Here is a 72089-nt window from a genome sequence, read left to right as displayed (position 1 = left end):
GCTAAACTAGTGCTAAATTGGGAAAAGTGTTAGTTTATTATACAAGAGTGTATTGTGATAGGACACAAAGTTTCTCACAAAGGCATTGAAGTAGGCCTTATTATGATGGAGATAATTGCAAAATTTCCACCATCAAATTTTTCTATGCCTTCAAAACTTTCTAGGTCATGTTGAGTTTTACAACTAAAAAAAGAACTTTTATTAGTCATATTTGCTTTTGATAAATTGAGGTATTACTTAGTCACATCTATAGTCATTGTTTACACTAACCATTTTGCTATTAAGTTTTTGCCCAATAAATAGGATGCCAAGTCTAAACTGGTCAAGTGGTGGTTCTCTTACAAGAGTTTGACATGGAAATCAAAGTCAAGAAAGGGTACAAGAATCTAGTGGCTAACAACCTATCTAGATTGGATCCCTTTGTGATACAACTTGCACAAGAAAGAGAAATAAAAGAAGTGTTTCTTGATTAACACTTGTTGGCATTTTCAATAATTTCCCAATGGCTTGGTACACTGACATTGTCAATTACTTGGTGGGAACAACAGTTTCACCTAATTATTACATGTATTGAGAGTGGTAGAAGTTTCTGTCCCATGTGAAGCATTGCTTTTGGGATAACTCTTATTTATTTAAAGCTTGTGGGAATGAAGTGTAAGACAATGTGTTCAATTCTCTAAGGTACAATCTACTCTTTTCCATTCTTATGCTAAAGAATTTGATTGCCACTTTGGTCCAACCATGACATCTTACAAGGTGCTTTAGTGCATCTCTATTGGCCCACATTGTTTAAGGATGAACTAACTTTGTGTTTCTCTATGATGAACTGTTAATGCACTAGCACCCTTTCAATGCATCAAGAGATGCATCTTAATAATGTGTTTCTTGTGGAATTGATGGAGGACCATCCTTGAAGCATCATATAGGGCCTATCACAAGGTTCATGGCTAGGAGAGTAGAGGAAGATGAAGAACACACCACACCAAAGGCCATGATCATCATGTGTGTGGAATTTGAGCCCTCTCCTTAATTTGTTACTTTCTTTTTCCATTTTGCCCTTGTATTTTGGGGTACATTAGATATAAGGATTTTATTTTGTATTTTTATTTAACCTTAACCTTTGTATTATGGGGCAAAATTAGTCTTAGGATTTATTTTAGGACTTAAGCCTTATTTTTAAGGTCAAAAGTCCATTTCTTTCTTTTTTTTAGACCTAAGGGTACTTTAGTCTTTTAGGAGGGATGAGAGCCATTTCATTTGGGATGCATTTAGGGTTCATTTAGGGTGCATTTGAACTCCAAAATTTCGGCCAAATGCTCCCAAGAAACCCTAGATGCCTTTCTCTCCCTATAAGTACTCTAGGTAACCCACCTTGTAGCCACTTTGGAAATTAATGATATTGAGTGAGCCTAGTACCTCTTTATTCTTTCCTTAGTCCCCTAGGAACTCTATGGCCCCCCTATCCTCTCCTCTCTTCCTTAAGTGAGCTTGGGTCTTGCTTGGTTGGCCTTCATCATCCTAAGTGAAGTGAGCTAGCCTAAAGGAGCTACACCACCAAACACCATCCATTTCTCTCCTTCATTTTGTGCGTCACCCTTCACCTTCCCAAACACCAAATCCTCCACTTCCATACCCTTGAAGAGATCATCCTTTACATCATATCAACCTTGGAAAAGAGAAGGAATCAATCACTAGCTCTCATGGAGAAGTTGGTTCCATCAGGAATTGTTTAATGAAAAGACTTCATGGATCTTTTCCTCATGTCTTTGAAAAATGAGTACATTTTGGTTGTTGTTGACTACATGTCTAAGTTGGTAGAGGCTATAACTTTGTTAACCAATAATGGTGTCATGTGGGTGGATGGGACAATAGAGTTAGAGATATTTTGAATTAATAGTTCAGATGTGTTGAGGCTTTTCATGTTCGAATCCAATGGTTGAGAAGTTAAAGCGGTTCAATTGATAATAGACGTGTTTCATTTGTATTATGTGGGAAAGTTGGGTTGTGAAAGAGTGTCACAAATTGTGAGTTTGAGGGTGATTCAAAAGAAATTGTCAATAAGTGCTTTGTTTGAGGTAGGTGAGGGTGGAAAATTGATAGTAGGTTCGAGTTGAGGAGGTAAGAGGATGTAATGTTGAGATGGGTTTTCATTATGCTAGGGTCAAATGAGGAATGCATGAAACACAATGTGTATATAGGATGAAATAGACAATTCAAGTTTGTAGGCCATAGGTCCAATGTGGTTTTTTACCTTGAAAGGCCCAAAAAATCAAGGAGAAGACTTATGAGATACTCTTGAGGTAAGGGTTTTCTATTTGTAAGGTTGGATTTTGAGGAGAATCCAAGACCTTTTTGCAAAGGTAACATCACTTCTTTGTTTATTGTCTTGAGTGTTCATGCTTTGGTGTGTGTGTTTCAAGTTTTCTTTGAGGTTGCAAAAGATTTCATCTGTCTTTCAAGATTTACTCCAATGACGATGTTGTAGTGGTGCGTTTAGAGACATACTAGGTGATATTGGGAGGATATCTTTCATATATGGCTATGAAAGCTGTCATTCATGTGGTAGGATGCCAGGTAGTGCTGAACTAATATTCAACTAAGTGTAAATACTTGAACCAATGTCACGATTTGTCACTTATGAAGCACCTAAGGTAAGCCTCAATGCACCTATTTACCATTTCAATTTGCCTATTTGTTTTGAAGGTATTAAGTAATGGAAAAGTTTAATTGAGTGCCTTGAAATTTGAATAGGTCCTTCCAAAAGTAATTGGTGAACAAGGGGTCGCAATTTGAAGTGATGGATCTGGGCATGTCGTGGAGTTTCCAAATTTGAAAGGAAATGATGTGAGAGTTGCTCAACAGTAAAATAGGATGGAAAAGTCACTAGATGAATATACTTCATTAAATGACCACAAATAACTCATTACAAAGCGACCAAAAAAGTTTGGCAAATGGGTCACAAAATCTATAACAAGTTCATTCCACACTTTCGCAAGACATGAAGTGGATAAATCTGGTTGTATTTTTTCTTTGGTTTGTATTTATTTTTTTGGCATGTTGAGTAGGTTTTGATGAAATTTTTAGTTTTAGTATACAACCCTAGCTAGTAAAATGACACAATAACCCTAACCATTATTGGTTTCAACCCAGAATGACCATAGTAGGTAATGTGTGGAATTCTTGCAATATGGATTGGCGAATATTTAGTTCATCAAGTAAAAACCTTGATACTAAAAATAAAGACCATTAGAAAAATGAAATTGATTTTTTACGATATTGTTGTTCAAAAATTGTGTCACTAATTGTTTCCCTTTGTTGTTTGAGGCAAAAAAAAATGTAGTTGGATGATGAGATCAATAAAGAAAAGGTCACTAGTAACATAGGAAGGTAGGTGACTTGGTTTAGATTTTGATGAAGCATCAACCACCAGATATTGCTTACCCAAATGGTAAAAGACTTCATTGTTGCTTGGGTATTTGAATTGATTATGTTCAAATATGTTTCAACCTCTGATAGTTGGTTATGGTGTAGAAGTGTTGGCCAATCAAATATTGACACCATTTCTTGACCACAGATGTCACAATGAATAGCCCACGCACATAAATTAAATCATTTTGCATTCTGGGGCATAAGCACTTGTTGTATAAAGGAATGGGATAACCTTGTTGGGATAACACAATGCTAATAGTTATTGTTGAAGCATCCATCTCAACTACAAACATATGAGAAAATTTTTGCAAAGTTAGAATATGCAATTAAGTGATAAGGGATTTGAAAGTTATAAAGTAGTTGAAGTTGTCATGGTCTAAATAAATTCAAATGGCGCACGTAATAAATTAGTGAATACAACGATGAGTGAAGTGTAATTACGTACAAAGCACATGTAAAAACCAGTGAGGCCTAGGAAGCCCCAAAGGGCTGAGAGTGAATGTGGTAGCTGGCTTATGGTGGGTGGTGGGTTGGAATGCTAAAATGGAAAAAGGTGATAACATCTACGTGTAAATAATGACAAAGTTGGGGGTAAGTAGCGTAAGATGGTGTTAAGTCAAAAGACGATCTTAGATCTCTTGAGTTTATAATTTTAATGTTAATAATCAAAATATTTTTATAAGAGAAAATGTCTTAAAAAAATGTCTTCGAAAATGACTTTGAAAATGATTGTCAAGTGAAGTGTAAGACACGGATCGTCTATAAGACAATGTAAATCAACAAAGCATAAAATTTGTCTCATATACATTAAATGTTTATTATTTATTGAGACCAATGATAAAAGCTTTTTCAATGCTTCATTCCTTAACAAATTAAACTATAAGATTATCTTGGAGCTCATAAAACTATTAAAGGGAACAAAATCATACTTTTCATCAGGACCAAAGACAAAGATTCCTAAAAAACGAAGAAAAGAAGATAAAGTTACTATTGTTGCTACACTACACTGATATTACTTCTGCAAACTACGTTTGGTATGAAAAAAATGATAAGTAGTCTCCTTGATCAAATAAGAAGTACCATTTGCTAAAATGTATTTAATGTTCACATTAAAAAAATGAGTTGAACAGTTACTTGCCACAAGTGGCTTGTTGAAAGGATACTTGTACTTTAGTTTAAAGATAAGGGAACTCAATTTGGTTGAATTAAGAACTAAACGTAGTCTCGGTGGTTGAGAAAAACTAGTGTAAAAATACACATTGTTCCATCTAACTACTCTTTGCGCTTCATCTAACTAGCGTTATTACTTCACTATGAAAAATGTGCGAGTTTTTGATACAAACTACTCAATCCTTCCTTCTAGTGTTTATCTTTTCTCCACATATGAAAAATTGTGACAATCACCCAAGATTTCTATGTTGTGATTGTTTTATGTAAAATCAATTTTAGGAATATAGAAATTAGCTTGAATTAGGCCTAAAGTGCTTAGCCAAGAAATTCCTAGGATGATATCAACACCCTCAATAATTATTATATAAAAAGAAAGATGGAAGGTATGAGTTTGAATTTGAAGGGGAACATCAAAACAAATGACTTGACATGAAATATGTTCTCGATTGTACTACCTATATCAACAAGATACATCTACTTTTCAGTAGCTTATTACTTTAAAATTTCATAATTAAGCATGTTTGACTTTGAATGATTTAGGATGAGTGACCTCTCGAGAAGTTTCCCATAAAGCATGAGAGTGAGGACAAAGTAAGCTAAAAAGTCCCGTGGTATTTTGTAGGGATAATTGACGATCCTAAAGGTAGTCAAACATCTCAAAAATGGCTATCCACAAAGGGTTCTAACCAGTGAAAGGTTTTGACCAATGCAAAGTTAATGAAGAGTCACCATGTGAAGTGTGTGGAGTCATTGAAATGTCAAATCCGAGAGATGTTACAAATTGTAATAAAACAAGTCCTCTATCCTAGAATGGTGTGGTTCGGGGATGAACCAAGTAGAACCTGGTTAGCTTTTAACAACTAGAACACGCCATAATGAGAAGGATCTAGAGATTTGTACAGGTGTGAGTTTGTGTAGTTGAGGGTGGCTTAAAGAAAATAATTTGAGCTATTTATATAAAAAAGATGCATTTACTTTTTAGTAGCTTATTACTTAAGAAATCAACATTTAAACGTGTTTGACATAGAGTGATTTAGGGATGCGTGATTTTTTTAGAAAGTTTCCCATAAAGTGTGTGAGTGAGGATAAAGTATGATAAAATGTCTTGTGTTAGTTTGTGGGGATAGTTGATGATCCTAATGGCGGTTGCATATCTCAAAAAGGGGTAGCTACAAAGAGCTCTAACTGGTGAAAGGATTTGACCAACGCATGTTTGACCATTAGTTATTAAACTATAATATAATAATTACTCAAATTTAACTTTGGTTACTAAATCTTGAATCTTGCACTATAAATTGGGATTTCTATAATAACCTAAGGTTATTTATAGGAATTTAAATCAACATCAAACATCATTAACAACATAATATAGAGTAACAAGAACAATAAATTCAACCAAACTATTGAAAGTAAATAAAATACAAGCAATCAAGGACCTCTCAAAGTCCCCTAAAGAGCAACAAAGATCATAAAAAAAATATATTGGGGGTTAATCCCATTACCAATAGTTACCCTACGCTTATGAGTGAGATAACTCACTTTCCCTTTACCTCGATACACTCTCGATGATCGCAAAGGATCTCTAAGGTATTTAATTCATGTAGCCTTTGAGTTCTCTAAGTGTTTTTGAGTTTTTAGAGAAAAAAGAAGATAAATGAAAATTGACCTGGTAACCCCCTTCGCATAACCACCTAACCTAACAATAGCCCTTGGGTTGACAAAACTAACCCATGATCAAAACACATCCTTTTTCTTTTATTAATTAAAATACACATAACTCAAAATGCATACTATATAATAAAATTTTCAATTAAAATCCTCTGAATTTTAATAAAACACATATAATTAATTTTCAAAAACACAGTTATTATTATCAATTAGTTTAGAAAACTTGGGGTGTTATATTTCTAGGCATGCTTGAGCCTAGCCCACCCAAGCCTGATCTCATTTCTAACATGCATAGTGTAACATCCCAAAATAAAACATTAGTAATAAATATAAGATATAATAAATTATTTGTCACCCTCAAAAAATATTAATTATCTTTTATTTATCTATTTATTAAATGCTCTGCACATTGTAATGTTTTACTCTACAATAAATATAGGCAGTGGGTCAAAGATACAAGATTTTGAAGAAAATTTATTAGACCAAATACGAGACAATGCTTTCCTGAGTTATAAAACCCTCCCTCACCTTAATCACCGCAAGCCAAACAAAAAAACAATTTGTAAAAGAAAGAAAGGAAGAGGAGAAGAAGAAGGAGAAAGAGAAAAAAGGGGAGGGGAAAGGAGCTAGATCGACCCACACCCACACACTTGGTGAGTGTTTGACTTCCATTCTTTCCCCCCTTTTCCATTGATTATGTAGTTTTGTGTTTGGTTTTGAGTTGTGGATTTTGAACAAAAAAAGGGGGATTTAGGGATTTTTCCATAGCATGATTAATGAGTTATTAGAGTTTGGTTTGATGTGTAAAGGCATTAAGGATCAAGTATAAATAATTTTAATGATTAGATCGGAGGTTAGGAGGTCATAGATGACCCTCGAGTGTCAGGTTTGTGAAGAATTATGATGTCGTCTTTTCCCTTTCAAAACTTTTCCCCCCTCTATTTTTGTATGTGGATTTTTGTTTGTGTTAAACATTATTATACAAAATGATTAAGTTCATACGTCATATATCTTAGAGAACATAGTTGGTTCACATATAAGAGTATTCTCTTGATGTCATAGAAAAAAAATCCTTTAAAAGTATAATGCCTTTAGATGTTTCATTTCAATCATACATAAGAAAAAGGAAAAGAAATTTTCCAATTTTGCATTATTAGTTTTATTTATGAAATAAGCATGATGATTTATTTATTTTAGCAAGAAATTTATTTACATAACTGTTTAATTAAGTTATAAGATTGAACTAATTTAGAAGAGTAATGAAAGACCATCAAAATCTAAATATCTTTTTTCCCTCGTAGAAATTAACATCATGGTTCACATTTGGTCATGAATGAAATTAATAATTTGTATACCATGAATCAAATGAATGTTGTTAAAAGAAAACATCTTTATTATCAAAAGTCATTCATAAAATGCAAACTTTTTATCTTTTGATACCAACATCACTTGCTATGACGAGTTAAAGGCGTGTTTGATTCAATGTATTTTAAAGAATGACTTAATTATATCTTAGTCCTCCAAATTTAGGATATATATTTTTTGATCCTTCAAATTTAAAAATTCTTTTTATTCCTTATAATTTTAAAATAAGTATATATATATATATATATATATATATATATATATATTATTTTACTTTCTTAGGATCACTAATAGCATAATTGAGTAAAGGGACTAAATAATTTTTTATATATATTTTGGAAACCTTTTTTATGTATTTATTTTGAAGACTAAAAAAAGTTTTAAATTTGATGAAATATATATATGAGGATAGGGTTATAATAATACCGGTGTAACTTTTACTAAGTATTATACAGCTCAATAATTTTATATTAAATGTGAATTTTTTAAATCCAATTGTTAGATTGAAACTTTTTTACTCTTAGATTATATATACAAAATTTTATAAAAAGACTAAAATAATTTATTTTTGAAATTATAAGATTGAAAGACAATAAATAAATAAATATATATATATATATATATATATATATATCATTTAAGGATTTAAAAATATATTTAAATCTTAAGAATCTAAAAATATATTTAAGTTTTAAAGAAATTATTATTATTATACAAATCATATATATTTATTTTTAACAAGGACAACTCTGTTTGATTTGAAAAATAAATAAATAATTTTATTATTATTATTATTTAAAACATTTTGATCTTATTCAAACATGATTTAATACTTTTCTCTTTTTTCCTTCAATCTTTCTCTTTGTATATTAATAATATATTATTTATTAACTTTTCACTACATCAATTTTTTGTTTAACTATTACATATATTTCGTAGTTCATAATATCAATATGGAGCAAACCGGGCCCAGGAGATCAGCAAGATTGGCCGGTTCACGTCCTCAAACCCATGCTTACCTAACAAACCATCGTAAACGCAACTCTAAAGCCCATCTCACAGGCCCACACAAACGCACTCAGCCCATGCCCAACCCCACCAATTTTGAAGCCCATTCAACCATCCCCACAGGCCCACCCCAGCAAAGCATGCCCGAGCCCAGCCTGCCAAGCCCGCCAAGCCCACCCAGGCCCAAGCCCATCTTCAACGTGCATAGCCAACTCTTGAACTTCAGGGCCCAACAGCTCCAAGAGGTTAAGAACATCACCGATTTCAAGACCCACGCACTGCCCCTAGAACATATAAAGAGGATCATGAAATATGATGAAGATGTTGACGTTATTTCCTCCGATGCATGTGTCGTGTTCTCCAAAGCATGTGAGATGTTCATCAAACAACTCACGTTGAGGTCTTGGTTCCATGTTGAGGAGAACAAGAAAGAAACCCTCCAAAGGTGTCACATTGCAACAGCAATTTCTCACCCTGTTGAATATGACTTTCTCACAGACACTGTTCCTAGAGATGACATTGATGTGCACATTGATACCCAAATGGGGCAAGGCCCATAGATTGAAGCCTGCATGGATCACAATTCAAAAATATGAGGCCCATTTAAATGTAAACCTTTTCAAGCTTCTTTGTTTAGCTCGTATGTTAATGTAGTTTGTTTTTGGGTTTGTGAACTAATGCACAAACTTCTAATAATTTGGGTCTCTACCTACCCATTTAAGTTACAAATTGAGCCTAAACAAGCATGCTAGCCCATATACCTAACTCTCAAGATGAACCAAATATCTTAGTAGTGATGGTAAAATTTTGGAGGATTTAAATAGGAAGTTTCATATTCATGGGAGTTTGTTGTAAATTATGGAAGTGTGCCCGTACTTTTACTCATTTTATAAATACATCTCATGGTAGATACATTACAAACTTAAATAAAAACAACATATTAAAAAGTGATATAAAATATGAGTGTTTCATTTATTATAATATATTTTTAACAAACAACACATTTCTATGATCAATTAAGATAATGACTTCTTATGAAAAGATATTGATGTATAAGAAATTATAATAGTGTATGAAGTGATGAGTCACTATGAGTATTGATAAATAAGTCCAATACTACAAACTGACACTCAAGGAGTTGAGTATTGCATATTGTGTTGATTGTACTGAGTATATCGAGTCTATGCATTCATACTTTGTTTCATGTGATAGTGTGAGTCTATACAAGTGATATATCATAGGTCATCTACCTAGTTACAATACTTTGATAACATCTCGATAGACATATGGTTGAGATGGTTTGGGGTCATTATTGATGGGAGGTCCCTACACTATTCAATGGAATGATTCTATTCCATTACTCATAGGGTATTATGTATACTAAATGATGAGGAGGATATCACATGCAAGTAGAGTTAGCTAGGAACATGCGTTACATGAGTCTTAGGGGGGTGTATTGGATTAGGATTTTAAATGACTTTTTTAGTGAAAAAAAATCCTGCGGATTTTAAAAGACTTTGCAGGATTTTCACGACTTTTAAGATTTTGCAGGATTCTACAAGATTTAAAATTAGGATTTTAATGGATTCTACAAGACTTTTAAATCAGGATTTTAATGGATTCTGTGGGATTTTGTGGAGTTTTGACATTTGATAAGATTTAAAAAAAAATTCATACATTCAAATTTAAAAAGAGTCAAAGATAAAAATAATTAAAAAAGCAATAATGTCTAGATAAATAATAATAATAATTCTCCATAATATTCTATCATCTTTTTATAGTATCCATTATCAATTGTAACAATTCATCGGAATCCTCCTTGGTCCAAGCTTCATAGTTTTCTTTCTCTTTTCCTTTTTCTTTATTATTTCCATGTAAAATAATATATGTTGAAAACCAGTTATATAAATAATTATAGATAAGAGACAAAATCAATAAAATTATATTATTATTTTTAGAAGCACACCAATTATACAAGATCGAATATATCTTGGCTATCCAAATGGATCAAATATCTCAATCATTATAACAAAAATGTAAAAAAGAAAATATAGAAACAAAAGATAATTTTTTATATAAAAAAAATTAGTATATTCGATACTGAGAAAATATTTAGATATAGAGAATATATATATATATATATATATATATATATTAGTTATATATTATATGATAATTTTTAATGATATTTATAAATGTAAATTATTCTAACAAATATTTTAAAAATATTTTATTTTTTTAAAAATAAGCTAATAAAGGCATAAATTCTAAACCCTAAAAAATTAGATACTACAATGTCTTATGTTAATTTTCTTTTTTAAAAATATAAAAAAATCTTAATTTCACAATATAAAAATAAAAAAAAATCATAGTAAAAAAAATAAAATAATTGTTGAGTCATAAAAGGAGGGATAAGAGTAACAAATTCAAAGGAATGAGAGAGTTCATAGTTTTTATGCTGAGAGGGTTCTTCCCCCAACTAAGATCCATTTTCATCTCATTCTACTCACAGAAACCCTAACAAATTCATCTTATATATATATATATATATATATATATATATATATATATATATATATATATATATATATATAGATTATGATATCAATTTCATCTTTCACCTTTTTCTTTCCTTGATGTGTGTTATAAAAAAATTACCACTTAAAAGTTAAAATTTCAAGCATTTTTTTTTGTTATATAAAGGAACAAATTCAACTACATAAAATAAAATAAAGCAAGTCAATTAAAGAGAACAAACAGAAAAATAGAGCAACTCAATGACACTATCATTTACATATCAGAGTTTCACAAAATAGGAGAATGGGATGAGAGCGGTACTGCAATATTATATATGAGCAATGAATAATAGTATAATATTATTAGTAGAGAAAAAATAGAGAAGACAGGAGCATAGAAAAAAAAAAGATGAAAAACTCACTTGAAAATTATTGAAACACTTGAAAAATCACTTCAAACAATCCTTCAAAATCCGTTGGGTTTGGATGGGATTGTTTTATGATTCTGGTATTTATAGATAACACTAGAAAGTCCTTCAAAATCCCTCTCACACAACAATCCTTTAAAATCCTTATATTTTTGAATACCAATGGATTATTTTTAAGTTGTAAAAAATCTCAAACGAATACCAGTGGATTTTAATGGACTCTTTAAAAAATCTTGAAAATCCAGATTGAATACCACTGGATTGTTTTTAAGTGACATAAAATCCTGATTGAATACCAATGGACTTTTTTACTCAAAAAAAGTCTTTTAAAATCCTATGAAATCCTAAACCAATACACCCCCCTTAATTTATTGTTATGTTGTATTTTGAGATGGATTGATAGTGAATGATGCATGGAGATGTATTAATTGTTATTAATATTATATGAGATATTGACTATGATATGTGAGATGTAATTGACATTATATGTGTGGATATCTACCTTTATGTCTTGTATATGTTGTTTATGGATGAGTTTTATTCTCACTCATTGTTTTTGTATATTTGTGTTTGGGTTGAATATCATTTGTAGGATTAGAGCATGTATAGGAAAATATATTTAAAGAGAAAAAGGCATAGAGGGATTATGCTTTAATAGTGTGATATTGAGACAGAGTTTTAATTTTAAGTAGTAGTTGATCTATTAAGTTTCCCTTTAATTATATTTTATTGTCGGAATGTTATTAATTAGGAGGTTGTGTCTTATTTTGATTCAAATAATATTTTATATGTTTTTTCTTTTTTTACTAAAATGATGGATAAAATTTTGTGAACTCTTTTACTAATTTTTAAAAAGAAAAGTGTTATTATTATTTTTATTTTATCTTCAAAGTTAATTTTATTTATTTAATTATTTGGGATAAAAGGATATCATAATTCACACACTAAATAAAATGACATTAGGTAATTTTACATTTAAACTTATTTAATAGGCTAAAATACTAATTTGGTCCCTTATAATAATTGTTTGTTTCAATTTAGTCCCACTTTTATTTTTGGTTTCAATTTGGTCCCAAACTAATTAATTGGTTTCAATTTGGTCCCTTAAAAATTAATTGGTTTCAATTTGGGACTTCCGTCCAAATTATTTAAACAGAGTTAACTTTTGCCCACGTGGATGCCACGTAGATGCATACGTGGATACCACGTGGATGCCACGTGGATGACAATTTTTTTTAAAATACCTGGACCCAGAACGGCCCGTTCTGAAACCGGAACGGGCCGTTCTGGTTTCATTTTTGGTGTATTAATTTTGCATTCAGAACGGCCCGTTCCAAATTCAAAATTAACACACAAAAGTGAAACCAGAACGGCCCGTTCCGGTTTCAGAACGGGCCGTTCCGGTTTTAACTTTTTTTTAAAATATAAAATATTAATAATTTTACAAAATATATATTATTAATTATATTTTAATTATGTTGTTATATCTAATAAAATAAATATTTTAATAAAAATAAGTAATTTTAAAATTTTTACCATAAAAAAATATTTTTCAAAATTATTATATTTTTTAATAAAATTAATAAAGAATATCATAACAATACGATTTTAGTTTCTCCCATTAAAAATTAATAATTTTAATATATATATATATATATATATATATATATATATATTGCGGAAAAATATAATGTATATTTCTCTGATTTGGGAAAAATACAAAAGTGGTATAAATAGAATACAAGGGAATAAATCTGCACACTAATCTATCCCTAAAAGTCTGGGAAATAATTCTCCCTATAAATGCTGTATCTAAATAATTAAAGGAGGGGAAATAAAATTGATCTTATTAACATTAAATCTTTACAAATCAGAATTGAATATTCTGATTGATATATGCTGATTTTCAACAGATTTTGATTGATATGTGCTGATATCCAACATATATATATAGTGTTTTAAAATCAAACAATTATTTATCTATTCAAATTAACATATGTTATAATTTTTGATATTATATCAATAATATTATTAATATATTTATAGATAAACTAATATACTTTTACAAAAATATAAGTATATTAATTAGAAATATATATCTGATCTTATATATTTATATTTTTGTAAAAATATATTAATATATATTAATATATATTTATCAAATTATTAGTTTATTTATAAATATAGGAAAAATATTATTGATATTAATTTATTAATAATATTAAAATATTAATAATATATAAATTTTATTTATTTAGTAATAATAAATATATATCATTTGATACATTACAAAAAATTATAATATATGTTAATTTAAATAAGCAAACAATTATATAGTTTTAAAACATTATATATATATATATATTAAAATTTTAAAATTATTATATTTTTAATAAGAAAGACTAAAATTGCACAATCATGATATTTGAGAGATTAAAATTATTCAATTAAAAATGGTGAGACTAAAATTACACAACTATAATCTTTTAAAGACTGAAATTACTCAATTAAAACTTTAGGGATCAAAATTGCATAATTATCAAAAATACAATGAAGGCACTATTCTCAGTTTTGGAACGGCCCGTTCTGATGCACTTTTGGTGTGTTAATTTTGCACCTGGAACGGGCCGTTCCGGATGCAAAACTAAAACACCAAAAGTGCAACCAGAACGGCCCGTTCCGGTTTCAGAACGGGCCGTTCTGGGTCCAGGTGTTTTAAAAAAAATTGGCATCCATGTGGCATCCACGTATGCATCTACGTGGCATCCACGTGGCTAAAAGTTAACTCCGTTTAAATAATTCAGACGGAAGTCCCACATTGAAACTAATTAATTAATTTGGGACTAAATTGAAACCAATTAATTAGTTTGGGACCAAATTGAAACCAAAAATTAAAATGGGATTAAATTGAAACAAACAATTAATATAAGGTACCAAATTAGTGTTTTAGCCTATTTAATATTTTATAGTTTCAAAGACTAATGTGATTGTACTTGCCTCCTTCTTAGACATAAATGACTATTTACTCTATTTTATTTTGTACCTTCCCAAAATAAAGTCGTAAATATAATAAAATATCTAAATTCACGTTTTATCGACATATGATATGAGAAATAAAAGATATAATATAAGAAAATATTTTGTTTTTATTTATTTTTTTATGCTCATAAGTTGCTCGAGTATAGTGTCTATGTATTTGTGTCGATTTATCACAAGATAAACTACTTGTACAATTAATATTGAGAAAAAATAATTATTTGTAAAGAATAATTAGTAATATACAATATTGGTGATTTTTTCCTAACTTTTCTTTTTCCTTTCATTACAAAGGTTTCATAACAATATTATGTAAAATTAAGTTTATTATTTTTTAATTAGTGAGAATTGAACTTAGTATCAATATTTATAAATTTAAAATATGAATTTATCCTCGAAATTTACAGATAGCTTGATTGATATTCTACATTTAGAAAGTTTTTCTGCAAATAACTTGGTTCTAAATTTTAAAATCTAGCATATTTTAAGTATGATGATACTTAACAAACTCATTTTTAGTCTAATAAATTGTTATAGAATAATAAATCAAAATTTTATTATTGTGATAACAAAATAAATATCAACTAAATGAAAAAAATAAGTATAAAGAAAAGAAATAGAACATAAAAAATTTCACATGAAAAACCTACTTAATATGAATAAGGAAAAAATCACATGACCTAGTCTAGTAAAAGAAATCACTATAAAAATATAATTATAATATTTTGTTCTTCTTTTTCAAGTAAATCTCTAAAGAATTTCACAAATATATATGATGACTTGAGTTTGGATTCCCACTTAGGAAATGAAGTTGAGACACAAAGTAGCGTAAAAACTTAACTCTATAAAGACTACCTACCGTAACAACCCAATTATCACAGACTGTACGAGGGCCCAAAGCCCAATAGGGGTGATTTAGTAGTCCAGAACGGGCCGTTTCCAAATTGGAACGAGTCGTTCTAAACTACTAAAACGAGGGTGATTTAGTATCTCAGAACGGGTCGTTCCAAATTGGAACGGGCAGTTCCAAAATACTAAAGTTTCCTACAAATCTTAGTTGGGAACGGGGCGTTCCCAAATTGGAACGAGGCGTTCCAAACTACGAAAAAGGCTTGTAACCCTAGTTGGGAATGGCCCGTTCTGGTTTCAGAACGGACCGTTCTGGTTTAAGAACGGGCCGTTCCAAATACGGACGTTGTGGGTTAAATGCAACTCCAGAACGGGCTGTTCTGGTTTGAGAACATGTCGTTCTAGATGTGAATTTTACACATTCTGTCAGAGTCCAAAACGGGCAGTTCCGGATTTGAAATGGGCCATTTTGGCGACGCTTGATGCATATAAATAGAGAGCTCTGGCACTGCCAAAAAGCACACCTTTCAGTTCTAACTTCTTTCAGTTCTATCTCCTTTATTCTAGATTCTCTTATTTTCCTTCTACACTCTCTGAAGACCGAGGGGCACTCAGAGGAGGAGACCAAGGAGATCTCTATTTTAGTTTCAGCTACTGTTTATCCAGGGGGATCATTTGTATGTAGAGTTACATGAGAGAATTGGGTAGAGGAAGAGTCCCTTAAGATTATGAGTAATTTTATAATTATTTATGTTTGAGAAATTGATGATCCCATTAGACTGTATATGTATTGAGGATTAAAAATATGCTAATAATTTGTAAGAATGATGATCTGAGAGAGAGAACGAAATTGCAGAAAAGTGCTTGTGAGCTAGGTTTTGGAACAATTGGGGGTTTACTGTTTATGTTAAAATTATATTAAATTGATAATTCCATTGATTATTATATTAATTTATGAATGTTATTGTTATATTACTTGATAAAAATTGATGATTTAGATGTGAATTGCTTGAGGTGTATGAAACCCATTATTTTGGACTTATCTGATGTGTGTATGGAATTGAACTATGAGATGTTGTATGTAATGTGAATGAGATGTGATTGTGGTTCTTCACACCTATGACCAGGGCTGAGTACAGCCCGAGATTGTTACATGGGTATCGTGACCTTGGTTAACATGTCAGGGGTGAGCACGGCCTTGGGTTAGGGGTAACGTGACCTTGGCACAATGTTATATCAGGGGTGAGCATGGCCTTGGATTGTTACGTGGGTATCGTGACCTTGAATAACATGTCGGGGTGAGCACGACCTTGGGCTAGATATGCTACAGGGGAATCGTGACCTTAGCATAGTGTTATATCAGGGGTGAACACGACCTTGGATTGTTAAATGGGTAGCGTTGTAACACCATGGAAAATACTAAGTTATTTAGTATATATGTATGTATGTATATGTTATTTATGTGGATTTGGAATGTACTTACTTCTATGCATGTTGTATGTTAATGTGATTTTGATTAGTTATTTAAGCATGATAGTGATTTTATAGTATGAGATGAGAGGTTGATGTTTTGATAGTTTGTATAGGCATGTGTGTGCATGAATTTGGTGAATGATGCATTGTACACCATTATACTGAACCAGTATTAAGAGGGAAGAAGACTGATCACCTTCCTCCTCATCTTGGTTAAGTGAAGTATTATGGCATGCAACTCATTATTCCAAGCATCTATATCTGAAAGTGATATTTGTTTGTGTTTTGACACATGTTGCATTTCATATGGTGGTGAGTTGTGAGTATTGCATGGAAAGGAATAAGATGGGTAGGAGATCGAAGGATAGGAACATAAGATAAATCTGGTCTTTCTGAGTGAATTTGAGGTTGTTTCAGAGCTTAGGGAGTTGAAATACTTCAAGGAATAGGATATTTGAGGTGAATAGGTGCTAAGGGTGAAATTTGGAAATTTTGAAAAATGGCTATATATAGGGACTTAGGACCGGAGGATTTCATTTGTCAGACAGAGACAGTTTTTAGAGAGAGAAAGTAGAGAGAGAAAGGCTCTGGTCCGGAGGGAAGCTGAGGACATATTTGGGAAGCTTATCAAGCCAGGATCAATCTTCACAACTGGAGTTTCAGGAGATTTGGCCTCTAAAGCCTTGAAAATTGAGATTGAAGTTTGAATTGGGAATTTGGGGGTTTGTCCAAATCTTGCATTTCTGAAGTTTCTGAGGTAAGGGTAGTACTTATAAGACTTAATCTAGTATGTATGGGTTTGAAATATCATATTAATTTCATGATTTAAGCTTGATTAAGGATGGATTGAGGAAAAAGGGGTTTGATAGGGTTTTCATGATTTCTTCATGATTTGCATGAATTAATGGTTAAAACTTGATTTTATTGCTTAAAATGTTGTTTCTGGATATTGTTTATGCTTTATAATGGTTCAATTTCGTGTAATTTGGATTGGATTCATGAATTGGAAGGAATTTTGATGATTTTCAAGTTTTCTGTCGTGAAAGTTACTATTCACATGAATAGTACTATTCATATGAATTCCGTCTGATTGCATAATTTACTATTCATTCAATTTACTATTCATTCAATTTGAATTTACTATTCATTCAATTTGAATTTACTATTCATTCAATTTGAGTTTACTATTCAGTCACGAATTGATTTCAGAAATTACTGTTCATGTGCATAGTACTATTACTATTCACATGAATAGTACTTTTCATGAGTATTTTGATTTTGTCATGAAAGTTGTAGCCTTAGATGTTAGCTTTCTAATGGCATTGGAATTACCCAAAAAGGAGGTCTAGAACTCTAGATATGATTGTTCTAGTGAATGATTTGGCATGGTTATGGAAAAGTTGTATGTAATTATGAAATATGTTATGTGCATGTGGTTTGGAAAAGCTAATAGAACTCAGAGGAGTAAGGTTATGGTATGGAAGATCTCTTGGTGAGATCAGGATATAATCTTTGGAAAACTATAAAATTTGTGAATCCCATGGTGAGGATTCCAATAAGGAACTTTTCCAAGGATTATATAATAAACCACTTCAGATGTTAGGTGAATTCTGAAGTACTCCTCTAAGTATTCTATTTGCTACCGGTATGGGTCTGGGCCGAGTCATACCGATGGATGAGGTGGCTCCACCAGGGTTACGTGACGACGTAAATCCAACTGTATATTTTCCATGAGAGGTTAGGCGTGGGACATGGGTTGCTGACATGTTTCACCGTATCAACACTTGGTTTGGATGGTGTTGAGGCCAACATTTGGTTTGGATGTGTTGGTTACATCATGGATTATACAGTGGTGTGACTTTGTTTTTGGATGTGGAATATGTATACATATGGTATGGATTGTATACATTGGTTATGGATTTCTTTATTAAATATGTATACATTGGTATGGATGTGTATACCTTAGATTCTGGATTGGTTTATATTTGGCATGGAAATAACTATTTTAATGTTCATTTCCTTGGTATGGATATGTATTGTTGATGAATATCTAGTTTAATGATATTTCATTTTATTGTACTATGGTTGGTTTTTATACGTGCTAACCCTTATGTTTCCATGTGGTTTGGACTGTGATGATCTCACTTTGTGGGGGAGCAGATCAGGTGTGAGGCTTTGGGATAGCAAGAAGTCTTTGGTAGCTGCTTTGAGAAGTAGCTAGGTTTAGAGCTTGACCAGCACCTAGGGTGTCTTATATGATGTTATTATGGGATTACTGTATAATTTTACTAAGACTGACTCTGATATAATTATGTTTGATATTATGAAGAAAAATTTTTACACTCTAGCGTAGCTGGCTTTTGCTCTATTTTCTATATTATATATCATTTTATTTTAGTTGGTTTTGATGTGACGGCCTAGGGTGGGTCGTTACAAGCGTGACCTTGGCATAGTGTGAAGTGCAAGATTTGTGATGATTGGTGTGATTGAGAATTATGACGTGATTACGATGCATGATTGATTTAAATACGATATGTTGAAATATTTATGAATATTGTTATAATGAGTTATGATTATGTTGTTATTTTCCTTGTGTGCTTTTAATATAGATGTTTTCTTTTCTTACCGTACAAATTGTGGATATTTTAGGTGAGGAAGATCCGGCTATGAGTGACATCTAGAATGCCAACAGTTGAATTATGGGTATGCTCTGATATTGTGACATCGGGGCAGAGGATTTTTAGGACATAGATTTTTTATATGGATTTGGAATTGTAAATATGATTTTGAAAACAATTTGTAAACTCTCAAGTTTTATTTTCAATTCTTATGTTGGTTATTGATAAATGAATATGAAGGTTTTATGTGAACCTTTTTACCAATGTTGAAAATTTTATTCTTTAGTTTATTTACATGATTAATATTTATATATGTGTTGGAGTAGTAAGGGTGTCACATTTAGTGGTATCAGAGCAGGTCGATCCAATCGGCCGTAAGTTATGAGTCTACTATGATTGTTTGGTAGATAAATGATGGAATGAATTGATTGTGGAACTTATTGATATGCTAGTATGATGATTGATTATGTTTTTTGTTATTTAATTGTGTGTACTCTAACAATGTTTTGCTTTATGATGAAGATAATGATAATGATGATGATGTTTCCTTTGTGTTGTTAGTGTTGTGCTTAGACTTATATTGTTTTCTCATAGTTTGGCTGAAAGACATGATATAGCTTAGTTGATGCTATTCATGATTGCTTATTTTTTTTTATACTTCTTGCTTATGTAAGAAGTAGTGGTTGAGTGGTATCGCTCGTGTTGCGAGCATATGTGCTAGTAATAGTGGACAAAGCCTTGTGCTAACCAACTAGAACTATTAGAACCTTGGATGTGGGTAAGACATTGATTTGTCAAGTGTATTAAGAGTTTACGATTGGTGGAGTTTCTAAAAGCTATAGTTGTAGTGATTGAATCCAATAGGTTATGTGTTGAACATTAGAGCTTTGAGCATTCTTGATGAAAGGTCAAAGTGTTGGTGATTTCCTTAAGTTTTGATACTTGAATATTAACCTAGTTAGGGGTTAGGTTGCATGAGGATTTTATTTCAGTTATAAGTCTTTTGTGCTGAATGTGTGAGTTGTTTTGGTTTAGAATTGTATTGAAAAGCTTGGGTATGAGTTTAAGGTGGAAAGAAGTGAGTTTGGAATGGTTGAGGTATTTTGTGAGATGCTAGTACACTATTGCTGTATGGTGTAGGGGATATTTTCGTTGCAATTTTTTTGTGCCAGTATCAGTATAGTATTGATAGAGTTAGATTTTGCGGTCTTCATGAAAGTTGTAGCCTTGGATGTTATCTTTTCAATGGCACTGGAATCAGGTAAAACGAAGGTTTATAACTTTAGTTATAGCTGCTTTGGTAATTAGAAGTCTAGCTGTAAGCGCTGAATATATTTGTTGTGGTTTTTGATTTTTTTTTAGCTAAGAAGAGGATCTTTTTAGAATCTCATGTCTTCATAAGAGTTGTAGCTTATTCTCTTAGCTTTCTTTTGAGATAGGTTTGAGATCATTTGGATGAGTATAACTCTCTAAGTATCATTTTCCTTGACAGTTATTGATGGGATATGTATGCTATCATGATGTTTTTGAGTTATTAGGCAATGCAAGGATAAAAATGATTTTGTTATGATGTTTTGAGGTGTTGTCATTGAGAGGTTGTTTAAGATGGTATGATGCTATGTGGTAAGGTTGGTTCATGTACATGCTATATGGTGTAAACGATGATTCATTCGTACATGCTCAGGGATGGTATATATGAAAGTGTAAAGTAGGTTTTCTAATATGATTTGATATGCATGTATGTTGATATGAGGATAGATGACCTTATGGATCAATTACCGAGTGTTTATGTGTTTAGTAAGATTGACCTTAGGGTGTGATATCATCATATTGGAGATGAGGATGAAGATGTACCCAAGATAGCTTTACGCTAATTTATCTAAGTGTGATTTTTGATTGTATGAGATGAGTTTTCTAGGCCATATAATTTCTAGCAGAGGTATAACGTATATCTACTTAAGGTAGCGGTTGTGCTTAAGTGGGAGATACCAAAAGTCAATTAGTGAGGTTAGGAGTTTTATTGGGATAGTTTATAGGAAATTTATTGAGTAAATTTTTAAGATAGCGGTTCACGGTTTAGGCTGCTCTCATTTCTCTGGTCGCTACTATGGGAATCGCTTTTGCTTTCTTTTCCTCTGGTTATTAAGATGTTTTAGTTCACCAGGTTGTCTCTTGCCTACCCGTGGATTCAGCAGTAGTTCAAAAGGTTAATCTATATCAGGAATTCCTGGACCTATGCTTATTTTCAACTCCCCAAAGTATTTCTTCGCTTACTTCTCTAGGTCGCTTACTATTACCTTTGACTGGATTGACTAGGAAAGAGTTGCCTTTGTATGGGATAACAAATGTGAGAGTAGTTTTCAAACTCTTAAGGAAAGATTGACTAGTGTTAATACTACCGGATTTTAGTAAGTATTTTGTGGTATATAATGATGCTTCTAAGATGGGTTTGGGTGGAGTGTTGATGCAAGAAGGAAAGGTAGTAGCATATGTTTCTAAGAATTGAAAATTTATGAGAGGAATTACCCTACCCATGACCTTGGGTTAGCGGTTGTAATATTTATTCTAAGATTTGGAGACACTACCTATATGATTATAAGCTTGAGGTGTTTATTGATCATAAGAGCTGTAAATAATAGATTGAGCCGAAGTAGTTAAATACGATACAAAGAGATAGCTGGAATTTCTGGAGGACTAGGATTTCAATCTTAGTTGTTATCTGAGTAAATCCAATGTGGTGGTGGATGTTTAAAATAGGAAACCTTTACATTTATCTTCCCTTATGATTAGTGTAGACACCCAATTTCGTCCGGGGGCATACAAACAAGGACATGGACCTCTGTTATGAAGGGAAGGAGCTCCCGAAACACGCCAACAAGAAGACAGGACCTTAAAGGGCCCAAAAGCACAAGTTGAGTTTTTTATTGGCCCGGAACGGACCGTTCCAAAATCGGAACGGGCCGTTCCAAGGTCCAGAACGGGCTGTTCTAGATTTGGAATGGGCCGTTCCAAGTCTTTTAAAGGGGCCAAAAAACCCAAATTGGAACGGGCCGTTCCAAAATCGGAACGGACCGTTCCAAACTCATCTGAAAAGGGTTAAAAGATGAACTGGAATGGGGCTGGAACGGGCCGTTCCTAAATCTGGAACGGGCCGTTCCAAGGCCGTTCCAGACCAAATCATGTGGGCTTAATTTGGCCCTAGAACGGGCCGTTCTGAAATCAGAACAGGCCGTTTTGGTTCCCCGGAACGGGCCATTCCGATTTCAGAACGGGTCATTCCAGGGTCCAAATTAACCCACAACGGCCATATCCAGAACGGCCATTCTGATTTTGGAACAGGCCGTTCTGGACCCCCTTCCTGAAGTCTATAAATAAACAGCTGGGGCTCATTTCTCCGGACTCCGAAATTTCGTCCAGACTTCCTATAGCTCGAAATTTCTCTCTTTTTCTCTCTTTCCCTCTCTTTTTGTATTTCTTGAGATTTTTGTGAGGCATTGTAGTGTGAAGGGTTGCCAAAAAGCACCCAAATCTCCATCTTTGAAGATTAATAGAGCTCGTTCAAGAGGTATTCAAATCAATTTTCTTCTCTCTATTTTATTTCTTACATTTGATAAATATTGTTTATAATAAGAGCAATCATGTATATATTTTAGAGTCAATTTAAATTTTAAATCATGTAAATAATCATCAATAAAAGGGGATATAATATTTAATTTATTATTTCTTATCGCATTAACTTCATCATAGGGTACCGATTTAGGGCGTTGTAAGGGTGCTTAATACCTTCCTTACACGTAACCGACCCCCGAACCCAATTCTGGTTATGAAGACCATTATTGGATCTTTTAAAAATCTTTTCTTTTTCCAATGTTTTGAGTAAAACATTGGTGGCGACTCCATAGAACCTATTTTCAAAACCATTGATTAAGGATTAGTCTGGTGTCCGGGCATTCCTTAATTGATGAGATCTTTAAAAGGATGTTTAAACCATTAGTCGCAAGATCGGAAATTTTTGGGTTGCGACAGATGGCGACTCCACTGGGGACGTTTAAAGAGGGTCAGGCCCATTTAATTGATGAAGTTAATAAAATAAAAATAATAATTTAAATATTTTTCCCCTTTACTTTGTTTGCTTTATTTGTTTGGCTTTAATATTTGTTTTCCTGTTTAAATTCAGCATTTGTTTGAAATAAAAATTGTACACAATCCTTTGCACACAACAGTTCCCCCTACACCCGGGGCATGAGGGTAATAAACATAGGGAGTGGTTGACGTACGACCGGCCCAAGTTTGGCCTTGGAGCCTGCGAGCCTTGTCGGAAATCACACTCAAGGTGATAACCGGTTACTCTAGCCCGAAATACTGCGACAAACCTTAGAGTTTGCCAGGTGACGGCAACAGAGATACTGGGTCCCTATAATGGGGGCACCTTGGGGGCCTTAAGACCAGCGAGATTAGAACTATCCTATACAATGCACTTTTCTTGCAGGGACCACAAACCAAGAATTTAAACGTGATTATTCGCGGGTGTACATTTGTTTGAGCATATGTGTGTTGCATTTGTTTGTGTTTATTTATTTCAAATAGATAAGAATTACAAACAAATAAATATTAGTAAAAAATATGATAAAATTTTAACTCCCTTCTATATACCCAAACTTCAAAGCATCATATAGGATAGTTTATTTAAAAAAAAAAAGATAAATATATAGCAAAAATCATGCATCATTTCCTTTTAGTAAAAAAAATGAATGATAAAGTTTAGGCAGAAAACAAATATCATGCATCTTTTAGTTTAGCATATACATTCATTAGAAAATGGAAGACACATAGTATGTAAAGATTTTTGAGAAAGGAGAACATTCTAAAGTACAAGAATCGTGTGCACACACTAAAGAGGCCTACTAGGCTTTGGACTCTCGTCATCCTTTCAATAGAAGGCAAAGTCTACATCTTCTCAGACTTCTTCCCATTTAAAAAGATGTCATTCCTCAACTCAAATAGGAGATTATTTGAAATTTCGAAAAGGAGGCACGCAAAAAAAAAAATTGAAGCGAAATTTTTTTTTTTTTTTGATGATAAGCTCCCCTAATCCTCCAATTCGTTATCAAATCACTCCAAATTGCATCTTTCTTTTCTGACTCATCAACCTCGTCAATAAAGATGAAAATTTTGGCAATCACTAAAATAGTGGTGAACTTGAAGATCCTATTGATGGTTACTTCTGATGGGAATAACAAGAAGAGAATCTGAGAAGAAACAAGAACTAATTGCAAATCAACGAACGAGCAAGCATGTCCATAGGGACATCATTCAAGCATAAGCTTCTGTAGCCTCAACAACATCATCAAAGTGCACCAAAAGATTTGTACAAAGAATGTTCTCTAAACAAATAAATCAATGAGAATGATATTTTTTGAATTTCTCAATCATCTTTGCATCCTATTTTGCACTTCATATACATAATATGTCTTCCTTGTAAATAATAAATAAGAATAAAAAGGGAAACCTAACCTGTGCGTGTTAATCAAATAATGAGATCACTGGTAGTCAAGTGCAAACTCGATACATCAAATTGAAAGCACTTAAAAACCAGTAATTGTGCAAGAAGACTGGGGGGCATAACACGCCCAAATTGACGATTCAAACACCAAGAGTTCCCCATGCGAAAATGACAACTGTTGGGATAGGAGGAACAATCAAGAATGAATGAATCCTTTCTTCTAGGGAATTACAACAAAACTCAATTGAAGAATAAAGGCATTGCATGACAAAAACCCGCTAGGATGAAAACCTGTAAAGGGTGTCCTAGGCAAAAATTAGGGTAAAGAAAAAGAATCAAAATCCCAATAGGGTACGTCCTGTTGGAGTAGTTCCTTCCATGGATGATGATAGTGGTTGAAAGGAGACTCCTTGCCCTTGATCTAGGTTCACCAAAGGGTAGACAAAGGATGATTTAGGATGGAAAAAGGAAGATATGCGTGAACAAGAGTATGGTGGCGGAAGTGTTTTAGGGTGGTGGTGTATGGTTGCTCAAGGTTGGCTCACTCCAAGTGTAGGTGGAGGCCAATCTAGGGTTTCACTCTCCAAGGGTGGAGAATGAAGGGGGCTAGCCGAAACTAACCTAGGGACTAAGGATAGGATTTGAGGCAAAGAAATGCTCTCTCAAATTCATATAATCCAAAGTATTTACAAGTGGTGGGGTGTTGGGTATTTATAGGAGGGGAGGCATCTAGGGTTGCATTTGGAGTGTGCATGGCCGAAATTCACAAGGCAAATGCACTCCAAATGACATGCCAAATGAACCCTAGATGCTACTTGGTGACCAAGTTTGGAATCTATGGGTCTAGATTGGCTACATCAAGGTGTATGATATGATCATGCAACCTTTGCCCTCCACTTGGGCCTAAGCCTTTCTATCACCAAAAATAGATCCAAAACTCACCAAAAATGTGTCACCCTTCTAGTGTAATACCCTAGCCCAAATTAAAAACCTAATCATCTAAAGCACCCCATAATACAAGGGTAAAATAGGAAATACAAAGAAAATAAATCCTATGACTAAAATACCCCAAAATACAAGGGTAGAATAGGAAATAAAATAAATGCTAAAAAAAACATAGGAGCTAAGGTCCAAAAATGGCCTCACTATCCCATTCCTCTTGCCTCCTTTAGTATATCACCTCTTGGTCTTCTCGGCCTTAGTGTTATTCCATCATTCCCTCCCTCTTGAAAAGGATTTGACCTCAAATCAAGAGGTTCTTCATGGTGGGCCTCATGACCAATAAAAACATAAAAATAAGCATTAAAGGTGATAGTATATGATAGAAATGGAAAGTGTATCCAAAGAGGAGTTCCACTATAAATGCTAAAAAGATTGTCTAAACTAGAAGGACTAGACTCTCTAATGCGAAAGATAGGATCCTCCTCATAGTGAAGTCTAGGTGTATGACTAAAGCCTAAAAAGTTAAAAAGACTAAAACTATAGCACACTAATGCATTAGTCCTAAAAACTAGAACATCTTGCCTAAAGTACCCTATGTGGTAACCTAGGCATTTCCTAGAAAACAAAGGAAATTCAACTAGAAAATTTCCTAAGCAATTTTGGATTATATTATTTGTTGGATAGTTATGAAAAGAATTTGTCACAAGGAACCTTGAAGGTGCATATGGTATATCCAACAAATAATATATTCCATAAATTGGGTGCATTATTGACACAACTAAGGTAGGAAAAGTCCTACAAAAGTCCTACAAAAAGGAAGGCTATCTACCTTGGGCACCACCAAGGAAGTAGCACAAGAAGTGGAACTAAGTGAAGTCCACTTCTTCTTCACTAAATCTTGAAGTTGAGATTCTTTTTCTTTAAAAAGGATTTGTTTTTGAATCTCCACTTCATGACTAGTGGCAACGTGAGAGAAAGAGTTAAGGTCTTGATGAATGAAGAGAGTTTCTTTTAAATCATTTTCAATGGGAAAGTGACTCTCTTTAAGCATAAGCCCTTTGGAGGAAACATTATCCTCCTTACTCTTCTCCAAGAGTGTTGGTTGTGTCTCATTTTCTAACCACTCTTGAACTTTCTCTATACTTTTCTTTATTTTTTCTTTCTTTTCTCTTTTCTTTTCTTTTTCTTTTCTTTTAAGTTCTTCCTCTCTTTTTGTATTTTCTTCCTCATGCATACTCCTAGGAATTCTAGCTTCTTTCTCCTTTTGAGATCTAGATGGAACAATCCTAGGGTGGGATCCACGAGTTTCTACCAACTTTGCAAGTAAATTTCTTATTTCCTTGTTATTCTTTTCAAACTCTTTTTCTTTTCTTCTCAACTCTTCCTCTCTTTTTATATTTTCCTTTTCTTTTTTTCTTAGGTACTCTTTCAATTCCCTAAGTTCATCCCTAACACTAGACCTAGTACTACGAGAATTATGACCATGGACACTAGAATGATCACTCATCTTTGATCAAGAAAAGGTTTTCACAAATTGTTTTCAAAGGGGTTAGAAAAGTTTTCACAAAGAGTGAGTGATAAAATGGTTTTCACAAAAGGTTTTCAAAGTGCAAGATAGGTAGGAAAAGGCCTAAGTGTACAAAGTGAACTTTCAAGGGGAGGTGGACTACAAAGAATCACTTAAAAACCAAGCCCTATCAAGTAAAAATCACTAAGCCTTTTCTACTTTTCTTACAAAACAATTTGGCACAACAATAAAGTGTGTGTGTGCACGTTACCCCTAGTAGGCAAATAGCAAGCCTTCTAAACGGATTTGAAAACAAAGATAAAAGCCTAAACAATTATACTACCAAAAGCTATAAAGCATGCAAAAGAAAAGCACTTAAAACATAGTCTAGTCAAGGTCCTAAGTGAAGGTTTTCAAATCACCTTCAAACTACACGAAGCTAAACCAAAATGAAGAGGTTTAAGAATGGCCAATTACAAACCAAAAGAATGAAAACAAGGCCAAAGAACACAAAAGGCCGAAAAGAACAATTCAAGCAAAAATTATGAAAAACAAAAGTCTTGGTCTTCAAACTCCTCCACTTGGGGTTCCTTCACAAAGAGCAAACTTGTTAGTCCTCTCCAAGTGTTTAACACTCCTTTTGTATGGTGGAAATCCCTCCAAAGGCTAGGTTTGGATTCGGTTCACTCCTCCACTCAAATCCACCAAAGGTGTGCTAGTTTGCTAGATAGGTTCTTCACCTACAAACAAAATGAAACCAACCCAAAGAGCAAGAGTCCAAGAATTAAAACTGAAAGGCAAAATTAGGGAAGGCTAAACTCAGAAAGAATTAGTTGAGACAAAACAAAAGAGGCCAAAGAAAAGACAAACTAAAATTAAGACTCAATCAAAAATAGGAAGCACACAAAAGAGTAATCCTAGAATGGCACTAGAACGGATTAGTGTTTAGTCCACTTGCTTAAGTCTTTTAATTGATTCGTTCCAGCCACCTTTAAGGTCTCAAAATAGGTCAATAATGGTCTTAAGTCCAACTCCAAAAAGCATAGGTATTGGTCCAAGTCCACAAGTCTAGCAACAAGTCCTTTTTGGTCAAAATTTTTTTTTTTTTGTTCTTTCTTTTCCTTTCTTTTCACGTCACTTTCTTTTATACTTTGGGTCCAAATTTTTTTAATGTTCAGCCCAATTGTTGCTTAGGTTTTGCACTTGTGGGTGGAGAGAAATTAGGTCAAATTTTAGGAGAAGGAGAGGAGGACAAGTGGCGGTTTCTTAGTGGTGCTTAGGGAATCTTTTGAGTGGAAATTGATTTGTACTATCTAGTACAAGTTGTTTTGCACACAATTTTCAGCACACCTCTTAGATTCTTTTAGGGTTATTAAGCATCAAATAAAGACCATAACAAGTGGAATGCAAGGGAAAAGTGGGCAGCAATTTTTATGCATGTGCAAGGAAGCATTTCACACATGGAAACTCAAAAATACAAAGAACATGCTAGGACTAAGTAACATGCATGAATGACCCCTAAAAAGCTTATATATGTCACGCCCACTATCATATATTTTTGATTCATGCATTCATGCAAAGTGTTTGGCATACATACATGGAATTTTTTTTTTGACAAAATATAGGAAACAAAACTTTGACAAAACTTAAAAGATTCAAAAATCAAAAAGCATATTCATATGGGACTCAAACCTAAAAATGAAAAAGCATGGCAACACCTAATAATGGAAACCTATAATATTCAAGGAAGGCTCACAAGGAACAAAGAATGAGCCCTAAACTATTCGGCCACACAAGAAATGAGAAGGAGTAGAGAAAAGACCGAATAGGAAAAACAAGCAAGAAGACAAGGAAGACAAAGTTTTACCCTTGATGAACCTTGGCTCTAGATACCACTTGATGGAGTAGTTCCTTCCATGGATGATGATAGTGGTTGAAAGGAGACTCCTTGCCCTTGATCTAGGTTCACCAAAGGGTAGACAAAGGATGATTTAGGATGGAAAAAGGAAGATATGCGTGAACAAGAGTATGGTGGCGGAAGTGTTTTAGGGTGGTGGTGTATGGTTGCTCAAGGTTGGCTCACTCCAAGTGTAGGTGGAGGCCAATCTAGGGTTTCACTCTCCAAGGGTGGAGGATGAAGGGGGCTAGCCGAAACTAACCTAGGGACTAAGGATAGGATTTGAGGCAAAGAAATGCTCTCTCAAATTCATATAATCCAAAGTATTTACAAGTGGTGGGGTGTTGGGTATTTATAGGAGGGGAGGCATCTAGGGTTGCATTTGGAGTGTGCATGGCCGAAATTCACAAGGCAAATGCACTCCAAATGACATGCCAAATGAACCCTAGATGCTACTTGGTGACCAAGTTTGGAATCTATGGGTCTAGATTGGCTACATCAAGGTGTATGATATGATCATGCAACCTTTGCCCTCCACTTGGGCCTAAGCCTTTCTATCACCAAAAATAGATCCAAAACTCACCAAAAATGTGTCACCCTTCTAGTGTAATACCCTAGCCCAAATTAAAAACCTAATCATCTAAAGCACCCCATAATACAAGGGTAAAATAGGAAATACAAAGAAAATAAATCCTATGACTAAAATACCCCAAAATACAAGGGTAGAATAGGAAATAAAATAAATGCTAAAAAAAACATAGGAGCTAAGGTCCAAAAATGGCCTCACTATCCCATTCCTCTTGCCTCCTTTAGTATATCACCTCTTGGTCTTCTCGGCCTTAGTGTTATTCCATCACTATGCAAAAGTTAGGGATACATAAAAATAAAAATAAAAATAATAAAAAAAAGTAATGCCTACTTGAGTTGAAAACCGAAAGGCGGCTTGAGTATTCCCTTTAGAAAGAAAGAATTCATAAAGGTTTCACTCCGAAGTCGAAACACCCACATTCAAGCAAGTGGGAATGCATTCATAATGTAGTTCAACCAATCGTCAGCCATGCCTCTCTAGGGGGCAACCTTGGTTAATCTCTCTGTGTATGAATCACGAACTCGGGGCATGCCCGGGCCTCCGAGCTTTGCTAAAGGGGCACGTGTAAATTGGAAGTACTGTTTTAAATGCCATAACATTCTTTCATTTCTCTTCTCCCTTTAAAATATTCACTCTAGGCCTCATCCATCAACCCTTAATAAACAAAATATATTTGCGACAAAGATGTTACTCGATAATAGCATGGAAAGGATAACAAAAGAACAATCAGAAAACCGAACATGACTAGGGTTCAATAAAAATAAAGTCGTCCCACACAAATGCTGCGAAAAAGAAGGCCCGGCAGGAAACCCACTAAGGGGGCTGCGCAAAAGTTAGGGCAAGATCTGCTAGGCAACCCACAAGCAAAATTGGGTAACCTAGGCAAAAGAAAAGATCAAAAGAAAAATGTCCGCTAGGAAACACATCTCAAGTGGCCTAGGCAAAAGTTAGGACGTTAAAGCAGCAACCTGAGTTGAAAACCGAAAGGCAGCTCAGGGGGATCTAAACAAAACGCAACCCCGAGTCATCACTCCACTTTCCAAAAAGGCTAAAACACAATGATAGCTTCTTTGCAACAAATATGCCTTGTTTAATAGCCATAAACACTAAAGCCCACCTTGGCCAGCCATTCTTCTAAAAACCCCTTTTGAAAAAAAAAATCCATTCTAACAATCTTTTGAAAAAATATAAACATCCCTTCTTTCTTTTCGCTTGACCCTTATGGCATTAAAATGGTACCAAAAATATACACGGAGAATGCACAGTGAATACTCACATAGGAAAGATCGAGACGTCCCTGAACGGAGTTGGGAGACGCTTGACTACACATTGATAATTGAGGAGCCACTGGAACCTCGTGTTCAAAAGAACATATCCCAACAATGATCATAAACGACATGAATGAAAAGGAATCGTCATCATTAACCTTAACACGTACAGGTTAATTTCCCGATATAAAAAAAATGAATTGCATCTTTAGGAACAAACACAAGCATAAACTGTATCGCATGCATATGAGTTAGGGGCATATGGAAGGGCGTTACACAAAAAAAATAAAAGAATCATTCTTGTCTTGCATTTTCTTTGCATCCATGCATCCATGCATTCTACTTGCTATGGGTCAAGAAGAGTCATCAGGACAAAACACTCGTAAAAGCTCACAAGCCAAGCATGAGTCGAAACGGTGACAAACAAAAACCCCAAGTGATTCTACGTGCCCACTAAGCAAAGACACATCAATAGTAGAATAGAATGGAATCGACCAAGCAAGCAACTATAAGCATGAAGAGGTCACCACGCCTTACTTCTTCAGCAAATGAAAGATGATCCAAGAGAATGCCAGACTAGGAATGGTTTCCTCACCAAAGCCAGGAGTGGCTTCCGAAATAATACTCATTAATAAAGATTCAGCAAATAACATCATCATGGGATGGGATCCCTCTACCAATGATGACAACACAAAATAAAACAGAAAAAAGGCAAGCTTCGTACATGTAGAAAAAGCCGAAGCATCTAAAAATAGCAGAAAAAGGCAAGCTTCAAATGTGAAAAAGCCGAAGCTAAACAAAGAAATGAAAAGAAAAAAACCTACAACAAGAAGACGCCTGGAGAGGAATTATAATACTCACCTTGACAAGAGCAACACCAAACTCTTACCAAACATCCCATATGAAGGCGCCTGGAGAGGCATCACAATACTCAAGTGGCAGGGGCAACATTAGAATCCCTGTCAACCATCTAATTCTCTGCCCACCAACACAGGGGCACATCAAACATCTCTTGCCCGTTCACTTAGGGGCAGTCTTTCATTCCAACAAACACCAACAAGAAGACACCAAGTACAAGAACAGCTGGGTTACCTGACCTTAGCAAAAGGGTTACTAGATCCCCAAAACTAGTACAAAGTGGGTTACCTGACCTTAGTGAAAGGGTTGCTAGATCCCTAAAACTAGTACAAGAACAAAGTGGGTTACCTGACCTTAGAGGAGGCCGGCTGAAGCCTTAAATATCAGTCCAACTTGGAGAGGCTGAGCTACGAAACTACTTCAACAAAAAAGTGGGTTACCTGACCTTAGAGGAGGCCGGCTGAAGCCTTAGAATATCAGTCCAGCTTGGAGAGGCTGAGCTACAAAACTACTTCAACAACAAAGTGGGTTACCTGACCTTAGAGGAGGCCGGCTGAAGCCTTAGAATATCAGTCCAGCTTGGAGAGGCTGAGCTACAAAACTACTTCAACAACAAAGTGGGTTACCTGACCTTAGAGGAGGCCGGCTGAAGCCTTAGAATATCAGTCCAGCCTGGAGAGGCTGAGCTTATAATATACTCCTTCTTCAACAAGCAACAAATAAAGGAACACATTATCACAAGGGAAACAATGCAGAAGCATCAGAGAGACGAAGAGAAGACCCGGACGAAATGTCTACGTCTTTCCTTGCCTTTGGAAAAGCAACACATTACTATTCCAAAGGACAAGTAAAGAGGGGCAGCTGTAGACACCCAATTTCGTCCGGGGGCATACAAACAAGGACATGGACCTCTGTTATGAAGGGAAGGAGCTCCCGAAACACGCCATCAAGAAGACAGGACCTTAAAGGGCCCAAAAGCACAAGTTGAGTTTTTTATTGGCCCGGAACGGACCGTTCCAAAATCGGAACGGGTCGTTCCAAGGTCCAGAACGGGCTGTTCTAGATTTGGAACGGGCCGTTCCAAAATCGGAACGGACCGTTCCAAACTCATCCGAAAAGGGTTAAAAGATGAACTGGAACGGGGCTGGAACGGGCCGTTCCTAAATCTGGAACGGGCCGTTCTGAAATCAGAACGGGCCGTTTTGGTTCCCCGGAACGGGTCGTTCCGGTTTCAGAACGGGCCGTTCCAGGGTCCAAATTAACCCACAACGACCATATCCAGAACGGCCGTTCTGATTTTGGAACAGGCCGTTCTGGACCCCCTTCCTGAAGTCTATAAATAGACAGCTGGGGCTCATTTCTCCGGACTCCGAAATTTCGTCCAGACTTCCTATAGCTCAAAATTTCTCTCTTTTTCTCTCTTTCCCTCTCTTTTTGTATTTGTTGAGATTTTTGTGAGGCATTGTAGTGTGAAGGGTTGCCAAAAAGCACCCAAATCTCCATCTTTGAAGATTAATAGAGCTCGTTCAAGAGGTATTCAAATCAATTTTCTTCTCTCTATTTTATTTCTTACATTTGATAAATATTGTTTATAATAAGAGCAATCATGTAGATATTTTAGAGTCAATTTTTAATTTAAATTTTAAATCATGTAAATAATCATCAATAAAAGGGGATATAATATTTAATTTATTATTTCTTATCGCATTAACTTCATCATAGGGTACCGATTTAGGGCGTTGTAAGGGTGCTTAATACCTTCCTTACACGTAACCGACCCCCGAACCCAATTCTGGTTATGAAGGCCATTATTGGATCTTTTAAAAATCTTTTCTTTTTCCAATGTTTTGAGTAAAACATTGGTGGCGACTCCATAGAACCTATTTTCAAAACCATTGATTAAGGATTAGTCTGGTGTCCGGGCATTCCTTAATTGATGAGATCTTTAAAAGGATGTTTAAACCATTAGTCACAAGATCGAAAATTTTCGGGTTGCGACAATTAGAAAGATGGATCTTTTGGCTCAAATTTGGGATTTAAGTTTGACTTGTGAGATTACTCCTAGTAGTGTAAAACTAGGTATGACTTGAGTAACAAGTGGATCGTTGAAAGAAATTGGAGAAGCATAATTAGTTGATTCATTTTGGTGACAAGATATGAGGCTATAGGATAAGGTGATGGGTAAGAGTTTGACTTGGGTGTAGATGGAGTGGTGAAATTAGAGATCTGGTATGTATACCTAGTGAACGTACGCTTAGGTGTTTGATCTTTGGAGAGGATCATAGAAGTAAAACTAATGATACCTTGATTATGATGATCATTGATCTATCATTTTTGATGATTTAAGGGTTAGAATTTGATCGAAGAATTTAGAGACTTAAGCTTGGTGTGTGAGATTACCCTTAGGAGCATTGAATTGATTATGTTAAAAGTGAGATTAGAGAAACCTAGGAGTTAGAGCCTTTCTTAGTGAACTAAGTGAAGAAGATTGGTAGGAGTATAGATAACCTTTTCTAAGTAGGAATCGACGTTGTTTTGAGGTGCAAGAACAAAACTTGGGTGCTTAGTAATCCCGAATTAAGGAAGATGATATTAGAAGAGGGACATAAGAGTACTCTTAACATTAATTTATGAGCTACTAAGATGATCAGAGTGGCATAGGAAGCGTAGTGGCCTAAGGTGAAGAGAGGAGTAGAGGAATTTGTGTACTCGTGTTTAGCATGCTAGAAGTCTTTAGGACTTTTGCAGCCTTTAGACGTCCCATTTTGGAAGTGAGATGGTGTGTAGATAAACCTTGGTTGTAGGCTTGCCTAAGATGATTACGAAATTTGATTCTTTTTTGGTTATAGTGGATAGACTCACCAAGTTTACTTGCCTTACCCTCGTTGATAATAGACATTCCTTGGTGAGATTGTTAGAGTTGTACATGAGTAAGGTAGTGAGGTGGCATGGGAGTTAGAAAGCAAGATGCGAGGAGCCTACCGATTTTTGTTTTCAGGAGAATTTCGGGGACGAAATTTCTAAAAGGAGAGGAGAATTGTAACAACCCAATTTTCACAGACTGTACAAGGGCCTAAAGCCCAATAGGGGTGATTTAGTAGCCTAGAACAGGTCGTTCCCAAATTGGAACGGGCCGTTCCAAACTACTAAAATAAGGGTGATTTAGTATCTCAGAAGGGGTCGTTCCCAAATTGGAACGGGCCGTTCCAAAATACTAAAGTTGCCTACAAATCTTAGTTGGGAACGGGGCGTTTCTAAATTGGAATGGGGCGTTCCAAACTACGAAAAAGGCTTGTAACCCTAGTTGGGAACGGGTCGTTTTGGTTTAAGAACGGGTCGTTCCCAATATGGACATTGTGGGTTAAATGCAACCCCAGAACGGGCCGTTCTGGTTTGAGAACAGGTCGTTCTGGATGTGAATTTTACACATGTCGTCAGAGTCTAGAACGAGTTGTTCCGGATTTGAAACGGGCCGTTCTGGCGACACTTGATGCCTATAAATACAGAGCTCTGACACTTCCAAAAAGCACACCTTTTAGTTCTGACTTCTTTCAGTTCTGTCTCCTTTATTCTACATTCTCTTCTTTTCCTTCTACACTCTTTGAAGACTAAGGGGCACTCAGAGGAGGAGACCAAGGAGATCTCTGTTTTAGTTTCAACTACTGGGATTAGAAATATGCTAATAATTTGTAAGAATGATGATCTGGGAGAGAGAACGAAATTGTAGAAAAGTGCTTGTGAGCTAGGTTTTGGAACAATTGGGGATTTTACTGTTTATGTTAAAATTATATTAAATTGATAATTCCATTGATTATTATATTAATTTATGAATGTTATTGTTATATTACTTGATAAAAATTGATGATTTAGATGTGAATTGCTTAAGGTGTATGAAACCTATTATTTTGGACTTATCTGATGTGTGTATGGAATTGAACTATGAGATGTTGTGTGTAATGTGAATGAGATGTGATTGTGGTTCTTCACACCTATGACTAAGGGTGAGCACGGCCCGAGATTGTTACATGGGTATCGTGACCTTGGTTAACATGTCAGGGGTGAGCACGACCTTGGGTTAGGGGTAACGTGATCTTGGCACAGTGTTATATCAGGGGTGAGCATGGCCTTAGATTGTTACGTGGGTATCGTGACCTTGAATAACATGTCGGGAGTGAGCACGACCCTGGGCTAGATATGCTACAGGGGAATCGTGACCTTGGCACAATGTTATATCAGAGGTGAGCACGACCTTGGATTGTTAAATGGGTAGTGTGACCTTGGCATAGTGTGAACTGTGAAGTGCAAGATTTGTGATGATTGGTGTGATTGAGAATTATGACGTGATGACGATGCATGATTGATTGAAATACAATATGTTGAAATATTTATGAATATTAAGTTATAATGAGTTATGATTATGTTGTGTTTTTCCTTGTGTGCTTTTCGTATAAATGTTTTCTTTTCTTACCGTACAAATTGTGGATATTTTAAGTGAGGAAGATCAGGCTACGAGTGACATCTAGAATGTCAACAGTTGAATTATGAGTATGCTCTGATATTGTGACATCGGGGCAGAGGATTTTTAGGACATAAATTTTTATATGGATTTGGAATTGTAAATATGATTTTGAAAACAATTTATAAACTCTCAAATTTTATTTTCAATTATTATGTTGGTTATTGATAAATGAATATGAAGGTTTTATGTGAACCCTTTTACCAACGTTAAAAATTTTATTCTTTAATTTATTTACATGATTAATATTTATATATGTGTTGGGGGTAGTAAGGGTGTCACACCTACTAAAAAGGAGTTACAATCCCATATAAATATATATATATATATATATATATATATATATATACATATGATTAAATATCTTTTTTGAAACTAATTATAAAATCAATAAACTTGTAAATATAAATAGCAGTTAATAAATAATATAATCTAATCAATTAATAAATTATAAATATAATTTTTTCTCAGTAATTAAAACTATAAATTATAAAAACTCTGCAATAAACAAAAGACAGAAAAAGAAATGTAATTATATTAAAATTATTCTCAAGAAAAGAGTTCTAAATAAAATATAAATTCTGCAAGAAATATAAAATTAATTAAATAAATTATAAATTATACTCAAGAAGATAATGATAAATAAATTTAAAAAATTTCTGCCACAAAATGAAATTTAATTAAATATAAATTACGAACTATTCTTAAGAAGCATAAATTCGTCAAGAATCAGAAATATATTTAAACAAATTATGAATTATTTTCAATAAGAAAATTCTAAATATATTATATAAATTCTGTGAGAAACAGAAATTTAATTAAATAACTTATAAATTATTCTCGAGAATAGAATTTCAAATAATTATAAATTCTTCAATAAATAAAAATTTAATTAAACAAATTATAAATTATTCTTCATAAGTGAATTCTAAATAAATTATATATTCTGCAAGAAATGAAAATTTAATTAAATAAATTATAAATTATTCTCAAGAAGAGAATTCTAAATAAATTATAAATTCTGCAAGAAATAGAAATTTAATTAAATAAATTATAAATTATTTTCAAGAAGATAATTCTAAATAAATTATACAAATTTCTCAAAAAAAGAAATTTAATTAAATAAATTATTCTCAAAAAGAGAATTCTAAATAGATTATAGATTCAGCAAGAAACAGAAATTTAATTACATAAACTATAACTTGTTCTCAACAAGAGAATTCTAAATAAATTATTTTAACTTTGCAAGAAATATAAATTTAATTGAATTAATCATAAATTATTCTCAAGAAAAGAATTCTAAAGAAATTATTTAAATTCTACAAGAAAGAGAAATTAAATTAAATTAATTATAAATTATTCTCAAGAAAAAAATTTCAAATGTTATAAATTCTCAAAAAAAAAAAAAAGAAATTTAATTAAATAGATTAGTCTCAAAAAGAGAATTCTAAATAAATTATAAATTCTGCAAGAAACAAAAATTTAATTAAATAAATTATAAATTATAAATTATTCTCAAGAAGAGAATTCTAAATAAATTATCTAAGTTTTGCAAGAAACATAAATTTAATCTTTTTGGTTACATGTCATGGAGTAAAAGGAAAATAGAAAAAGGAAACAAAAATTTAAATAAATTATAAATTATTCTCTAGAAGGGAATTCTAAATAAATTACATCAATTATGCAAGAAACATAAATTTAATTAAATAAATTCTAAATTATTCTCAATAAAGAATTATAAATATATTATATAAACTCTACAAGGAAAAAATAATTTAATAAATTATAAATTATTCTTGAGAAGAGAATTCCAAATTTATAAATAAATTATAAATTCTGCAAGAAACAGAAATTTAATTCTCTAGAGTTGGTATTGGGTGAATTTGATGAACATCTTCATCCAGTCCCTCCAATATGGGTAGTTTTCTTTGTCGAAGGCAAGAGGCGTTGTGAGAGAAACTTCTTCTAGTAAGTATTGTCTTTCACTGCTTCCCATCGTGGATATTTTCCTTTAGCATTGTTAGATGTTCAACCTCGTCAAAGGTTGAACTCTGATACCAAATTATGGAGAAAAGACACATACTAGAAGGGGTTGAATAATGTATATTAAAAATTCACATGTTTGAGTAGTGAAGAGAAAAAAAAACTTAACAAACAAAGGGTTGAAAAAGAGTTGGATAAAACACAAGAATTTTATACTGGTTCATCTCAACCACCGAGACTACGTCCAGTTCTCAATCCAACCAGATTGAGTTTCACTATTTTTTAAACAAGATACAATTATTCTTTCAACAAGCCACTTTTGGCTCAATCCTAAGTAGTCTTTGACTTGCCTCTTCAAGCAACTACCCAAGTATTCTTTGAACAACAAGCCTCTCCAGACTTAACACCAAGTATTCTTTCTCAAACAAGTCTTTCCAGACTCAACCCTTACAACAAAGGTTACATAAGATTATGAGATTTTTTTCGTCTCTTCTAACACTAGTGCAAAAAAGGGTATTTACGTCACCCAATTTACGTCGCAAACCACAAACACCGACGTTGTAAAAACGCGGTGGCAGTTTCGTAAATAAGTGGAGACTAATTTACGTCGGACCTCTCTTAGACCGACGTAAATTAGGTAATTTACGTCGGGTACCTCCAATCCGACGTTAATTTACGTCGGGTACCACTATTCCGACGTAAATTTACGTCGGTTCCCTGTAGTCCGACGTAAATTTACGTCGGTCCCACCCAAATCCGACGTAAATTTACGTCGGAGTTCAACAAGGGCGACGTAAATTTACGTCGGCGACGCCTTATCCGACGTAATAGTTCTCCTATATTGCCCCCAAAGTCCCATTTTCATTCCCGCGCTCACAGTTTATACGAAATCCTCTGAATTACTTGAGTCTCCCTCTGCGTTTACGGCTACATTCAACGTATCCAAGTTTGTAAGTGTCAGCACGTTGGTCGTTTGAGGTTAGTTTGTTGTCCCCGTAATTTATTTGTTTTTTTTTTGCTATTTGTTCCTCTGGAACGGGTCGTTCTGCAAGGAGAACGGCCCGTTCTGCTGGAATTTTTTTTGTTGTAATTTGATGATCTGGAACGTCCCGTTCTAGTTTCAGTACGGGCGTTCCAGATGCATTAAAGAAGAGACTTTTTTTAGGCATTGACCTTTAGTTTACCATCGATTTTTTAGGGTTGTAGTTTAGGTTAAAAAAATTATGAATAACTGAGTCAATAGTTAATTTGTGTTAATATATAGATAATGAATCGAAGTTGGATGAATGCAAGTCGCATTAGTCAAGAGTACAGAAATGGAGTTGAAGAGTTCTTACAATTTGCAAGAGAAAATGGGAAACCCATCAAAGGGGCATATTATTGTCCATGTGTTCGATGTTTGAATCAGATACGTCAAGAAGTTGGAGAAATACGTGATCACCTGTTTATATATGGTATTGTGAAGAGTTATACAGTATGGACATGGCACGGAGAAATATTAGACATTCCAACAATGTCAACAACTGAAAATTTTGAAGGGATGAACGATAACTTAGAAGAGATGATACGTGATGTTGGTGAAGAAAATTTTGAAAGAGCACATGTGTATGATACCTTAAAGTCTGATTTTGAGCAACCATTATACCCAGGATGCAGTATGTTTACAAGATTATCAGCAACTTTAAAATTGTTTAGTTTAAAAGCAAGAAATGGTTGGACTGATAAAAGTTTCACAGAATTTTTTATGTAAATGATCCATGTAATGAGAAATGGTCAGTGGTCCTCGAAGGAAGAACCATGCATGGAACTCACGAAGATGAGTCTCTAGATATGCATGAGACACCGTCTTTTTCAAGCAGATCATTTGGTCCTATTGCGGACAATGAAGTGGACGAAATACATGCTATTCGAAGTGATCATGCTGAAGGAATATGGGAAAACATTCCAACCTAATAGGTTTCTGTTTATGTATTATTTGTTTTTTTATTAGTTATTTTGTTGCTATATTGTTATTATCTTTTTTACTTTATTTGTCTATTCAATTAATTCATTGTTTTAATAATGACAGTTTAATTTTTTCAGGATTATGGAGGATTCTGGGTCTGGCAGTGGAAGGAGGGAAGGTAGATCTGTCACTCGATTGTCTGGGTTGACAGCTGGGCGCATTGCCAAGGAGAGGACATCGGTTGAGGTGGATCCTCGTTCTGGCAAGGCATCAGGCCCAAATGCTGCCAAGTTTAAGAGCTATTTGGGAGTCCTAGCTCGACGACATGTTTCTATTATCATTCCATCATGGGATGACGTTCAGGAGGTTGACAAGAACCTCATGTGGCAGGATATTCAGGTATATACTTTCACATCCTTTCAATATTATATAACTTAAATACATTATTTATTATTTGTTGTTATTTTCATAGCAAAATTTTGACATTCCCAACACTGAGGGCATGAGGAGGAAGATGTTATCTGCCCTTGCCAGCAGGTGGAGAGACTTCAAGACTTTCTTGACACGGGAGTATGTATTTGGAGAGCGCCAAAATGAGACTCCCTGTCTAAAGTACCAGATCACTGATGAGGAGTGGATGCAATTTTGTGCCACTCGATTGGACCCTTCGTGGCAGGTTAGTTATCGATAACTTTTACATTGACACAAATACTTAAGGTATATTTTAATTTATCTCATTTTTTTTTGTATTATTGCAGGCTAAAAGAATAGCTGCCCAAGAACGACAAGCCAAGAATGATGCACCCCATCTATTGTCAAGAGGGGGATATGAAAGAAAAAAAAAAGCAAATGAAGAAGGCTAGGGCACAGGCAGCAGGGGTTGAGGATGCTGACCGTGTGGAGTCACCTCCCCGCCATGAGATGTGGATAGCAGCCCGGACAAAACCAGATGGGCAAATGACTTCTGAGTCTGCAAGGGTCGTTGCTAATAAAATAGTAAGTAAAAATATACAAATTAAGACTCTTCATTTCAACTCATTTAATTCATAAGATTTTTTAATCTTCCTTATTGTTGCAGGAGGATTTAGTTGAGCAGAGCACCCAAGGCTCATTTGTTTCCGATGGTCGGAATGATATCCTCACAACGGCCATAGGAAAGCCAGAGCACGGAGGTCGTGTGCGTGGTGTTGGTGGTTCTTGGAGCCACCGAGATTTCTTTGGTGGCCGATCATCGAGGAGCACTGTCGACTCTTGCAGTCAAGAGGTTATACAGAAATTGGAGCAGAGATTGGAGATGCAGTTTGAAGAGAAACTGAAGAATATTGAAAAACAGTTTGAAGAGAAGTTTGAACTTTTGGCTCGTTCTCAGCAACAGACTGCAGTTGCTCATGATGGTGTTCGAGTCAGCACTAAAGGGAGTTGTGCTGCTCCAAATTTCTCAGGGGAACATGCTCACACTGATGTACCAAACCAGTGCGAGTTATATGTTGAGGATGACCCCCCACGGTTAGTGGCTATTGGCCGAGTATTTGAGGGTGGCTCAACCATCCATGGTGTCCCTCTACAGCCAGACTGGACACGGGTTGTGGTTGACCAAGTTCAAGATGCTGCTGCTCCAGTGCCTTTGCCCAATACAGAGGTTCAACTAGTGGGGCAGGCAACCGGCACATTCTTAGCTTGGCCAAAATGTTTGGTCATGCCGCTTTCAGCACGGGCAAAGGTAATTATATTATTGCTCTTTTAGATTCTTATAATTCTATTATTGTTTAACTAATTTTCATTATTTCTTTAGGATTTTATCGATCGTGGTAAGGAGGTCATGAGAGAACCTCATGTTCATGATGCTAATATCGCAGAAGCTGAGGATGATCCCATATCTAAGCTTCTAATCAAATTACCACGATTAAAGAAGCAACCAATTCAATTGCAGTGGGACATTAGAGTTTTTGGAGTTGATAGCTCTGATGTTCCACTATACATATCTCTGCCTGATGCATTAGAGATTGTTGGGGGAACCTCCATGTTAAATATATCTATCATACAGTTGTGGGCCATGTAAGTCATATTTTCTTTTATGAGTCTAAATTTACAATAATTACATTTAACTTATAATAATTATTTGTGTTAGGTACATGGACAAATTGAGTGTGGAGCAAGCACAAGCAGAAGTATATGGATTTATTGAGCCTCAATCCATCCAAAAATCAGGAAACACTCAGGTCCAGATCCAACAATATATGCAAACATGGATGAGTGACTCAAGAAGACATATATACATGGCTCCATACATTGACGGGTTAGTTTTTTAATTGATTTTTTAATCATGGTAATTTTTTAACTGATTTGTTTGTCATACAATGTAGGTCTCATTGGCAGTTAATGGTAATCATTCCTAAGGAATATACCGTGGTGTGGTTTTGTTCACTTCATCGAAAACCAAGCCAGGAAATTAAAAGCCAATTACATGGGTAACTAAATTTTTTCATTATGTTTTAACACTGTAATTATATATATTGGCTAACATTTATTTTTATTTCAATTAATTAGAATCGTGTCTGGAGCTAATATATTAAGTGGAAGAGCCAGATCATCAAAGTCATTGCATTTCATATACCCTAAGGTTAGCAAATTAATTCATACAGTCAATAATATTTAAATTTATTGACTTTGGAATTAATAGTTATTTGTTTCTCATTTTAGTGTAATAAGCAACAAGACTCGTTTGAATGTGGCTATTACATCATGTATTGGATGAAAGCCATAGTTTCTGCGGGTATTATTGATTCTTGGGCGCAGGTAATTCATATCAAAATTTATTTAACTATATTTACCTTTAGAATAATTAACATTGCATATTAATGACACTTAAATTACCCTTTCAGGTCTTTCAAGATCCATCTCCATTGCCCGAAGATGAGATGCTCAAGATAAGAGAACAATGGGCAACTTTTTTTCTAAGTTTAGTTAGTTAGATATTATGTTTTATAGTTTGATAGTTAGTTATTTAGATAGCATTGACAAACATGTTTTATAGCTTTTTTAGGATAATAGGATTTACATTGTCATAATTTATGTTTTTTAAGATTTATATATTATTTTCTTTTTGTCATTCAATTTTGAAATACAATTTGAATTTCTATTCTGGACTGCCTGGTTTAGATTTGGTATTCTGGATTATATTTATATGCAGGTGTTGGGTATATCAATTTACAAACGTTTTTAAAAAAAAAACTGCCACAATTTACGTCGGACATGGCGTTGTCCGACGTAAATTTACGTCGGGCCTGGCAAAGACCGACGTAAATTTACGTCGGACAAGGCCACGTCCGACGTAAATTTGTGGCACGATTTTGACCCTTTTTACGTCGGTCTGAAAAGTTGCCCGACGTAAATTTACGTCGTCTTCCAGTGGCGACGTAAATTTACGACTCCCGTATTAACGTCGGACCCTTTTCCGACGTAAAATGGTCAAAATACACGACGTAAAACACCCTTTGTGTACTAGTGTAAATGTGTTGCAACCAAAAATGAAAGTGTAGATAGTCTGCAAGAAATATAAATTTAATTAAATAAATTATAAATTACTCTCAAAAAGAGAATTCTAAATAAATTATCTAAATTTTGCAAGAAACAGAAATTTAATTTTTTTTATTACATGTCATGGAGTAAAAGGAAAAAAGAAAAAGGAAATAGAAATTTAATTAAATAATTTATAAATTATTCTCTGAGAATTCTAAAATAAATTATAAATGCTAACTTGTGATATTGATTCATAAATCGTCAAGCAGAATAGTAAAAACCAAAATAAAAACCCTAAAAAAGATAATTCAATTTTTTTAAGTCAAATTATCATCGGAAAATATCTAAAGAAAAATCAAAATTGAGATTTTGAAAAGAATTTGTGCCTCTCATCTACTAAATTTCTGTTCACATTTATGAATCTGAGTAGAAATCAAAGACATAGAAACAAAGAAATAGTCAACTCATCATTTGTTTTCGCCTTTGAATATTTAAAGAAACTTTCTAAAATAAAAGAAATGAAGAATGAAACAAAAAGTATTTTACAAAGAACTTAAAAAAAGGAGAGAAAGAAAGCAAAATATAAAATCAAGAACCACAATAAAAAGTGAATTTGAGAGAAATTTATCTTCATATACTCAAATACAAAGAATCATGGAAAGAATCCAATTATAATGTTACAGTTTTTTTTTTTCTCGTCAATGATGGATATAAGAAGAAAAATGACAAATAAGAAAATAATATTTAAGAAAAAAAGAAGAAAAATGTGAAATGAAACAAAAATTCAGAACGAAAGGTATTTTTTCAGAACCATAAAAAAGGAAAGAAAGAAAAGAAAATATAAATTCAAGAACCACAAAAAAGAGTAAAAGTTAGAGAAATTTAATTTATCATCAATCAAAGACTTAAATAAGGAATCATACATACAAGAAACTTATTATCAGAAATTCAAGAACCATATTGTTGCATCTTTTTTTCACAACAAAATGAAAAACGAAAGAAGAAAATAAGAACCTAAGAGAATGGAAGCTGGTGCTGATGATGAAAGAAACTAGAGAGATACCATACGTATTTATAAGGAAGCATGGCTAGGTAGATATCCAAACAGTTAAAAAAACTACTAATTATTAGTTAAAATTAAAAACTACCTTGTATATAATTTCAAAATAATTATTAAAAAATAATTTAACTTTTATAATAAATTTATGGTTGAAGGACCTTGCTTAGTCAAACTTTAATTTAAACACTAAAAATTAAATTTTAAAAAAATTTAAAGACTAAAATGAATGTAATCAAGTACACAACCATTTGGATTAGCACACAACCAATCAATCAGGTGCAAACTTCTCATTAGTAAAAATGAATGTAATCAAGTAAATGAGATATTGTTACATACATAAATTTTACAAAATAAGAAAATGTGTATAAGAAAGAGAGTGTTAAAAAGTGTTTTTGTTAATTAACTTTTATTTTATATATTATTTATTTAAATACTTTTTTTATATTCTAAAATTTAATTAGAATGCATTTATACTTATATATAATAAAATTGATTCCTTATTTTAGTATACACATGAATTTTTAACAAATTTAACTCTTTATAAATATTATATAAATTGTATGATAGGAGATAAAAAAGTTTTTTTGTAAATAAATTTTATTTTTAAAATTATTAATATATAATCACACACTATCCCACTAATATATATATATATATATATATATATATATATATATATATATATATATATTAAAAATTATTATAGATACATAAAGAGTTTTTTTTCACTAATTAATGATAAAAGGGATATATTTACTATATTATTCAATCACATATTATAATACAATTTAAACGTTCCATTTAATATGATTTGTTATTTATTCACCATGTAAAAATATTTACCTATGCATGAAAATTCAAGTATACTTTCTAAAATTTTTACGGTGAATAGAAATGAAAATTAAACATTACTCTCTATAACACTACCACTTTACCATATCAATCATCATCGTGTCATACGTTCTTCTCTCTTGTTTACTTATCTTTTATTATATGTATTTTTTTACAAATATAATTTGTCTTTTTAGGCATTTATGCACCAAATCAGACTCATGTTAGAAATCATCTTGTGGCTCATTAATATTCTATAGTAGCTTGAGAGTGGGCACAACAAATCCAGAATGATGCATCTTTGTGAAATATATAAAGAGTTAATCGGCTATACATTGTTAGTGTAAAGATTTTTTATACTAGCAATCAATTATATCTTTTAGTTGTGTTATTGTCACTGTTAAAAATAAATGTAAATAAATGTGTTTATAGTGACATGACACAATTAAAAGATATAATTAATTGTCAATGTAAAAAAAATTTACACGAGTAATATATAGGTAATTAACTGGAATTATGTTTAGCTTTTGCTTTCTATTTTACTTTCTGTATAATGTAGTCTATTTTAATATGAATATGAAATTTATGAAAGTCTTTTTAAAATAAAGATAGGATTGACTTTAATAAGGTATATATTATTTTAAAGAAGTGTTAGTAATATATTTTTATTGATTAAAATTTATAAAATTATTGGTGGAGCTTATTCATTAAATAAAAAATAAGATTCATTATCATTTTTTTTTGTTATTTGCAATGAATTTTGTTCAATGATAATATACATGTTTAAAAGAGTATATTAAAAAATCCATTCTAAAATTTATCTTACTTTTATTAGTTTTGGAATTATGTATGTATGCAAGCACATATCCAATATAATGGCTATGAGCTAAGACTTGGTTTGTAGGGAAGTATCTGAATTTTTTTTTAAAAAAATAATAAGTATAAATACCTTATTGTCACTATTGTATTAAAAAAAAGGAGGTTAAAATATTTTTTTTATAGAATTTTACTTATTTTAATTTTAAGTTTTTATAGTTTAAAATAATTTTTTTAATCTTTATTTATATTTTTCAATCTTTTTAGTTCTCTAATTAAAAATAAATTGTTTCACTCCTTATGTTAGTAATCTTTCAATCCTTTTAATCTTAATCAACAATTTTTTTGTAACATCGTTTCTTTTATTTTGACATGACATATGTATTAATCAATAATTTTTTTGTAACATCGTTTCTTTTATATTGACATGACATATGTATTAATTTAACTATGCTTTTGATATCGAATTTATTTTATTGAACTTATTCTAAATTACTTTGTGTCTCTTTTATATCTTCACTTATAACATTTATTATTAAAATATTTTTTTATTCTCATAAAATTGAAAATCTTTTTCAGGTTAACATAAAATATATAACATTACAAAAAAAAACTTAATGATAAGGATTAAAATAATTAAAAAACTGCAAGTAAAGAGGCTAAAAAAATCTATCTTAAACTATAAGAACTAAAAAAGATTGAAAAAGATAAACATATAGACTAAAAATATATATTTTAAGCTATAAAGACTAAAAGGTAAAGTAAGCAAAAACTATTGAGATTAAAAAATAATTTAAAAAATAAAGTCAAAATTTCACTAAGATAATAGAGGTACCAAATTATTTACTAATCATGTATTTTTAAGCATTCTTTTGGATAAGTCTCTCTAAGTTTTACTTCAAGTATTTCTTGGAACACTCCTTTGGCTCAAAACAATTTTGTTAAAATTTAATTAAAGTACTTATATTAATTCATAAAATAACTAATCGCAACACCAAAAAAAAAAAAAAAAAACTAATTTGAAAAGGATAAAATGCCCACGTTTTTGCAATCTCTAATGAATAAAAACCTTTATAATAAAAAAACATAAATAAAGTAAATTATGCACTTAAACAATCTTTACAAAAGTCAGTATAAGTTTATACAACTATAAAGCCCACTTGAAACAACCAAAAGAAAAAAACATTACTCATTAGTTCCAATGTAACATGTCCCAAAATAACTATAAAAAAAAATCCTAAAGCCTAAGTTTCTTCTCAAACATGCTCATCCTATTCAACTAGATACTCATCTGAAAGTTGGTATTCAACACAAATAACAAGTAGAAAAAAACAAACACAGGAAGTGAAAATATTTTTGACAATATTCTTTGATATGAATTGAAAAGGTCAAACAATACTAATACATAACACATAAATTCATACACATATACATGTAATCACATTCACATCATTTTCAATACATTTCACAACATAACTTATATGGTGCCAATATTACATTTCATGTCATCCTTATAGACTTATACACGTCAATTTCCTTAAAAGACGTTATAAACTTTTTACGTGTCTTACAAATCAAGGGAAAAAAACCTAAAATAAATAAACCATAAAATCTTAGATACAACAAACATTTATAGAGGGCTAGTGACATTTAGACATTCCAATGACACAATTTCAATATATATCACTAAGTTTAGAATGATTTCTTTTTAAAGTAATTTTTTCATAAACTAAGTAATGATAAACTTAATTTTTATTTTAAAGAGGTTACTTATTCACTCTAGAAGGGTTCCCCCTTCTCACAAATAATTCTTTTCTTGTCATGCTTATCCATTGAATTTATTATAACATGAATCTAAAAGAGTGGTGAATATTATTAAGACATTAGGATTTGCAAATCCACAAGCACTAGCAAGTCACCATGCCTTATAACAAACTAATAACAACCTACAAGACCATCAACCCACAACCTAACTTGGAATCCAAAGTGCCTAACCAAGTCACCATATACAAAAGTATCCCAATTGTTCAAAATTTTTTTTTATTATTTTAATTATTTATTATTATTATTATTTTTAAATAAAACTCTACTTAATCCTTCCGGGCTTTCAAATTACTTTAAACACATTTTTTTTTAATGAAACTCTTGATATTCATAAACTAAGTCATTGGACTTTGATTAATCTTAGTTGAGTCGACTTAATTGATTTATGAGATAAAGTATCTTCTAATATATTTTTCATTAATAAAGCTCAAATTTGGAACGACTTAAATAGAATTAAGTTTCCTATCACTTAATTTTGATATTTTTATATTATTTTCATACAAACTAATAAGGTGATTTTCTTTGAAGTTTTTTAAGCTATAAACATATTCGTATGTGGAATTTGAAAGATGCCATGGATCAAAATTTTTAGTATGTGTTTATAGTGGAAATTGTTTCAATTGTAGTATATTTCGATTTTAATTAGACTTAAAATTTTGATACAATTTTCCATTTTTTAAATCTGATAAATCAAAGAATCAATTGTAGGCCATTCTTTTTATATCAAACCAAATAGTTTCCAACATTCTAATTGAAAAACCCATAGTTGAGTTAAAAATTTTAATTCTGTGCTTTGATTAAGATCTAAATGCACAGACAATTCTATTTGTTAAAATTGAATTCAATCGAAATATTAGCTTTATGCTTTTAAACAAATATGAAAACCTGTAGAAACATTTGACCTCGATTTTTAATCTAAATGTAAATTGATTTGACAATGAATTGATAGAATATTCAAAATTATAAACATAAGTAAATTTTAAAAAAAAAATTAGGTTTATTTATATTTTTGTCCTCCAAATTTGGGATATATATTTTTATCTTCCAAATTTAAAATTTATGTTTTTACTCTTCAAATTATAAAAAAAATATTTTGATATTTAAAATTTAAAATTTATCTTTTTAATTCTTGTAATTTTAAAAAACATTACTTTAGTCCCTAAAGACCATTAATAACATAATCAAGAGTGAAAAAAATGAAAGAGTTATATAGTATCAGTTGACTTAGGGGGGTGTATTGGTTTAGGATTTCGTAGGATTTTAAAAGACTTTTTTTTGAGTAAAAAAGTCCATTGGTATTCAATCAGGATTTTATGTCACTTAAAAACAATCCAGTGGTATTCAATCTGGATTTTCAAGATTTTTTAAAGAGTCCATTAAAATCCACTGGTATTCATTTGAGATTTTTTACAACTTAAAAACAATCCATTGGTATTCAAAAATATAAAGATTTTAAAGGATTGTTGTATGAGAGGGATTTTGAAGGACTTTCTAGTGTTATCTATAAATACCAGATTCATAAAACAATCCCATCCAAACCCATCGGATTTTGAAGGATTGTTTGAAGTGACTTTTCAAGTGTTTCAAGAATTTTCAAGTGAATTTTTCATATGTTTTTTTTCTATGCTCCTGTCTTCTCCATTTTTTTCTCTACTAATAATACTACACTATTATTCATTGCTCATATATAATATTGTAGTACTGTTCTCATCTCATTCCCCTATTTTGTGAAACTTTGATATGTAAATGATAGTGTCATTGACTTGTTATATTTTTCTGTTAGTTCTCTTTAATTGACTTGCTTTATTTTATTCTATGTAGTTGAATTTGTTCCTTTATATAACACAAAAAAACGATTGAAATTTTAACTTTCAAGTGATAATTTTTTTTATAACACACGTCAAGAAAAGAAAAAGGTGAAAGATGAAATTGATATCATAATCTCTACATATATATATATATATATATATATATATATATATATATATATATATATATATATATATATATATATATATATATATATAAGATGAATTTGTTAGGGTTTCTGTGAGTAGAATGAGATGAAAATGGATCTTAATTGGGAGAAGAACTCTCTCAGCATAAAAATTGCGATCTCTCTCCTTCCCTTAATTTGTTACTCTTATCCTTCCTCATTTTATGACTCAACAATTATTTTATTTTTTTTACTATGAATTTTTCTTTTTATTTTTATATTATAAAATTAGGATTTTTTTTATATTTTAAAAAAAGAAAATTAACATAAGACATTGTAGTATCTAATTTTTTAGGGTTTAGGATTTATGCCTTCATTAGCTTATTTTTTTTAAAAAAAGAAAATATTGTTAAAACATTTGTTAGAATAATTTACATTTATAAATATCGTTAAAAATTATCATATAATATATAACTAAATTATATATATATATATATATATATATATATATATATATATATATATATATTCTCTATATCTAAATACTTTTGTTTATATAAAAAAAAATTATATATCTAAATATTTTCCCAGTATCAAATATACTGATTTTTTTTATATAAAAAATTATCTTATGTTTCTATATTTCTGTTTTTGCATGTTTTTTTTTTTTATAATGGCTGAGGTATTTGATCCATTGGGATAACCAAGATATATTTGATCTTGTATGATTGGTGTGCTTCTAAAAATAATAATATAATTTTATTGATTTTGTCTCTTATCCATAATTATTTATATAACTAGTTTTCAACATATATTGTTTTAGTAATTCAAATGGGAGATTTACAAGGAAATAATAAAGGAAAAGGAAAAGAGAAAAAAATATGAAGCTTGGAATAAGGAGGATTCCGATGAATTGTTACAATTGATAGTAGATGCTATAAAAAGAGGATAGGATATTATGGACAATTATTATTATTATTATTATTATTATTATTTATCTAGACATTATTGTTTTTTTATTATTTTTGTCTTTGACTCTTTTTAAATTTGAATGTATGAATTTTATTTTAAAATCTTATCAAATGTCAAAACTCCACAAAAAATCTACAAAATCCACAAAATCCCACAGAATCCATTAAAATCCTGATTTAAAAGTCTTGCAGAATCCATTAAAATCCTGATTTTAAGTCTTATAGAATCCTGCAAAATCTTAAAAGTCATGAAAATCCTGCAAAGTCTTTTAAAATCCGCAGGATTTTTTTTAACTAAAAAAGTCCTTTAAAATCCTAATCCAATACATTACTTGTAAGGACAGTAGTATGAGAATTATGTTCGACATATTCAGTCATAGGAAATTTTTTTTTTAGTAGATTTATTAGTAACATGTGAGCAGAGGGACTATATATATATATATATATATATATATATATATATATATATATATTGTGTTTTGTAATTAAAAATATAAAATTTAAATTTAAGACATCGAAAATATATTGAAAGATTAAAATAATTTTTTTAAAATTAAAAAAACTTAAAACAAAATTTTTAAATCTGGAAAGTAAGAAAAAAATGGTTGATGATATATATACACCACCTTTTTAATTATAAGTACACCTCCTCTTTTTTATTTTTAAAATATCTTTAATTTTTTATCCTGTATTTTTTATTTTTATTCTTTTGTTTTTTAATTTATAATTTTTTTCTTATTTTTTATGTTCATAATATTTCAAGAATTTATTTTTATTAAAAAAGGAAAAGAAGGTGTATTTAATATATATATCATGAGTAGAAAAATATATGTAAACAAATAAAAAAAATACTAAATTAAAAATTAGATACCTAAAAATAAAAAATTAAATATATTAAATTTTTTTTTTAAAAGGTGTACTTATCATAAAATGGTGTATATATCATAAGAAAAAAAAATAGACCCCTTAATAAGCGTTAACGGGCCGGCCCAATGAAAGCGCATTCAAGCCCAGACCTACCAATGCCACCAATTTTTTAATTTTTAATTTTTTTTTTTTAAATTTTCTGCGAAGTGCAAACCTACCCACACTGGAACGAGGCTTTTCACTGGTTACTACCATTGCTGCTGTTTTTCTTGGTTCTTCCTTTGGTGTTGTTAAGCGACTGTGACCTCAGATTAAGACTAAGGTAACAATTGGGTCTCTCCGATTCTTCGTTCTGCTCAATGATTTATGTTTTCTTCTTTCTGGGCATCCTTAAGTTTGGGAAAATAATTTTGGGTATTTGCCAAAATGTCTTTTTTTTCTTTCTCGTATTTGATTTAGGGGTGAATGATGTTTGTTTTACCTGTAAACGTTGTATATTGCAGAAAAAAAAGAAGGGACTTATTCTCTTTAATTTTTGTTTGCTTGCATCTTGGGTTTGGTTTAGCTGACTTTTGCAAGTGATTCTCTTGGAATGATGATTTGATGCTTTTGATGTTTAATGTTCTGTGTCAGTGGCAAAGGCCGTTGGTTTTTATTTTTGGTATTTTATATTATTGTGTTATTTTCTGTGTTTTATTTTGGAGTTTCATAACTTGGTGGTGTTAATAAATGTGCATCTTTTTAGGGTGGGGAAGGAGGGTAAAACTTATTTTTGGAATGTATTCTTTGTTGTAAGCTGAATAAGATTTGGTTGTGCGGGCATGATGAAACATGTTTAGGAATTTGTTAGTCGGGTGATTTGTGGTTTCATGTGTTTTCTATATGCTCATTATTCTTATATTTACAATATTTTTAAGCTATTAACTTCGAGTAGCTTCTAAATGTTTCTTTCAACTTTCAAGAACTGTTCACTTCTATGAAATCATCCATAGATTATGCGTGGCATTGGGGTCCATGACTTGAGAATTGAGATTATACGCTAATTTTAGTTTATAAGAAAATTTATTTCATTCTCTTAGAGCTGTTAAAACAGGTTACAACCCATGAACTAATTGGACTCACCGAGTTAAGTCCAAAAGAATTTGCAAATTTCAATACCATAGAAAATTCAACCTAGTTCACTAAAAACCCGGCTCACCCGGGTTGAATTCGTGGTGAGTCAGGCTAGCTCATCAATCCACTAACACAAGAAAAAATAAAAATGAACCCACAGCCCACTGACGTAAAAAAAAAATTAAAAAAATCAAAATCCACAGTCCAAGTCCAGCAACTGACGGAGGGTTACATGACATCATTCACTTAGACATTTCCGTGTTAGGGACTTAGGGTTGTCTCTTCCGGCTCGATGTCTTTGTGACAGCCACCTAGCACCGCTCTTGTGCAACCGCCCCTGTTCCACACACAACCCTCCTGCCGTCACTGTTCCACACCCACGGGTACGACTTTGCATAGTTTATTAATTAGTTATTTACTGAAATTAGTTTTCAGTTCCAATTCGCATAGTTAAATTAGTTTCTAGTTCTATCAAGATCAAATAACATGATTAATAGTTATTTATTGATTATGGCTGGAACCGTAGGAGGGCTGAACATTAGAAAAAAAAAAAAGGTTTCTTTTAATGTTTTAAAATTAAGTGAGCTAACCTATTTAATCCATCAACTTGTGGTGAACCAGATTAAGCTCATTTTTTGTAAGTTCACTATAAGGTAAGTCGGGTTGGGTTGACCCATCTATTGGCCAACCTGTGGTGGATTGGATGACCTGTTTTGACAGCTCTATATTTTTCCTCCTAATTTTCTTGTCTAAGTGCTTTTGGAGAAGTATATCCAAACATATCCTTGGTAGTTTACTTTTTAATTTTTACTCTTAACAGTTAACACTTGTTGCACTTTTCTTTCTATTCTGTGATCCTAGCATATGATTTTTCTGGTTGTGATAATCTTGTTAGTTGAAAGTTTGATCCATGACATCATCCATGTATAAGATATACAATATTTCAACAAGCTTTGGATGATAATGTTTAAAAAAATGCTCTGCTCTGTTTTGTTCTGTTTTCAGGTTGTTTAATTATTGATTAGGAGTTCACAATGTGTGTCAAGCTGGACTGATTTGGCATTGAGAGATCGCAGTGCTACAAACCAAGAATGAGTTTGCTTTTGAGAATAAGGCATTATCTACCCAATAGTTTGTATAGACAACCCCTTCATCCAACAGTAGTACGGCTTAGTGCTAGTAACATAAATGTATTTTCCAGAAGTTTTGGTCAACCTGCTCGGAAAGAGGAGGAGGAGGATGTAGAGGAAGTGGAAATTGACCAAAGAAGTCTCCCAGCTGATTTTGATCCTGCTACATTTGATCCCAACAATCATCGAGGCCCTCCATCGGAGAGAGTTTTCAGGCTTGTTGATGAAATCGCGTCACTTACGGTAGCTGAAGCTGCAGAATTGGGTCTTGTTCTGATGAAGAAAATGGGGGTGAAGGAGATGCCTAATGTGGGATTTATGAAAGCAGGAGCTGCAGCAAATTTGGCTGGAATGGCAGCAAAAGCACCAACAGCTTCAAAGGAGGAGCAAAAGCCGGAAAAAACTGTCTTCGAATTGAAACTCGAGTCCTATGAAGCGGCTTCCAAAATTAAAATAATTAAGGAGGTCCGGGGCTTTACTGATTTAGGTTTGAAGGAGGCAAAGGATTTAGTGGAAAAAACACCTTCTGTTATAAAGAAAGGTGTTTCAAAGGAAGAAGGGGAGCAGATAATAGAGAAATTGAAAGCCCTTGGTGCCAAAGTTGTTATGGAATGAAGTGATGTATGTTGTTTCTTCCAGCTTTCAGAATTTTTAGTTGTCTGAAATTTAGAAAAGTTTCACATTGTTGGCCAATGATACTGCAAATTTTGCTAATGCTGTGTTAATTTTGTAGCTTAAACTGAAATTTGATTTTATGCAGCTTTGCAACATTATTCTTCATTTCCCTCTTACTGGAATAAAATTTGTATTCCTACGTACAATATGGATCTGCAAACAATATTAACATTACTTTCTACAATTAAATTAAGACATCTTGTGTCAATTGAATTTTGTAGTTACCGGCGATGGACTCTTACGATCTTTGACCCCGTGAACCTTCATACTAGGACCATAACACTGGTTAATCTTTCTTTCCTTTAGATACACTTTTTTAAATGGGTCTCTAGGTTCCTAAGACCATAGTAACATGGAACATGACTTCATGAGGATCTTGACAGCCACATTAGATTATGAAGATAACTGGATGTAGTTGCTGTTTGTTAAAGGAAATGAATGATATAAGTGAGTAATTGCTTTAAATCTTTACTATGCAAACGACTTTTGGAATTTTATAAACATGTAATTTTTATTTAAGTTTGACCAATGAAGTAATCTTTTCAATTTTCTAATTTCTGTACTTTACTGAAGTGAGTACTGTTCTGTGCTGGCTCTAAGCATATTGTTTATGTACTGATTTAACTTTGTATGATATACTACAGATGATGCTTTAAACATAATGAACTGCCAAAACGAAATCCTATTAGTAAAATGGTAATCTCCCTAAGAAGTTTTCTGCTAAACACTTTCACAAGTTTTATTTATTTAGCATGCATAGAAGGAATTGAACATCGATTGGAAAGATATCCTAAATAGACAAACAATGCCTTATGCAAATAGATACTAACAATGAAGTGGCTTTGTGGAGCTCTAGCATTTATGTTTCTCTATTGATAACACTGAAGCAACAAGCAATGATAATGCTTGAAAATTGATTTCAGTTTGGTGAAGTTTCTTGTTATCAACAAGCAATAATAATATGAGCTCTCGCATTATTATCTTTTGGTGACAAATGAAATTGATTTCAGTTTCTTGTTATTATTGAAGTTTTTAATAAGAGGCGCAGAACCGTTAGTGTGTTTCGTATCAAGAAGACATTGACATATAGTTCTAATGTAGCATGGAAACAATATATTAAATGACAAAATATTATCATGAGTTTGGAAGAGATCATACAAATAAAGAGTTTTCATTTTTTATCATTTATTTTTATTTTTTTGTTTTATGACTTCTAAATGTATTTATTATAGGAGAATGTTAACAATTTCCCTTGAAGAAAAACTCTAAAGTATTACCATCACATCCCATTATGATTTTTAATAATGTAATTTTACCATTATTTCTAATAAAAAAGTTCTATTTATTTCTTAATAAATGCTCTTATGAAACTTGTTAGCAATATCCTTTACTATATAAGGGAAAAACTATAATGCTTTCATTTTGTTTAGTTTACTTTCACATCCCCGCCAATTTTAGTAATCTAACCATGATTACTTGTTAAGCATTTCCTAAATCCTTTTGCTGTCTGGTGTTACATTGCACGTTCAAGTTTTTATTCATGAGAATCAAATTCGCTACTAAAAAAGTTTATAACACACCCTGTTCAAATAAATATGCTAGATTAGCATATATTGTTTGCTAATTTAGCTTATCAAATTCTAGTTAGCACCTATCCCTTTCTTTCCTAGCTGAATGCCAACCCCAAGTTTAGTGACTATGCGGGTCAGCAGACAAAGGGGACCATACTCAAAGTAATTGCGCAAATGAGCAATGACATCTCTTTAACCTCATCTCATCCACCAGAAAACGTTACAGGGATGCATCCTTAACATTTATGGTTAAGGATTGGATCCTAAGACACCAAGACAAAAAAATGATCATCATGAAAAGTACCAAGATTAAAAGAGATAAAAACAAAGCAAAACAAAACAAATCAGTTAAACTTAGGAAAGATTGGGCCATTTTATTTATATAGAATCCAAAAGCAAGTGCACGTCTTGCTTGTCATGTCTAATTCTAATTAGACTGGGGCATTACAACATTAGTGGCTTTGACAGGACTAAGGTTCTGCTGAGCATGTACTAACAATTCATTAAGGATGACAGGATCTTTAATTACTGCATTTACACTAGAGTACATGTCATGTGCAGTAAATCCATCATCCTTCATGTAAAACAGATGCAACACTTTTATCATTTTCCAAAACAAATCCTTGCATTCTCTGGGAACTACACTTTCTTTCTCCTGCAAAATTAATCTCAGGAGTTCTATTCTCTTTTCCTCAGCAATACCCATCATCTCTTTGGTGGCATCTTCTGCAGTAATAACTCCAGTTCCTTGAGCAATACGCAAAGCCAGTGCATTCAATTTCCCTTCCTCGAATTCTCTCTACAAAGAGACAAAAACATTAGTCACCTTAAAACCAGGAAGGGAATCAAGGAAGCAAGGATGTGGACTATATAGTAATAGTATATACCTTAAAACTGTGAATATCATTAAGAAGACGACCGCAAGTGCTCATGAGCTTATATAGATAGTTCAACTCCTGATTTTCAATAACTTCATCTGAAAGCTTAGGTCCAACAAGATAGAGAGCTGGAAGAACAATTGGACCTAAGGCAAATGATATGTATGCATTTTGCATATACTCATCAATTGTTGGCAAAGTCTTGGTTCTCAACCACTCAGATTCTTTAAACATTGACTGGATCAAATTCAACCACTGTAAAAAGTAGAAAAATTCAATCCACTGGTTAAGAAAATTATCTTATTTGGAAGAACTCCTATGCAAATTTTCAAGTCATTGTAGTAAATCTAAAGTTGTCAAACTAGTATTCCATTAATATGCATAACAGGTCGTGTTAAGGTTTTGCATGGGAAATATTCAGCATTAGAAATTTTCTTTAATTTGAGGGACTGGTGCATAAATGTTTCAGGGCTACACTTTTGATATTACCCAAAACATGACACTGGTGACAATTGACTGTATTGGAAAATCAAAACAGCATTAGTAGAAAATGCAGGCAGAAACATGAAGAAATGTCTCACAATCTTGATAACATTGTTTTTCACATTGCGTCCTTGCCGCTTGACTGATTTCTCTCCAATCTCACAAACTGTGTTGTGAATTGCAGAAAATATTATCTTAACTGTCTCAGAACAACTAACAGTATTGATATCTACATCCCACCTGCAGTTCAAATGTCATAACATCACTGTTTGTGCAGGAAAATTGTGATAGAATTCAGTTAAAAATCAACAGATGGCCGTGTCAATTAATAATAAGAATATACTTCTCAACTAGTTGAATAAGGTCCACTTGTTCCTCTTCAGAAGCCCCAACATCAAAGAAATCATCAACAACTGTCGTGAGCACCCCATTTTTTGCCCATGATATGCGAGCATCAGAAAGTTCAGGGGAGAAAAGAGTAGCTGCACTGGAGAAGTAACAATAAGCCAGTTTCTGCCTTGCAAATTTTAGCGTGTCTAGTCTGTTCTCAACAACCCACCTGCGTATGATATAGTATAGTACAGTTTGATCAAATTTGAGGATCTGAGATAGGACAGTTATGAGTTGTGCTTTATGGAAGTTAGGTGTGTTCTTAAGTAGGTGTGACAGTTTTCTGATTCATTATGAGATAATTTGTCAATTGTTTGAAGTAGTGAGATTCCTTGGGAAGGCTTGTGCCCATGTTAATGTTCTGTCCTACAAATTCTGGGTACTGTGTGTTATTGAGGGGGAAATTTGGTGACTTGGAGGAGCAAGAAGCAGAATGTGGCTGCTTGGTCTAGTGCTGAGGCTGAGTTTTGAGCTTTGGCACAGGGCATATGTGAAGGACTATGAATGAAGATTATTCTTGATGATCTCTGGATTAAAGTTGAAATCCCTATGAAGTTTTTCATGACAAGAAGTCAGGAGTCAGCCATTAGTATTGCTCACAATCCAGTTCAACATGACAGGACCAAACACATTGAGATAAATAGACACTTCATTAAAGAGAAGTTAGACAATGATCTTATTGTTACAGCTCATTTTCTTATAGCACTCCAAGTAGCTAATGTTCTTAGGCTGCTCTGTACTAAAAAGAATTAATAATATGATATGTTCTACAATGATCTTATTATTACAGCTCATGTTCTTATAGCACTCCAAGTAGCTAATGTTCTTAGGCTGCTCTGTACTAAAAAGAATTAATAATATGATATGTTGTGTGGCAATTTTATGGGTGTTTCTTATGTAGGTCTGACAGTTTATTTGCTGTGGTTAGTTTGAAGGAGGAGAGTCATTGTTAAGGCATAGGCCTGTCTTAGTGTTTGGTCCTACAAATTCTGGTTCAATTCCAGAATTCTTTCACCTCCAGTTCATCTGTTCAAACAGTTGAGTTCAACATAGTGCATGTTCCTCGGTCAAAAATCAAAATGAGTTGGATACTACCTTCATGATACATGTTTGAAGAAAGTTTCTACATAACCAAGCATAAACCGTAGCTTGAACAAAAGAACCCAGATTCCTCAATGATTTCAGGCCAAAGTGAAAGCATGAGGAAGATACACTTAAAACTGTCTGTGGTTTGCATTACCATACCTTCATCTATTATTATGATCTTTCTAAATGGATTTATAGCCTAATGTATATATTTGAAAATTTAAAAAGAGAAAAAACAAAATATACCTTGAAAGCTGTTTCAACTCTTCGATTTGTATTGATTGGCAGATATTGAAGTCTTCTACTGCTAGCTTTAGAATTTCTTGGTTTGCAAGATTGCAAGATCTGAACCATACAACAGTCATGGATTTGATTTCAAAAAGAGGGGAACAAAATAAGGAACTTGAGACAAGGGAAACAAATTATCAAACGCCCACCTGTATGATGTTTTTAAAATTCTTGTTTCTTCTACATTATAATGCTCCATTGATCTCCGGTTTAACAATCGTTCCAAATTTGCATGATAAGGAAAATTAAGAAGATCATTGACCTAAAATACAAAAAGATATTGCAGTTTTCAGGAAGGATTATAAGATTGTATAAAAATATGTAACTAATTTTTGGAAAGATTAAGACAAGAAACTACCTCTAGGTCAACATAATGACGAAGTTTATCAGCATATAATTGGTAAGGGGAGGATTCCTGCTTCAAAAGATGTTTTGTCCACAAACCTTGTCTCACCAAAACTGATTCATCAGGATGTATAATGGCTTGTGAAGCCCTATATAACTCTATAACAGCACCAGCATCCTTCAAGTACCCTTTCAAGGAGTCGGCAAATTTATCTTCAGAATATTGATAAAATGGATCTGCAAAGATACAATATACAGATTAGCTTCTTTGGCCTTGATCTAAAAGGCAAAAATTCTGAACTACTAAAACGTTACAAATGATCCAACCTGAAGATACATCATAGCCATTGAGACGCAACATTCGAAAAGCCATTGCACAGGTGGTGGGGTCTAAGAATATATCTTCCACTCCTTGGATCCAATATCTGTTTTTTTTTTTTTTTTTCCACAAATTATATATACAGAGAGATTCAATGGATGAAAATGAAAAGTTCATATGCTTTGATAAATGTTTGAGTGTTTTCAAGCTTACTATTGAAGGATGGTGAATACAATAAATAAAATGGTATCTATATTTTCATCACACACTTTTATAATTTCTTTCCTACTTCTCCAGTTACTGACATAATGTTAATATTTTACATAAACAAGTGCATGCACCTCAAATGGGTTATTACCTGTATGTTTCATCCAATACACTTCGAATTTCCTCTTTGAAATGATGATTAATACCCAACCTTTCAAGACTATCAATCATATAGAGACGCACATATATATCCAGAGGATAAATTGTTGGAACTGATAATTTTTTTTTAAAAAAAAAAGAGAGGCCAATTAATCTACAAAAAAATAGTCAGTGAAACTAAATTAAGAAAAACATAAGTCTGGAAACATACCTGCATTCCCAAACTTCTCTAATAAGGATTGGAGGTAATTAAGACATTCAGCATTCTTAAGGTGCTTAAAAACAGCTGCTGTTGTAGCGGGTGAATTAAACAAAGATCCATTCTTTCTTTGATATTTCATGACTGTTTTCCAGTCTTGTGATTCCAGCATTCCTTCTGAAACATATGCTAGATATTCTCTCCACCCTTGTGAGTTGCTTTCACTACCTCTAAAGAGATGCATCAGAAAGAGGCCAGCTTAGGGAATTTAAGCAAAATGGAAAATAAGATCTCTCTACTTCGAAATTCTTGGCACCAAGAAGTTGGCCAAAGGACCCCAAAATTCATAAATATTTCAAAGACAGGAAAAATCTTGAAATGCATACAGTATAAAGCTAAAATGCTACCTTTGCAGCTCTAGTTCTCTCTTTTGGATCATTGTTTCCAAGCTTGTAGCTCCAATTGGAAGGTTAATGCCCAAATTTTGTGCATATTCAATCATAGAAGGAAAAAGTATACCAAATCCTATGGGAGGGTGTTGCTTCTCATCATTGATTGAAGTAATGTTTGACTCAATAAACTGAAGACCTGGAGGAATATCAAGAAACTTCATTTATGCAACACCAGAGAAAGCAATAGTTAGGAGGAGTAAAGTACCCTTGTTAATTTGATCTTCTCCAACACCCCATTGCTTTAATGCAAGGATGCATGCTAAGGTAGATAAGAGAGCATCATTCCTCAGTAATGGATGGCAATCAGGAAGACCCCAGGAACCGTCTAGGAGTTGATTATCCAACAACCAATTTAAGCACTGAGGGAAAAATGGTGCATGAGGAGAAGATGGAGAGGGAATCATTGCCACCCAAGCTGTATCATATGAAGAAACAGAGAGTTCAACCTTGTTGAACATTTTCCTGATTCTTTCTTTTGAGTCTTCAAGGCACTACAAGCAATAAAACAGTTTATTCCTCAAGGTTTAAAGAATATCAAGGTTTTTAAAGTCTCTGTGACTACATCACGACAGCAATTGCAACCGCAATTTTTTGCAATACCAAAGATTGCAATGAAACTATAACTGCAATCGCTACTGCAAAACATTGCTTACAAAATAGAGAGATAGATATAACATCAGCATATGCATGTCATACCAATGATGTACTGTTCATTTTCTCCTTCACAATTGATGCAGTCATCAAAGAATCTGTTAAAAAAGAAATCTTATTAGACCTTCCTAGAAGTATTATAAGGAGATGTACATGGTTTCATATGCACATAGAACAAGAGTGATCCAACATTGAAATAAAACAAAAGAGGGGAACAACATCAAGTCAAACTTCTAATTCGGATTTACTATTTCCTAACATCAAATAGATACTGCAACTTGTTAAAAGCAGTAAGATATTACAAAAGATAAAATTCTTTATGTTTTGTCATAGGGGATGAACTATTCAGAAAAATTATGCTTAATACACTTTAAAGCTTCAACTTTTCAGTTACATATACGCACATAAAACACAGAAATTCACTTATTTTTCCGCTTTCAGTTTAACCCAACAATGTCTTACAACCATTTGCCCCTTTAGATTGAATCACATAACTAAAGAATCAACCAATCAAGTAACAAACACCCCAATCTGGCCCTATCAATTGACAAACCCAAAATCACATTTCAGTAAGTTTGCCACTGCAACTTCCAAAACACATGCAATATTTGTTCAACGTAGCAGTTTCACCAAGCTCTTGAAATGAAAATTAAATATAAAAAAATGATCCAATTCAAAAAGTGAAAACTTGCATGGCCCTTGTGAAACAAAAGAGAAGGGGACCTGAAGTTGAAGAAGTGCAGCAGAGAGGGGTGGTGAGGCGTGAGAGAGACATGGCATCCAGTGAGTGAAAGGAATGATGTTGCTGTTGAAAAACAGTGAAATTGTGAAGCAAAGTGCATGTGTTGTGTACTGTATTATATAATATATAATGTAGTGTTATAATTATTTATTTATTAATTATCTTTTTGGTTAGAGAAATTCAGAAATAGGAGAATGATGGGACCAGGACCAACAACAACCCCGAGGTAACAAATTCGAGGAATTTTACTTTGGATCTTTGTTTTGACAATCTAATGTGCATTAATTGGATTTTTTTTGATAATCTAATGTGCATTAGGTGATTTTTTATTCATTAAATTTCTCCGTACAATGGAGACAACAAAATACTTCCTACATGTTAAAAGTTTAAAACCAGTTTATATATATTAGTGGGGGTAGTGTCACTGTATATTTTATTTAAATGAAAAGATATATAAAAAAAAAGAGAGAATTTAATAGACTTATCACAAGTCACAACAGTTATAATAAAAAGAGAGTAAGTTTGTATAAATTTTTACTGTTAATGATAGTTTTATGTAAAAGAGAGTTGCAATTTTTAATTCTTATTTTAATAGTGAATAAAGTTCTTTCCTTTTATTATTCGATTTTTTTCCTATAAAAAAATTAGCTATATATATACTTTTATATTGTAAGGAAAATTTCTTAATTATCCCTACTTACCAAGTTAAATATATTATTTTCATATTTAATTAGAGTAAATTACACTTCAAAGAGATATAAATATATATTACATTATTCTGTCTTCTTATGTTAATTTATATTATATTATATATATATATATATATATATATATATTCACATGTATATAAAATTATACATATATAATCTATTTTATAATTTTTATTATTTATTATTTTATAATTAATTTAAATTTAATTATATAATTTACAACCTTTTAATTAAATGAATGAATGACAATCAAATAAAATATTTTAATTAAAAGTATTTTTTCAATGAATAATTAAATTAAAAATATATTTTTATGAACAATTAAATTAAAATTATTTTTTAAAATCTTATAATGATATATTATTTAGCTATATTAAGTTAATATAATATGAGAGTGATAATATAATATTTTATATCTTTGAGAGATAAAAGTGTAATTTATTTCATATTTTAACATATAGAAGGTAAATAGCGTAATATTTATATTCTTAAGAGAAAAGACTGTAATTTACATTAACGATATTAAATTAAATAAACTAAAAAATATATTTTAATATAAGAAGAGAGGAAAGAGTAATGTAATAATTTTATCTCATAAAAGAATAAATAGTTTACTCATTTAATTATATACTTTATTTTATATTTACTTTTTATTAAAAATAAATAGAAAGGAAAAAGCGAGTTTTTCCTTGTTTTCCTCCTTTCCAATAAAATTAAGCGAATTACACTCTTCTCGACTTTAAATATTACATTTTCATCTTTTCTTATTTTAAAATATACATTATCTTTCTATAATAAATTTAAAAATATAAAATACTTAACTTCATTTCTAATTTTTTTTTATAAAAGTGTTATGAACTATCAATAAATTTTTATTGCAATATCTTTTACATCACCATCAATTTTTATTACAATACCTTTTTATACTACCATCTTTGAGACATGCATGTATTATATTGTCGATTCATTATGGTGAAAATGGGTAAGTCTTTTTTTTTTTCTCTAAGCAAAACACATATGTATAAGAGTAAATTAGATTACTCTTGCTTGAGAATTAAGAGTATTATACTACCTTTCCCTTTTATGTTAAAATATATGATTTAATCTATTTAACTTAATATTGTTAATGTAAATTACACTTTTCTCCCTAGAGATATAAGTACTATATTATTATTTTTTCATTATATTAATTTAGAGTATTTTACTTAACATCATTAAATAATCATCATTAAAAGTTTCTAAAATATATTTTTAATTTAATTATTCATAAAAATTATATTTTTAATTTATGTAACGACCTATCATGGTACCTACACTAAACGACATAACTACTAACTTAAGATCACATACTTACAAATACTAAAGTAGATACAATATTGCATGCATATAAAGATGAAACGTCTACTCCAATATGTGTAATATACATACAGTAATTCTACATATATAAATATACAACTAAGTTGTCAGTCAAACAACTATAACTATCTACACAAATCTACCGCCAGTAGGTAGTTATCAAAACATCCAGCTCCAACGCCATTATATGACATCTACTGCAACACTCCAACCTTATCCCTATCCTACTCTCATATCATGTATGAACATCACAGTCCAAACCACATGGAAACACTCAAGAATAAGCTAGGAAAAAAATAAATAAATATATATATATATATATATATATATATATATATATATATATATATATATATACACAACATAAGAACATCACATCATCATCTCATTTTTTGACAACACAACAACAAAGCATCATAACATACAACACAAATCAACATGATCCAACTTTGAATCAACACAATAACACATTTCATCGTAGTTCAATGTAGCATATGCACAACGCAATCATCTTAACACATCATATGTTCAACACAACAACTATATGTGTCATCACACATTTCAACTAGAAGATCTTCTATAACATAAGGTGAGCAGTTTAAGTAGTTTGATCCTACCAAACCAACAACACAAGGTGATCCTTTCAGGCTTGCTAGATCAATAACAAATTGGATATAATCCACAACACAACAACTCAGTTTCTTAGATGTCTCCCCTTAAATAAGGAAGTATAGTACTAATGTTAGGATAAAATAGTTGGGTACAGGCCTATCACGACATTAACTAGCTTAACTAAGCCTCCTATGAGATTAGCCTATCAACTATCTTCCAAATACCACAACCTTTCGATGCTCAGTTAAGAACTAAGTTCCCAACTTCGTACTTTACTTGATTGGTCACTTGTAATTAGTATAGCTCGACTTGGCCACTATACTATGGTCGCTTCATACACGTGTGTCTCGACTTTGCCCACACATGGTACCAACAAAGTCTTAAAGGAAAAACAACACAGTATCCACTTCAAGGTCAACTTCCCAAGAAGGGTTTTTCAACAAATTGGACCCTTGGAGCACCATAACACAATATTCACACAACGACATATGAAACTTTCAAAAATATCTCCTCTAGTCCTAAGTGGTCAACACAGCTCAACAACACAACAACTCATTATAATTTTTAACATAACAACTTAATCAACACACAACTTTTCAACTCATATCACCATTATCACAACTCATTTACAACACTATGATCAACATGACACTCAACAACACATCAACATTATTCATATATAATTCTAACATAGCTATATAACTTCGCAACATACTACATGATTCAACTTTCAACTTTGTAACACCCCGATTTTCACAAATTATATGAAGGCTCAAAGCCCAATAATGGTGATTTAGTAGCCTAGAACGGGCCGTTCCCAAACTGGAATAGGTCGTTCCAAACTACTAAAAAGGCCTATAAACCCTAGATTAGAACGGGTGTTTCCAACATAGGCTATTATGAGTAAAATTTGAACCTAGAACGGGTCGTTCCACTTTGGGAACGGGCCGTTCCAAACATCGTCGTTATGAGTTAAAACTCAACTCCAGAACGGGTCATTCTGGTTTAAGAACGGGTCGTTCTGGATTTGAAACGGGTTGTTCTGGCCATTGCTGACATCTATAAATAACATACTTTGGCATTGCACCGTGACACGCTCTCTGAAGACTAAGGAGAACCAAGAGAAGGAGATCAACCAGATTCTGCTCTAACTTCATCTTCTGCTTATCCAGGTAAGGGGGAGTGAGAAACCTCGCTCGGGGGTGTGGGAATAATTATTGGGTAGCAGGATTGGCCCCCAATCCCTTGCCTAATGCATGCTTCTAAGAACAGGCAAAATATGAAAGTTTTCTGTTTTGCTTTCTGAATGTTATGTTGCGTTCCTTGTGTGATGTTGAGTGTGAATATGTGTTTGATTTTGAAAATAGATAAGTTCTGATATGAATTAGAGTGCTCTGTGGGTTTCTATGAGAAACCCTATCAAGTGAAATTAGGGATATGCGAATTGAATGCATATGATATTGGATAATTTCTTGGTATGATTTATGTGTTATTCTGATGTATATGCCTATGAGAAGTTCCTTGTATGAGACTGTGAATATATGAGACAATGTGAAAAGTGAATGTGAGACATGAGACATGATGATATGTGACAATGAGACATGATATATGAGAAACTATGACAAGTGAAATGATGAGCCAATGAAGTGTGAGTGTGTGACATGCATCATGTGCATCTATGTGATGGGTACGATGTGGAGTACACCGTTAGGGAAGTCCCTCCTTGTGTAACAGCTTGGGGGAGTCCTAAGGGATAGTGCAATTTGGATGTCTCGATTTCTCCTGTTTGTGAGCATGAGATGTAACTTGCACCACTTCGCTATCCCTACCAGACCCTAGCAGTACATCCTTCTAGTTGAGAGTGTATGGGTAGCACCCTACATGTACTCCTAGACTACCTTAGGTGTGTTGTTTAGGCAGCACACCAGTAATATGTGATATGTGACTAGTGCCACATGCATGCATTTATGAGTCGAGTCCATGAAATCATTGCATGATGAATGATTGTGCATGCATGTGTTACTGTTGTATGTATAATTTGAATTTGCACTTGATTAATCTGTTGTTATGGATGTGCTTGTTATGATTTGTGTGTGTGTTGCCTAATTGTTATTTTTACACCTGAAACTGAGTGAGATGTTTCTCACTCCCTTGTTTGCTCTATGTGTATTTTTATTGTGTTGTAGGTGATCATCAACATGAGGATGTTGGTGATGAGGCTTAGGCTTCAATTGGGAGTGCTCTGATAAGATATGTGACATCGAGGCATATTTAGGACTAGTTTAGGACTTTAGTTTCTTTCTTGTTTGGAAAACCTTTAACATTATTTCTTTTGTAATTTTTGCAAGTGAACTATGATTATGTATGTGAATGTGAATCCTTTACCTATTTGCTAATTGAGAAAGTTTTTATTCATTCAAATTTTATCTTACAATTATTGTGTATTATGTTGGGGTAGAGGGTGTCACATTTAGTGGTATCAGAGCCTAGTTGATTTAAACCGGATGTGTGTGTTATGTGCTTATCATGATTCTGTTATGTACTTTGATAGTGCTTTGCTTGTTGTGTGATGATGTGATGTTTCCTTGTGTTATTTTTGATTGTGTGTTGAGTTATCAAAATATGGGTAGTAGATATGATATAGCTTAGTTGATGTTATCCATATTACTTTTCTTCATTCTGATGATTTCTTATTTGTTTTGATACTCCTTCCTTATTTTAGAAGTAGTGGTTGGGTGGTATCGCTCATGTTGCGAACATATGTGCAAGTAGTAGTGGACGAAATATTGTGCTAATCAACTAGAAACTATTGGGACCTTAGATTTGGTTGAGACATTAATTTGTCAAAGGTATTAAGAGCCTATGGTTGATGGAGTTTCCAAAATTTATATTTGTGAGAATGAATTCAAAAAGGTTGTAGGTTGAAAAGTGGGATTTTGGGAATTCTTGATGAGAGATTGAAATGTTGGTGATTTCTTTCAATTTTGATGCTTGCATGTTAACCTTTTTATGGTTTGGGTTGCATGTGGATTTTAGTTAAGTTTTGAGTCTTTTTGTTGAATATGTGAGTTGCTTTGGTTTAGGATTGTGGTGGGAAGCTTGGATATGAGTTTGGGATGGAAAAGAGTGAGTTTGGAAGTATTATAAGATATTTTCGTGGTCTTGGACTTTGGTGCACTTTTTTTTTTTGTCTGGTGCAGGGGATTTTTTTGCTAAAGTTTTGTCATGCCATTGCAAGTCCTATATTGAAAGAATTAGCTTTTGTGGTCTTCATAAAAGTTGTAGCCTTGGATGTTATGTTTCTAATGGAACTAGAATCATGTAAAACGGAGGTCTATAACTCCAGTTATGGTTGTTTTAGTAAACAAAGGTCTAGCTGTAAGCACTAAATATATCTGATGAGGTTTTTGGAATTTTTAGCTAAGAAGATAATCTTTTTAGAATGTCATGTCTAAATAGGATTTGTAGACTATTCTCTTATCTTTCTTTTGAGTCAGGTTTGACCTTATTTGAATGAGTATAACTCTGTGTGTCATTTTCTTTGACAGTTGTTGAAGGGATATGTATGTTGTCATGATGTTTTTGAGTTATTAGGCAATACAAGGATAAAAACTGATTCTGTTATGATGTTATGAGTGGTTGTCATTGAAATATTGTTTAAGGTTTTGTGATGCTATGTGGTAAATTTGGTTCATGTACATGCTATATGGTGTAAATGGTGATTGATTCATACATGCTTAGGGATAACATATATATGAATGTTTAAAGTAGGTATTCTAATATGATTTGATATGCATGTATGTTGATATGAGGATAGATGACTTTATGGATCAATTAGTGAATGTTTGTGTGTTTAGAAAGATTGACCTTAAGGTGTGATATCTTCATATTGGAGTTGAGGGTAAAGATATATCCAAGACAGTTTTATGCTAAGTTATCTAAGTATGATTTTTGATTGTATGAGGTGAGTTTTCTAGGTCCTGTAATTTCTAGAGGAGGTATAACGTGGATCTATCTAAGATAGAAGTTGTGCTTAAGTGGGAGATACCAAAGTCGGTTAGTGAAGGTAGGAGTCTTCTTAGGTTAGCTTATTATTATTGGATATTTATTGAGAAAATTTCTAAGATAGCATTACCTTTGACTAGATTGACTAGGAAGAGTATTGTCTTTATGTAGGATAGTAAGTGTTGTTGAGATTTATAGTGGTGAATCAACTCACATCTAGAGAATGAAGGTTTTGATGATAACAAGTATGGATCAAAGCTCACCAAGGACATCAACAAGTCAAAAACAAAGTCAAGAAGAAAATGTGGCTATTATGTTGTGTAATAGGAGTAGCTCATAAATTGTATTGTGTTGTTGAGCTTATTTTTCATGTGTGTGCTTTGTGCATGAGCTACTCTTTATCTAATCTGATTAAGAGTGAGTATGATGATGAGTTAGAAACTTGAGAAGTTATTTTGAGACATAAAACAGAGTTTTTGAAAACTGACTCAAAATAATCGATTATCATTAAATATAATCGATTATTCCAGCAACAGGTAAAAAGGATGCCTTGTTGCAATAATCGATTATTTGTGAAATAATCGATTATCCCAGGAATCACTCTCTGGAATAATCGATTATCCTACGAAATAATCGATTAATTTGTTCTTGGTTGATTTCTAGAAATCATGAAGAACAAAATAATCGATTATCCTTTCAAATAATCGATTATCTGGTTCTGAAAATGTTATAAATAGTTTTCACATTTTGAAACTTCAGAACAAGAGAAGAAAAAGTTAGAACAGAGAATCAAAAAGAGAAAAACGTTATTGTGAAGTCTTTGTGACCTTCCTGGAGTGTTTTATTTGTGAAACCAAGAAGTAAAACGTTTTTGAAATGTGTTGAGAAAAGATCATCATCATCATCACATTCTTGAAAAGAGAAAGATTAAGATTTGCTTCTGAATTCTAGGTGAATTTTTTCCTTTAATTCTTTGTGAATAATTGTAAATCTTGAGTAGGTTTCTCAAGTGGTAAGGAATTCTTGTAGTGGGTTTCTACAAGGGGTGCTTTCTTGGGGTCAAGAAAGTGATTATCTTGAATGTAGGAGTGTATGCATGTGTGGTATGCTTGTAAAACTTCTTCATTAAGATAGTGGAACAAATCTTGATCAGGTTATGATTGAGGACTAGATGTAGGTCACATGTGGAGTGGCTGAACCAGGATAAAAGACTTGTGCAATCTTCTCTTACCCTTATCCTTTACTTTAAGTATTCTTGATTAATATGTTTGTATGCACAACATTGCATTAAACTGAATCAAAGTATTGCATATTGATTGCTCTTAGCTTTGAATCTTATTAAAGATTAATCAAGAAAGCATATAAGATTCATTCTTCAATAACAAGTATTTAAGGAACTTCTTTGAAAATTCATATTAGAAAAGCTTGAATTGAAATAAAGATCCTAAGAACTCTGAAATTTTTTAAAGTGTCATAGAATCCAATTCACCCCCTTCTTGGATTGAGCCATTCTTTTCTAACAATTGGTATCTAGAGCAAGGTTCTTGAGTGTTATTCAAGATTTCAAAAATGGTCAATAGCAACCTACCTTTTGGTGAGGGTGTGTCTATTCATAGACCTCCTGTTTTCAATGGTGAAAACTATGTCTACTGGAAAATTAGGATGAGAATTTTCATTGAAGCAATTGACATTGCTGTGTGGGATGCAATTGAAAATGGACCCTATATCCCTATGACCAAAGATGATGATGGGAAGAGAGAAAAACATTGGAGTGAATGGAGTGATGATGAGAGTAAAAGAGCCCAATATGACTATAGAGCAAAGAACATCATTACATCTGCATTGTCTATTGATGAATTTTTTAGATTTCTCAATGAAAATCTGCTAAAGAAATGTGGGACACTTTGCAAGTCACTCATGAAGGAACAAGTGATGTAAAGAGATCTAGAAAGCATACTCTCATAAGAGAATATGAATTGTTGAGAATGAACAATGGTGAATCAATTTCTGATTTTCAAAAGAGATTTACACACTTGATAAATCACCTTGTTGACCTTGGCAAGAAATTTGAAGAAGAAGAATTAAATTTGAAAGTGCTGCAATGCTTGGACAGATCATGGCAAGCAAAGGTGACTGCCATAGAGGAATTGATGGAACTAGGTGAGGAGATTGATGATTCCTTCACTTGCTCCATGCTTAGGACCGTGAATGCTATTGAGGTTAAGACTCCAATGACTCTTTGAAGCTCCTTGAAGTGTTCTTCAATGGAGAAGAAGCCTTGAAGTGGCTCGGTTACTCCTTAGCTTGAGGTAGAAGCTTAAGGAAC

General features: G+C 32.6%; 4 protein-coding genes across 6 annotated transcripts; 3 read left to right on the top strand and 1 right to left on the bottom strand.

Annotated features, from left to right (window-relative positions):
* Nucleotides 1-40440: 40440 nt before the first annotated feature.
* LOC145952851 (uncharacterized) lies at nt 40441-41259 on the top strand. Its single transcript, XM_083065900.1, has 3 exons — nt 40441-40579; nt 40706-40967; nt 41041-41259. The coding sequence occupies exons 1-3, from the start codon at nt 40458-40460 to the stop codon at nt 41257-41259; spliced, it is 603 nt and encodes a 200-aa protein (XP_082922026.1). The 5' UTR covers nt 40441-40457.
* A 104-nt stretch (nt 41260-41363) lies between these two features.
* LOC145952850 (uncharacterized) lies at nt 41364-45552 on the top strand. Its single transcript, XM_083065899.1, has 4 exons — nt 41364-41564; nt 41647-42288; nt 42361-42623; nt 42697-45552. Exons 1-4 carry the CDS (start codon nt 41364-41366, stop codon nt 42875-42877), a joined length of 1287 nt encoding a protein of 428 aa, XP_082922025.1. The 3' UTR covers nt 42878-45552.
* Nucleotides 45553-52563: 7011 nt separating this feature from the next.
* LOC109816874 (ribosomal protein L7/L12 domain-containing protein) lies at nt 52564-55415 on the top strand. 2 transcript variants are annotated; one of them, XM_020382026.3, is made up of 2 exons: nt 52564-52714; nt 54511-55415. In XM_020382026.3, exon 2 carries the CDS (start codon nt 54597-54599, stop codon nt 55248-55250), a length of 654 nt encoding a protein of 217 aa, XP_020237615.1. In that variant the 5' UTR covers nt 52564-52714; nt 54511-54596; the 3' UTR covers nt 55251-55415. The 2 variants fall into 2 exon arrangements, with proteins under 2 accessions (XP_020237615.1, XP_020237616.1); XM_020382027.3 differs by lacking the exon at nt 52564-52714 and adding an exon at nt 52773-53888.
* Nucleotides 55416-57229: 1814 nt separating this feature from the next.
* On the bottom strand, nt 57230-63195 carry GA2 (Terpenoid cyclases/Protein prenyltransferases superfamily protein). 2 transcript variants are annotated; one of them, XM_020382023.3, is made up of 14 exons: nt 63062-63195; nt 62384-62436; nt 61893-62178; nt 61643-61823; nt 61248-61465; nt 61029-61149; nt 60679-60776; nt 60365-60588; nt 60156-60268; nt 59965-60063; nt 58586-58801; nt 58341-58482; nt 57769-58014; nt 57230-57680 (listed from the first exon to the last, which is right to left on the bottom strand). In XM_020382023.3, exons 1-14 carry the CDS (start codon nt 63111-63113, stop codon nt 57309-57311), a joined length of 2421 nt encoding a protein of 806 aa, XP_020237612.1. In that variant the 5' UTR covers nt 63114-63195; the 3' UTR covers nt 57230-57308. The 2 variants fall into 2 exon arrangements, with proteins under 2 accessions (XP_020237612.1, XP_020237613.1); XM_020382024.3 differs by lacking the exon at nt 62384-62436 and having other exon boundaries at nt 63062-63180.
* Nucleotides 63196-72089: the final 8894 nt, after the last annotated feature.

The sequence above is a fragment of the Cajanus cajan genome, chromosome 10 (assembly GCF_000230855.2).
Source record: "Cajanus cajan strain Asha chromosome 10, NIPB_CcT2T_4, whole genome shotgun sequence".
Classification (NCBI taxonomy): Eukaryota; Viridiplantae; Streptophyta; class Magnoliopsida; order Fabales; family Fabaceae; genus Cajanus; species Cajanus cajan.
Note: the sequence above shows the minus strand (reverse complement) of the source record. Positions and strands in the feature narration are given on the sequence as shown.

Bases quoted from the DNA above. Each gene is read 5' to 3' on its own strand.
- LOC145952851 (XM_083065900.1), top strand. From the start codon at position 40,458: ATGAGACACCGTCTTTTTCAAGCAGATCATTTGGTCCTATTGCGGACA. The intron at 40,580-40,705 runs GTTTCTGTTTAT...TAATTTTTTCAG, and splicing joins AAAACATTCCAACCTAATAG to GATTATGGAGGATTCTGGGT. The intron at 40,968-41,040 runs GTATATACTTTC...TTATTTTCATAG, and splicing joins TCATGTGGCAGGATATTCAG to CAAAATTTTGACATTCCCAA.
- LOC145952850 (XM_083065899.1), top strand. From the start codon at position 41,364: ATGATGCACCCCATCTATTGTCAAGAGGGGGATATGAAAGAAAAAAAA. The intron at 41,565-41,646 runs GTAAGTAAAAAT...TTATTGTTGCAG, and splicing joins GGGTCGTTGCTAATAAAATA to GAGGATTTAGTTGAGCAGAG. The intron at 42,624-42,696 runs GTAAGTCATATT...TATTTGTGTTAG, and splicing joins ATCATACAGTTGTGGGCCAT to GTACATGGACAAATTGAGTG.
- LOC109816874 (XM_020382026.3), top strand. From the start codon at position 54,597: ATGAGTTTGCTTTTGAGAATAAGGCATTATCTACCCAATAGTTTGTAT.
- GA2 (XM_020382023.3), bottom strand. From the start codon at position 63,113: ATGTCTCTCTCACGCCTCACCACCCCTCTCTGCTGCACTTCTTCAACT. The intron at 60,064-60,155 runs GTGGGCGTTTGA...TGTATGGTTCAG, and splicing joins ATTTTAAAAACATCATACAG to ATCTTGCAATCTTGCAAACC. The intron at 58,483-58,585 runs GTATATTCTTAT...TTTGAACTGCAG, and splicing joins CTTATTCAACTAGTTGAGAA to GTGGGATGTAGATATCAATA.